Below are 72,089 nucleotides of genomic sequence, written 5' to 3' on the forward strand. Positions count from 1 at the left end.
GACATTTGATAGGAAGTGCTTAGGTCTGGAGTTTATACAGGAGACCAGTATGGTCGTAGGCCTTTTCAAGTTTAAGGGACTAACGGCTCTGAAGCCTCGGGTTAAATAGGGTGCTGCAGCCACTCTGAACGTGAATTCCGTCCAGAACAGCCAGTGGCAAACGCTTCACATGTACTGAAATGTCGTTGCTGTATGAAATTTGCGGAGAAAGTTCTCATAAACCAAGTACGAGTACATACAATGTTAGAACAATATTAACCATCAGGGCATAAATGATATAGAAAAAATTACTTAGTACCCTCCAGCCCCATTAGTAAGACCAAAAATGGAGACACATCAACCAATAGAGCAGCTGCTGTTGTCAAGCTGCCCTGGTGACAAAATGGAAGATCCGTCTTATCTTGATTTTATGAAAATTAATTGCAATGCACATGTATATTAGCACCAATTATTTATGAACTAGCTTTTTATCTCCCTCAGTTTTCATTTTATAGTGTTCTCTGGGACAGTTAGGTTAATATGTACTGGCGCATTCCATCATTTGAACGTTTTATCTTTCCATGTCCGTAAATTAATATAATAACATTAATATATCTTAATACTGTTAAGACCTGTGTAGCCTTTTCCCATCGGATTACTGACTATTCGATGTCGTATATGTACTGAAGTTTCTATAAGCGAGTACCATGGAAAAGTCTGCACAGATCTACCACTTTGTCACTGTGGCCCCTTGACTACAACAGCAGCTCTATTGGTTGATGTTTCACCATTTTTAGTCCCGCTAATGGCGCTGGAGGATACTAAGTAATTTTTCTATAGCGTCTATAATATGATTGCTTCCATTTCAGTGCCTACTTTGTCACAAGGGAAAAAAAAATTGCTCCAATTCTATGGCACACGCCGTCGTAAGGTAGAGATTTCTCCAGCTTTTGCAGAAATTTATGAATTGCCTTCACAAACGTCTCCAAAGATATCGACCTGGATCGATACCATGCTCGCAGTCGGCATCCCCATGTGTACTACTTAGGTTTCTCAGGTGCCACTTCGGCCGTTATGATACCACTACAACAGCGTTCGTTTCAGTACACACCTCTATGATTTCATGGCAGTCATTTGGCCTTTATGTTGGCTAGACAACGGGATCGTTTTAAATTCTTAGCAGAGGGCACTGCGTGGTAAATAACAACGACGTGTTTATATTTATTGGTTGCATCTTTTAATGTAAATTTGGAAATTTGTGCTAAGTTCCTATGGGACCAAACTGCTGGGGTCATCGGTCCCTAGGCTGACATACTACTTAATCTAACTTAAACTAACTTTCGCTAAGGACAACACAGACACGCAAATGCCCGATGAAGGACTGGAACATCCGACTGGTGGGTGCCGCGAGAACTGTGGCAAAGCGCCCAAGACCACGCGGCTACGACGCGCGCTGCTGTTATTTCTGTATGTAATATCGGTATGTGCATATAATTACCACTGTATAGTTTATTCGTTTATCGACAAAATATTAATAAGAACGATGTGTTTGTCACTAGATGACACTCTTCACTCGTTCCGTAAGTTTGTGTATTTTATTTTAACATGAATGAATACTTGCCTGATGGTTTATAATTCCTTAACTTCGTATGAACTCATACTTGGTTTATGGGAACTTACATTGCAAATTTCATATTGCAACGACATTTCAGTTATTGTGATGCATGATTGGCTGTTGCTGGAGGAATTCATAGTTGGTGCGGGAATTGAACACCACTTAACCCGTGACTCAACAGTCATTAATCACAGCGTATGATAGTAGTGTCGCGAGAAGGACCTAGGTAAACACTAGGGGTAAACTCTACGGAATTTCCTACTTTGTTTTAATGTCGTATGTAGTAGACTGTTTGTAACTATGCTGTTCGTACCCTCGCAGGGCCTTAAAAAAACTGTGAATGGTTTTAACATAAGCCGAAACCGTTCACAATGAACTATTGTTATTGCGATATCGACTGTTATTATCGTCATATGCATAAAAAATTGCAAAATCAGAGAAGCTGATTACTGTAGTGTTTTTGGACTGTTGGTAGGAGGCCAAAATTGACGAGTCATACCGCTGTGACTGGTCACCATCGGCGGTAGGTTATTCGGGCTTTAGTGATCACGTATCGAGGTGGTCAGGCGAACGTACTAAAGTGCGCGTCATATATCTTGGCGGCCGAGTTTAGGTTCGTTCTGCGCATCTGACGTCACAAAACACAGTCAGCCAATGAACAGAGAACAACGTTGCCAGATCTCGACAGCAGTGCAGAGCACGGACGAGTGTCTTCAGTTTTAGAAACATTCAGTCATAAATAAAGTAATAGAACAAAAGCAATGTCTTGATAGCAGACTTTCTTTTACAGAAAGTTTGGAAAAAGCATTCTATATACCAATTGCTTCATATTCTATTAATTAATTAAACCAAACAAGCAATAAGACTCCTAATTCAGACGATAGCAAGGAAAGGTGTTTATTTCAATTTAACGAACTGCTTTCTCACAATAAAGTACAGCGGTATTTGTTTATTTCCTATTGTACTTCGACGAAGCGTGAGTAATTCATAGTCATACCAACAGTGTTTATAAGTAGTTGCGTGAGATGTTAGAGTCCTTATGGAGTTACACTTTTCGATTAGCTGAGATAGCGGAATGGTTAAGGTGTTGGACTACCAAGTAAGAGGTTATGATTTCAAACCTCGTGTGGTGCTTAATATTTTCTTTATTTAAAAACAATATTGGAGTGCCTTACTTCACGAATTTTATTCGTTTGAATGAAATTTCTAGTGCTTTGCCTCTTGCTTAACTTTTTCGCTGCTCAGACACGTGCTCCCCGCATTCCGCGCTGTGCGCGATTTGTCATCACTGCACTTCTCGCCTATGTAGACACATGGTGTTCCCACTGCTTTGACACACTTATCATTCGATTTCACAAAAACTATTTGGCAAAAAAATTTGGTTTTAACACGTCTTCTTGCCTGATACCTTCCCCCCATAAATGACTTAATTTTGTTTTGATGTGCAGCATTAAATGTAGTAAACCATTGCACGAAATTTTGAAGAGTTTGCAGAGGTAAAAGTCCATAGCGTATACTTTCCGTATGGTCGGTCGATTTTAGTTGCCATAATGTTGAGAATGAAATGTGGACAAGATACCTAAATTTCATATAATATTTACTGTATAACAATATCTCATTTAATTTAAGTACCACATAGGTGTCGTATGTAATGTTGAGAAATATTCCATCTTTCGCGACTGTAATAAAAATTTTATTTACACACGGCGCGTTTGGCTTTATTTTAAAGCACTTCCATCGGTGAAAGGTATGGCACATACACAATGGTATTCATGTTCTATTTCTTGTTTTTGTTCCACAGTCGCAGTTTTACCAATGGTATTGAAATATATCCCTCTTCTGCAACTGTAATAAGCGACTTATTTAGACCAGACGCGTTTCTCTCTTTTGAAGCATCATAAGAGGACTGTATTTTGTGTTCTCCATTGCCAAGTCACCTTTCGTAGTTTTGTGCTGCGGTAGCACAATATTCAACGTTTGTGTGGGCTCATCAGTGTTTTAGCAAATAAATCCTGTTTGTGTGTGCCACACACAAAATTATATTTGACATAGCTCTGAGCACTTCACTCACAGATGGTATATTCAAGTCCTAATGTTTTTGTAAGTCCACAGTTTTGTTTAATGTATTTTGTCTACTCAGTTTTGATTGATTGAAGTGCTCTAAAACAAAGCCAAACGTGCCCAGTGTAAGTAAAACTTTTGTTACAGTCGCGAAAGGTGGAATATTTCTCAATATTACATACGACACTTATGTGGTACTTAAATTAAATGAAATATATAGGTATCTTGTCCACATTTCATTCTCAACATTGTGGCAACTAAAATCGACGATCCGGAAAGTATATTCTATGGACTTTACCTCTGCAACTCTTCAAAATTTCGTGCAAAGGTTTACTATATTTAATGCTGCATAATAACTGCGTTAAACATCGAAACAAAATTAAATCATTTATGGGGGGAAGGTATCAGTCAAGAAGATGTGTAAAAATCTAATTTTTGAACCAAATAGTTTTTGTGGAATCGAATGATAAAGAGTGTCAAAGCAGTCAGAACACAATGTGTCTGCACAGGCGAGCAGTGCAGTGACAAAATCGCCCACAGCGCGGAATGCAGGGAGCACGTCTTTGTAGCAGCGAAAGGGTTAATGCGGCCGTGATGGCTTTACTTCATGAACTGCGCGCTCCCCCCTAAACGTAAGCTTGCGAACTATGCTATACTATGGCGCTGCTTCTGTTGGCGCGTGCGTCGTGTGCAACTGGCAACGCAGCAATCTCCCGCGTCTAGGCGGGCATGCGTTGGCCACCAAGATAAAAGAACTCAACTATAACAGAGGGCAGTCTCCAGCGCCCAAACGTCTGTGTGACACGAAATTGTGGGCTGCAGTGGACCGCTCTCTAATTGGTAGAGTCTCATTATACCCACGCGTCAGACTCATGAACACGGGAGTCTTGCCCGTATTGCTGCTGGTCATTACAACACAGAAGACATCATCCTGTTTCTTTGCATCTTTTTGAGCCCGTCATATATCCAGACACTTAGCACTATGTGCGGGCCAATATGCTAGCGTTGAGAAATGAGTCAGCGAGCATGTCAGCAGGCTTACAGCCACACCCTACCGTGGTAGCCTTGTAGATAACTGACTTTTACACGTAGTTACAATCAGACACAGGTGCCTCTGCCTGTCTGATCCGTTTAGATACTTATAACCGGCTTGGGGGTTCCTCCTAGAGCGCTCTCAGCATGTTTGTATCTCATGATGGTCAGAGTATTGCCTGGGAGGGTCATCTACTAGTTCACGTGAAATATAAAAAAATCTGTAATGCCATCTCACGCTTCTGGTTATTAATTTCCAGTTGGTAGAAAACAATATCATCCTTCATGCTTGTACTATTTTTTGATTCAAGGTAGTGAATGATGCTAACATTGTGCCTCAGGTAGTACAGCTTCAGAGCTTGCAGGTATCGCTATAGGCGTGTGATCAACTTTTTTCGTTAGGGCAACCGTCGACAGTGCCGAAGTTTTGCAGAGACCACTCTGAGCCATTTCCTGTAAGAGATAAAGTGAACGTAGAACTTCGCAGTTGAAAGAATCGCAGGGTGGCGCCACCATTTCATCAAGCCAGTGGGCACCAGACACCCAATGCTGATGTTAGGATTCGCTGTGATTTTAAGCTCCCATTGAATGCCAAAAGTGAAACAGATTTTTGTCCCATAATGTGTCAACAGGAACTATTGGCTAAATTGGCCAGCGGTCAAAATTTTTCTAAAATTCGTCTTACAGTTGCACAGTTCTAGTTGCCGTCGGACGCTGACATTGTCTTGTTTCCAACTGGACCAACTTAATCGTTTGCTATTTGGAAGAGTTTGTGCTACAGAATATATGCCAGTGTTTTCTTCAGCAACTTATCAAAGATATTCCGCGCTGCATGAGCTATTCGAATTACATTTGAGTTAGTACCCCTATGAAAGAACAGTATTTGAAAAATTTGCAGGCAGTCGTTCAGGGACTGTTACGCAATCGGCTGCATCGCAAGGTGCATGAAGATGGCTTTTCTGCTACTTGTGAGTGCTGTTTTATGTAAGGACAGTATTGTACCAACGGCAGAGCATACTGCAGCAAATTAGCCAGTTCCAGAAAACTTAAATTTAGTTGTATTGCACACACATACATACATAAAGGCACCCAAACAAACATATATACACACAAAGCGTTGCTCGACAGGTCGCAAAGTTTTCGGATTCTGAATTTGGAATCGACGATAGTCTTGTAATAAAATTCCTAATACTGTGGTTAATGAGTTGAAGATAGTTTTATTTATTTAACATTATTATCTATGACCATTCAATCTAAAACTCATTCTATTTTTTACAGGGACAGAAGAGATTATTTAGACATTAAATACTCCATGTTCATGATTACGCGTTTATGTCTTTTTATTATTTTAGTCTCCGTATTGTAAGAGATGGATCCAATATATGATCTCTTTATGTGGGTTACTCTCAGCATATCTTATCTGTGCAGGTATGTCAGACGGCCGGAGTGGCCGTGCGGTTCTAGGCGCTACAGTCTGGAACCGAGCGACCGCTATGGTTGCAGGTTCGAATCCTCCCTCGGGCATGGATGTGTGTGATGTCCGTAGGTCAGTTAGGTTTAATTAGTTCTACGTTCTAGGCGACTGATGACCTCAGAAGTTAAGTCGCATAGTGCTCAGAGCCAGGTATGTCACGTTATTACAAATCTGAGGAGATGTTTGGCGTTCAGGGTTCCTCGTAGCAGCATTATTTCCTGTTTTCTTCTTAGTATTTCTGTTATCATCCTAAACTTATCATGTCGATACACCAAAGCCAAACTTATCAGAGATTTTTACACAGACTGAAATCAGTTAGTCTTGAGGTTTGTTGTTTACTAGCATGGTTGTTTTGTGGCGTGATCTGGTTCGAGATGGGTGATGACTGTTTGGAGAGTACCTTTCGACCTATCGTTTATGTATCTACTCCTATCTCCACAGCAACACTATTACACTTCTAAGCTAGTATAGTACCGTAGATCGAAAATTGGTGGTTGGCGACTGGATTGCATTGCCTTGAGGTCCTGTAATGAGGCTTGCGATCTCGTTAATCCACACGCTTACGTGTATTATTTGGGGGATTCCTTCTGTATAGGAACAGCAACGACTCGGCTATAGAGGAACAGATAGGCAGTGTCTGTGATCTCCGAGACATTCCTTTTCGGTGAACGTTGTTTATTGTTTTAATCTAGTGTCTTAGTTAACTTCAAAATATTTCTGTGGGAACTGATGTGGGTTCCTATTATGCTAAGCAGATACGGATGTATATGGTGAATAAAAAGTCGGACACTTGGAGACCACAGTGTGATTGCTTGCAACCAAGCAGAAAAAAAATTTAGTGCCATGCACATTTCCAGTATAAAATAGAAGTCACAGAAAGGCGATTTGGCAAATCTGTAATCACATGTGGAAAGAGTATCTTCAGTCGATAGTGTGTTACCGTGTTGCCCATTTAATATTGTGGTCGGTGTTCTTCTTTACAGTACTAACATTCGAGGTTTTTGTTTTATTTTCTAAGATTAGAATACATGATATGGCACATTTCTTAAATAAACTGCTTTCAGCTGTATATGAACTTTTACAGGAACGCAATCGGTTTTGTGATGTCAAATGACATCTTCAGTTGTACATCTCCAATATAGGTAACGTACACTCGATATAATAAAGGAACAGATACCTATCTTAATAATCTTTGCTCTAACGCTAGTATGACAACCAGGAGGCTATAAAACGGTGGCTGTTAAAGACTGAAACATGGAGAAAAATACACAAAGAAAATATAAAAACAGACGGTCGGTGGTGCTGATAAAAACACATAGTAAATAGGTAACACTGCGGCAGTCTGGTTTCTGTTCGCACGAGATGATAATTACGGCTAGCGACAGTATGGTGGCTGTTCGCAACACTGTCAGGGGGCGCACAACACTGAAGACTCACTTAAAACAGCACTATAGAGGCGACATGGCGGCGGATGGGGGGGGGGGGGGGGAGGACCCGGACCGAGGAGGGGGAAAAGGGGGGGAGGAGAGGAATAGAAAATAGGGGGGAACCAAATGGAGGGAGGGAACATAGAAAAGGGAGGGGTGCTGGCCAGACGCGAGGAGGAGTGGGAAAGGCAATGCAATGGAGAGAAAAAGGTGTCAGGGCAGGGAAGGGTGTGAGAGAGAGGAACTTTAACAGTTTCGTCATATTACATAAAATTGAAGGACGTCTGCATCGGACACTAACGTTAGTTTAAAGATTCATAAGCGTCACAGGAGACCAGTATGGTCGTAAGCCTTATTAAGTTTGAGGGACTAACGGCTCTGAAGCCTCGGGTTAGATAGGGTGCTGCAGCCACTCTGAACGTCAACTCCGTCCAGAACAGCCAGTGGCAAACGCTTCACATGTACTGAAATGTCGTTGCTGTATGAAATTTGCGGAGAAAGTTCTCATAAACCAAGTACGAGTACATACAATGTTAGAACAATATTAACCATCAGGGCATAAATGTTATAGAAAAAATTACTTACTACCCTCCAGCCCTATTAGTGCGACCAAAAATGGAGAAACATCAACCAATAGAGCAGCTGCTGAAGCTGCCCTGGTGACAAAATGGAAGATCCGTCTTATCTTGATTTTATGAAAATTAATTGCAATGCACATGTATATTAGCGCCAATTATTTATGAACTAGCTTTTCATCTCCCGCAGTTTTCATTTTATAGTGTTCTCTGGGACAGTTAAGTTAATATGTACTGGCGCATTCCATCATTTGCACGTTTTATCTTTCCATGTCCGTAAATTAATATAACCTGTATAGCCTTTTCTCCTCAGATTACTGACTATTCGATGTCGTATATGTTCTGAAGCTTCTATAAGCGAGTACCATGGAAAAGTCTGCACAGATCTACCACTTTGTCACTGTGGCCCCTTGACTACAACAGCTGCTCTATTGGTTGATGTTTCACCATTTTTGGTCCCGCTAATGGCGCTGGAGGATACTAAGTTATTTTTCTATAGCGTCTATAATATGATCGCTTCCGTTTCAGTGCCTACTTTGTCACAAGGGAAAAAAAATTGCCTCACATTGCTCCAATTCTATGGCACACGCCGTCGTAAGGTAGAGATTTCTCCAGCTTTTGCAGAAATTTATGAATTGCCTTCACAAACGCCTCCAAAGATATCGACCTGGAACGATACCATGCTCGCAGTCGGCATCCCCATGTGTACTACTTAGGTTTCTCAGGTGCCACTTCGGCCGTTATGATACCACTACAACAGCGTTCGTTTCAGTACACACCTCTATGATTTCATGGCAGTCATTTGGCCTTTATGTTGGCTAGACAACGGGATCGTTTTAAATTCTTAGCATAGGGCACTGCGTGGTAAATAACAACGACGTGTATGTATTTATTGGTTGCATCTTTTAATGTAAATTTGGAAATTTGTGTTAAGTTCCTATGGGACTAAACTGCTGGGATCATCGGTCCTTAGGCTTACATGCTACTTAATCTAACTTAAACTAACTTACGCTAAGGACAACACAGACACGCAAATGCCCGATGAAGGACTGGAACATCCGACTGGTGGGTGCCGCGAGAACTGTGGCAAAGCGCCCAAGACCACGCGGCTACGACGCGCGCTGCTGTTATTTCTGTATGTAATATCGGTATGTGCATATAATTACCACTGTATAGTTTATTCGTTTATCGACAAAATATTAATAAGAACGATGTGTTTGTCACTAGATGACACTCTTCACTCGTTCCGTAAGTTTGTGTATTTTATTTTAACATGAATGAATACTTGCCTGATGGTTTATAATTCCTTAACTTCGTATGAACTCATACTTGGTTTATGGGAACTTACATTGCAAATTTCATATAGCAACGACATTTCAGTTATTGTGATGCATGATTGGCTGTTGCTGGAGGAATTCATAGTTGGTGTGGGAATTGAACACCACTTAACCCGTGACTCCACAGTCATTAGTCACAGCGTATGATCGTAGTGTCGCGAGAAGGACCTAGCTAAACACTAGGGGTAAACTCTACGGAATTTCCTACTTTGTTTTCACGTTGTATGTAGTAGATTGTTTGTAACTTTGCTGTTCGTACCCTCGCAGGGCCTTAAAAAAACTGTGAATGGTTTTAACATAAGCCGAAACCGTTCACAATGAACTATTGTTATTGCGATATCGACTGTTACTATCGTCATATGTAGAAAAAATTGCAAAATCAGAGAAGCTGATTACTGTAGTGTTTTTGGACTGTTGGCAGGAGGCCAAAATTGACGAGTCATACCACTGTGACTGGTCACCATCGGCGGTAGGTTATTCGGGCTTTAGTGATCACGTATCGAGGTGGTCAGGCGAACGTACTAAAGTGCGCGTCATATATCTTGGCGGCCGAGTTTAGGTTCGTTCTGCGCATCTGACGTCACAAAACACAGTCAGCCAATGAACAGAGAACAACGTTGCCAGATCTCGACAGCAGTGCAGAGCACGGACGAGTGTCTTCAGTTTTAGAAACATTCAGTCATAAATAAAGTAATAGAACAAAAGCAATGTCTTGATAGCAGACTTTCTTTTACAGAAAGTTTGGAAAAAGCATTCTATATACCAATTGCTACATATTCTATTAATTAATTAAACCAAACAAGCAATAAGACTCCTAATTCAGACGATAGCAAGAAAAGGTGTTTATTTCAATTTCACGAACTGCTTTCTCACAATAAAGAACAGCGGTATTTGTTTATTTCCTATTGTACTTCGACGAAGCGTGAGTAATTCATAGTCATACCAACAGTGTTTATAAGTAGTTGCGTGAGGTGTTAGAGTCCTTATGGAGTTACACCTTTCGGTTAGCTGAGGTAGCGGAATGGTTAAGGCGTTGGACTACCAAGTAAGAGGTTATGATTTCAAACCTCGTGTGATGCTTAATATTTTCTGTATTTAAAAACAATATTGGAGTGCCTTACTTCACGAATTTTATTCGTTTGAATGAAATTTCTAGTGCTTTGCCTCTTGCTTAACTTTTTCGCTGCTCAGACACGTGCTCCCCGCATTCCGCGCTGTGCGCGATTTTGTCATCACTGCACTTCTCGCCTGTGCAGACACATGGTGTTCCCACTGCTTTGACACACGTATCATTCGATTTCACAAAAACTATTTGCCAAAAAAATTTGATTTTTACACGTCCTCTTGCCTGATACCTTCCCCCCATAAATGACTTAATTTTGTTTTGATGTGCAGCATTAAATGTAGTAAACCATTGCACGAAATTTTGAAGAGTTTGCAGAGGTAAAAGTCCATAGCGTATACTTTCCGTATGGTCTATTTTAGTTGCCACAATGTTGAGAATGAAATGGGGACAAGATACCTAAATTTCATATAATATTTACTGTATAACAATATCTCATTTAATTTAAGTACCACATAGGTGTCGTATGTAATATTGAGAAATATTCCATCTTTCGCGACTGTAATAAAAGTTTTATTTACACACGGCGCGTTTGGCTTTATTTTAAAGCACTTCCATCGGTGAAAGGTATGGCACATACACAATGGTATTCATGTTCTATTTCTTGTTTTTGTTCCACAGTCGCAGTTTTACCAATGGTATTGAAATATATCCCTCTTCTGCAACTGTAATAAGCGACTTATTTAGACCAGACGCGTTTCTCTCTTTTGAAGCATCGTAAGAGGACTGTATTTTGTGTTCTCCATTGCCAAGTCACCTTTCGTAGTTTTGTGCTGCGGTAGCACAATATTCAACGTTTGTGTGGGCTCATCAGTGTTTTAGCAAGTAAATCCTGTTTGTGTGTGCCACACACTAAGTTATATTTGACATAGCTCTGAGCACTTCACTCACAGATGGTATATTCAAGTCCAAATGTTTTTGTAAGTCCACAGTTTGTTTAATGCATTTTGTCTACTTAGTTTTGATTGATTGAAGTGCTTTAAAACAAAGCCAAACGTGCCCAGTGTAAGTAAAACTTTTGTTACAGTCGCGAAAGGTGGAGTATTTCTCAATATTACATACGACACTTATGTGGTACTTAAATTAAATGAAATATATAGGTATCTTGTACACATTTCATTCTCAACATTGTGGCAACTAAAGTCGACCATCCGGAAAGTATACTCTATGGACTTTACCTCTGCAACTCTTCAAAATTTCGTGCAAAGGTTTACTATATTTAATGCTGCATAATAACTGCGTTGAACATCGAAACAAAATTAAATCATTTATGGGGGGAAGGTATCAGTCAAGAAGATGTGTAAAAATCTAATTTTTGAACCAAATAGTTTTTGTGGAATCGAATGATAAAGAGTGTCAAAGCAGTCGGAACACAATGTGTCTGCACAGGTGAGCAGTGCAGTGACAAAATCGCCCACAGCGCGGAATGCAGGGAGCACGTCTTTGTAGCAGCGAAAGGGTTAATGCGGCCATGATGGCTTTACTTCATGAACTGCGCGCTCCCCCCTAAACGTAAGCTTGCGAGCTATGCTATACTATGGCGCTGCTTCTGTTGGCGCGTGCGTCGTGTGCAACTGGCAACGCAGCAATCTCCCACGCTTAGGCGGGCATGCGTTGGCTGCCAAGATAAAAGAACTCAACTATAACAGACGGCAGTCTCCAGTGCCCAAACGTCTGTGTGACACGAAGTTGTGGGCCGCAGTGGACCGCTCTCTAATTGGTAGAGTCCCATTATACCCACGCGTCAGACTCATGAACACGGGAGTCTTGCCCGTATTGCTGCTGGTCATTACATCACAGAAGACATCATCCTGTTTCTTTGCATCTTTTTGAGTCCGTCATTTATCCAGACACTTAGCACCATGTGCGGGCCAATATGCTAGCGTTGAGAAATGAGTCACCGAGCATGTCAGCAGGCTTACAGCCACACCCTACCGTGGTAGCCTTGTAGATAACTGACTTTTACACGTAGTTACAATCAGACACAGGTGCCTTTGGCTGTCTGATCTGTTTAGATACTTATAACCGGCTTGGGGGTTCCTCCTAGAGCGCTCTCAGCATCAGTTTGTATCTCATGATGGGCAGAGTATTGCCTGGGAGGGTCATCTACTACTTCACGTGAAATATAAAAAAATCTGTAACGCCATCTCACGCTCCTGGTTATTAATTTCCAGTTAGTAGAAAACAATATCATCCTTCATGCTTGTACTATTTTTTGATTCAAGGTAGTGAATGATGCTAACATTGTGCCTCAGGTAGTACAGCTTCAGAGCTTGCAGGTATCGCTATAGGCGTGTGATCAACTTTTTTCGTTAGGGCAACCGTCGACAGTGCCGAAGTTTTGCAGAGACCACGCTGAGCCATTTCCTGTAAGAGATAAAGTGAACGTAGAACTTCGCAGATGAAAGAATCGCAGGGTGGCGCCACCATTTCATCAAGCCAGTGGGCACCAGACACCCAATGCTGATGTTAGGTTTCGCTGTGATTTTAAGCTCCCATTGAATGCCAAAAGTGAAACAGATTTTTGTCCCATAATGTGTCAACACTAACTATTGGCTAAATTGGCCAGCGGTCAAAATTTTTCTAAAATTCGTCTTACAGTTGCACAGTTCTAGTTGTCGTCGGACACTGACATTGTCTTGTTTCCAACTGGACCAACTTAATCGGTTGCTATTTGGAAGAGTTTGTGCTACAGAAATATGCCAGTGTTTTCTTCAGCAACTTATCAAAGATATTCCGCGCTGCATGAGCTATTCGAATTACATTTGAGTTAGTACCCCTATGAAAGAACAGTATTTGAAAAATTTGCAGGCAGTCGTTCAGGGACTGTTACGCAATCGGCTGCATTGCAAGGTGCATGAAGATGGCTTTTCTGCTACTTGTGAGTGCTGTTTTATGTAAGGACAGTATTGTACCAACGGCAGAGCATACTGCAGCAAATTAGCCAGTTCCAGAGAACTTAAATTTAGTTGTATTGCACACACATACATACATAAAGGCACACAAACAAATATATATACACACAAAGTGTTGCTCGACAGGTTGCAAAGTTTACGGATTCTGAATTTGGAATCGACGATAGTCTTGTAATAAAAATCCTAATACTGTGGTTAATGAGTTGAAGATAGTTTTATTTATTTAACATTATTATCTATGACCATTCAATCTAAAACTAATTCTATTTTTTACAGGGACAGAAGAGATTGTTTAGACATTAAATACTCCATGTTCATGATTACGCGTTTATGTCTTTTTATTATTTTAGTCTCCGTATTGTAAGAGATGGATCCAATATATGACCTCCTTATGTGGGTTACTCTCAGCATATCTTATCTGTGCAGGTATGTCAGACGGCCGGAGTGGCCGTGCGGTTCTAGGCGCAACAGTCTGGAACCGAGCGACCGCTATGGTTGCAGGTTCGAATCCTCCCTCGGGCATGGATGTGTGTGATGTCCGTAGGTCAGTTAGGTTTAATTAGTTCTAAGTTCTAGGCGACTGATGACCTCAGAAGTTAAGTCGCATAGTGCTCAGAGCCAGGTATGTCACGTTATTACAAATCTGAGGAGATGTTTGGCGTTCAGGGTTCCTCGTAGCAGCATTATTTCCTGTTTTCTTCTTAGTATTTCTGTTATCATCCTAAACTTATCATGTCGATACACCAAAGCCAAACTTATCAGAGATTTTTACACAGACTGAAATCAGTTAGTCTTGAGGTTTGTTGTTTACTAGCATGGTTGTTTTGTGGCGTGATCTGGTTCGAGATGGGTGATGACTGTTTGGAGAGTACCTTTCGACCTATCGTTTATGTATCTACTCCTATCTCCACAGCAACACTATTACACTTCTAAGCTAGTATAGTACCGTAGATCGAAAATTGGTGGTTGGCGACTGGATTGCATTGCCTTGAGGTCCTGTAATGAGGCTTGCGATCTCGTTAATCCACACGCTTACGTGTATTATTTGGGGGATTCCTTCTGTATAGGAACAGCAACGACTCGGCTATAGAGGAACAGATAGGCAGTGTCTGTGATCTCCGAGACATTCCTTTTCGGTGAACGTTGTTTATTGTTTTAATCTAGTGTCTTAGTTAACTTCAAAATATTTCTGTGGGAACTGATGTGGGTTCCTATTATGCTAAGCAGATACGGATGTATATGGTGAATAAAAAGTCGGACACTTGGAGACCACAGTGTGATTGCTTGCAACCAAGCAGAAAAAAAATTTAGTGCCATGCACATTTCCAGTATAAAATAGAAGTCACAGAAAGGCGATTTGGCAAATCTGTAATCACATGTGGAAAGAGTATCTTCAGTCGATAGTGTGTTACCGTGTTGCCCATTTAATATTGTGGTCGGTGTTCTTCTTTACAGTACTAACATTCGAGGTTTTTGTTTTATTTTCTAAGATTAGAATACATGATATGGCACATTTCTTAAATAAACTGCTTTCAGCTGTATATGAACTTTTACAGGAACGCAATCGGTTTTGTGATGTCAAATGACATCTTCAGTTGTACATCTCCAATATAGGTAACGTACACTCGATATAATAAAGGAACAGATACCTATCTTAATAATCTTTGCTCTAACGCTAGTATGACAACCAGGAGGCTATAAAACGGTGGCTGTTAAAGACTGAAACATGGAGAAAAATACACAAAGAAAATATAAAAACAGACGGTCGGTGGTGCTGATAAAAACACATAGTAAATAGGTAACACTGCGGCAGTCTGGTTTCTGTTCGCACGAGATGATAATTACGGCTAGCGACAGTATGGTGGCTGTTCGCAACACTGTCAGGGGGCGCACAACACTGAAGACTCACTTAAAACAGCACTATAGAGGCGACATGGCGGCGGATGGGGGGGGGGGTTGGGAGGACCCGGACCGAGGAGGGGGAAAAGGGGGGGAGGAGAGGAATAGAAAATAGGGGGGAACCAAATGGAGGGAGGGAACATAGAAAAGGGAGGGGTGCTGGCCAGACGCGAGGAGGAGTGGGAAAGGCAATGCAATGGAGAGAAAAAGGTGTCAGGGCAGGGAAGGGTGTGAGAGAGAGGAACTTTAACAGTTTCGTCATATTACATAAAATTGAAGGACGTCTGCATCGGACACTAACGTTAGTTTAAAGATTCATAAGCGTCACAGGAGACCAGTATGGTCGTAAGCCTTATTAAGTTTGAGGGACTAACGGCTCTGAAGCCTCGGGTTAGATAGGGTGCTGCAGCCACTCTGAACGTCAACTCCGTCCAGAACAGCCAGTGGCAAACGCTTCACATGTACTGAAATGTCGTTGCTGTATGAAATTTGCGGAGAAAGTTCTCATAAACCAAGTACGAGTACATACAATGTTAGAACAATATTAACCATCAGGGCATAAATGTTATAGAAAAAATTACTTACTACCCTCCAGCCCTATTAGTGCGACCAAAAATGGAGAAACATCAACCAATAGAGCAGCTGCTGAAGCTGCCCTGGTGACAAAATGGAAGATCCGTCTTATCTTGATTTTATGAAAATTAATTGCAATGCACATGTATATTAGCGCCAATTATTTATGAACTAGCTTTTCATCTCCCGCAGTTTTCATTTTATAGTGTTCTCTGGGACAGTTAAGTTAATATGTACTGGCGCATTCCATCATTTGCACGTTTTATCTTTCCATGTCCGTAAATTAATATAACCTGTATAGCCTTTTCTCCTCAGATTACTGACTATTCGATGTCGTATATGTTCTGAAGCTTCTATAAGCGAGTACCATGGAAAAGTCTGCACAGATCTACCACTTTGTCACTGTGGCCCCTTTACTACAACAGCTGCTCTATTGGTTGATGTTTCACCATTTTTGGTCCCGCTAATGGCGCTGGAGGATACTAAGTTATTTTTCTATAGCGTCTATAATATGATCGCTTCCATTTCAGTGCCTACTTTGTCACAAGGGAAAAAAAATTGCCTCACATTGCTCCAATTCTATGGCACACGCCGTCGTAAGGTAGAGATTTTTCCAGCTTTTGCAGAAATTTATGAATTGCCTTCACAAACGTCTCCAAAGATATCGACCTGGAACGATACCATGCTCGCAGTCGGCATCCCCATGTGTACTACTTAGGTTTCTCAGGTGCCACTTCGGCCGTTATGATACCACTACAACAGCGTTCGTTTCAGTACACACCTCTATGATTTCATGGCAGTCATTTGGCCTTTATGTTGGCTAGACAACGGGATCGTTTTAAATTCTTAGCATAGGGCACTGCGTGGTAAATAACAACGACGTGTATGTATTTATTGGTTGCATCTTTTAATGTAAATTTGGAAATTTGTGTTAAGTTCCTATGGGACTAAACTGCTGGGATCATCGGTCCTTAGGCTTACATGCTACTTAATCTAACTTAAACTAACTTACGCTAAGGACAACACAGACACGCAAATGCCCGATGAAGGACTGGAACATCCGACTGGTGGGTGCCGCGAGAACTGTGGCAAAGCGCCCAAGACCACGCGGCTACGACGCGCGCTGCTGTTATTTCTGTATGTAATATCGGTATGTGCATATAATTACCACTGTATAGTTTATTCGTTTATCGACAAAATATTAATAAGAACGATGTGTTTGTCACTAGATGACACTCTTCACTCGTTCCGTAAGTTTGTGTATTTTATTTTAACATGAATGAATACTTGCCTGATGGTTTATAATTCCTTAACTTCGTATGAACTCATACTTGGTTTATGGGAACTTACATTGCAAATTTCATATAGCAACGACATTTCAGTTATTGTGATGCATGATTGGCTGTTGCTGGAGGAATTCATAGTTGGTGTGGGAATTGAACACCACTTAACCCGTGACTCCACAGTCATTAGTCACAGCGTATGATCGTAGTGTCGCGAGAAGGACCTAGCTAAACACTAGGGGTAAACTCTACGGAATTTCCTACTTTGTTTTCACGTTGTATGTAGTAGATTGTTTGTAACTTTGCTGTTCGTACCCTCGCAGGGCCTTAAAAAAACTGTGAATGGTTTTAACATAAGCCGAAACCGTTCACAATGAACTATTGTTATTGCGATATCGACTGTTACTATCGTCATATGTAGAAAAAATTGCAAAATCAGAGAAGCTGATTACTGTAGTGTTTTTGGACTGTTGGCAGGAGGCCAAAATTGACGAGTCATACCACTGTGACTGGTCACCATCGGCGGTAGGTTATTCGGGCTTTAGTGATCACGTATCGAGGTGGTCAGGCGAACGTACTAAAGTGCGCGTCATATATCTTGGCGGCCGAGTTTAGGTTCGTTCTGCGCATCTGACGTCACAAAACACAGTCAGCCAATGAACAGAGAACAACGTTGCCAGATCTCGACAGCAGTGCAGAGCACGGACGAGTGTCTTCAGTTTTAGAAACATTCAGTCATAAATAAAGTAATAGAACAAAAGCAATGTCTTGATAGCAGACTTTCTTTTACAGAAAGTTTGGAAAAAGCATTCTATATACCAATTGCTACATATTCTATTAATTAATTAAACCAAACAAGCAATAAGACTCCTAATTCAGACGATAGCAAGAAAAGGTGTTTATTTCAATTTCACGAACTGCTTTCTCACAATAAAGAACAGCGGTATTTGTTTATTTCCTATTGTACTTCGACGAAGCGTGAGTAATTCATAGTCATACCAACAGTGTTTATAAGTAGTTGCGTGAGGTGTTAGAGTCCTTATGGAGTTACACCTTTCGGTTAGCTGAGGTAGCGGAATGGTTAAGGCGTTGGACTACCAAGTAAGAGGTTATGATTTCAAACCTCGTGTGATGCTTAATATTTTCTGTATTTAAAAACAATATTGGAGTGCCTTACTTCACGAATTTTATTCGTTTGAATGAAATTTCTAGTGCTTTGCCTCTTGCTTAACTTTTTCGCTGCTCAGACACGTGCTCCCCGCATTCCGCGCTGTGCGCGATTTTGTCATCACTGCACTTCTCGCCTGTGCAGACACATGGTGTTCCCACTGCTTTGACACACGTATCATTCGATTTCACAAAAACTATTTGCCAAAAAAATTTGATTTTTACACGTCCTCTTGCCTGATACCTTCCCCCCATAAATGACTTAATTTTGTTTTGATGTGCAGCATTAAATGTAGTAAACCATTGCACGAAATTTTGAAGAGTTTGCAGAGGTAAAAGTCCATAGCGTATACTTTCCGTATGGTCTATTTTAGTTGCCACAATGTTGAGAATGAAATGGGGACAAGATACCTAAATTTCATATAATATTTACTGTATAACAATATCTCATTTAATTTAAGTACCACATAGGTGTCGTATGTAATATTGAGAAATATTCCATCTTTCGCGACTGTAATAAAAGTTTTATTTACACACGGCGCGTTTGGCTTTATTTTAAAGCACTTCCATCGGTGAAAGGTATGGCACATACACAATGGTATTCATGTTCTATTTCTTGTTTTTGTTCCACAGTCGCAGTTTTACCAATGGTATTGAAATATATCCCTCTTCTGCAACTGTAATAAGCGACTTATTTAGACCAGACGCGTTTCTCTCTTTTGAAGCATCGTAAGAGGACTGTATTTTGTGTTCTCCATTGCCAAGTCACCTTTCGTAGTTTTGTGCTGCGGTAGCACAATATTCAACGTTTGTGTGGGCTCATCAGTGTTTTAGCAAGTAAATCCTGTTTGTGTGTGCCACACACTAAGTTATATTTGACATAGCTCTGAGCACTTCACTCACAGATGGTATATTCAAGTCCAAATGTTTTTGTAAGTCCACAGTTTGTTTAATGCATTTTGTCTACTTAGTTTTGATTGATTGAAGTGCTTTAAAACAAAGCCAAACGTGCCCAGTGTAAGTAAAACTTTTGTTACAGTCGCGAAAGGTGGAGTATTTCTCAATATTACATACGACACTTATGTGGTACTTAAATTAAATGAAATATATAGGTATCTTGTACACATTTCATTCTCAACATTGTGGCAACTAAAGTCGACCATCCGGAAAGTATACTCTATGGACTTTACCTCTGCAACTCTTCAAAATTTCGTGCAAAGGTTTACTATATTTAATGCTGCATAATAACTGCGTTGAACATCGAAACAAAATTAAATCATTTATGGGGGGAAGGTATCAGTCAAGAAGATGTGTAAAAATCTAATTTTTGAACCAAATAGTTTTTGTGGAATCGAATGATAAAGAGTGTCAAAGCAGTCGGAACACAATGTGTCTGCACAGGTGAGCAGTGCAGTGACAAAATCGCCCACAGCGCGGAATGCAGGGAGCACGTCTTTGTAGCAGCGAAAGGGTTAATGCGGCCATGATGGCTTTACTTCATGAACTGCGCGCTCCCCCCTAAACGTAAGCTTGCGAGCTATGCTATACTATGGCGCTGCTTCTGTTGGCGCGTGCGTCGTGTGCAACTGGCAACGCAGCAATCTCCCACGCTTAGGCGGGCATGCGTTGGCTGCCAAGATAAAAGAACTCAACTATAACAGACGGCAGTCTCCAGTGCCCAAACGTCTGTGTGACACGAAGTTGTGGGCCGCAGTGGACCGCTCTCTAATTGGTAGAGTCCCATTATACCCACGCGTCAGACTCATGAACACGGGAGTCTTGCCCGTATTGCTGCTGGTCATTACATCACAGAAGACATCATCCTGTTTCTTTGCATCTTTTTGAGTCCGTCATTTATCCAGACACTTAGCACCATGTGCGGGCCAATATGCTAGCGTTGAGAAATGAGTCACCGAGCATGTCAGCAGGCTTACAGCCACACCCTACCGTGGTAGCCTTGTAGATAACTGACTTTTACACGTAGTTACAATCAGACACAGGTGCCTTTGGCTGTCTGATCTGTTTAGATACTTATAACCGGCTTGGGGGTTCCTCCTAGAGCGCTCTCAGCATCAGTTTGTATCTCATGATGGGCAGAGTATTGCCTGGGAGGGTCATCTACTACTTCACGTGAAATATAAAAAAATCTGTAACGCCATCTCACGCTCCTGGTTATTAATTTCCAGTTAGTAGAAAACAATATCATCCTTCATGCTTGTACTATTTTTTGATTCAAGGTAGTGAATGATGCTAACATTGTGCCTCAGGTAGTACAGCTTCAGAGCTTGCAGGTATCGCTATAGGCGTGTGATCAACTTTTTTCGTTAGGGCAACCGTCGACAGTGCCGAAGTTTTGCAGAGACCACGCTGAGCCATTTCCTGTAAGAGATAAAGTGAACGTAGAACTTCGCAGATGAAAGAATCGCAGGGTGGCGCCACCATTTCATCAAGCCAGTGGGCACCAGACACCCAATGCTGATGTTAGGTTTCGCTGTGATTTTAAGCTCCCATTGAATGCCAAAAGTGAAACAGATTTTTGTCCCATAATGTGTCAACACTAACTATTGGCTAAATTGGCCAGCGGTCAAAATTTTTCTAAAATTCGTCTTACAGTTGCACAGTTCTAGTTGTCGTCGGACACTGACATTGTCTTGTTTCCAACTGGACCAACTTAATCGGTTGCTATTTGGAAGAGTTTGTGCTACAGAAATATGCCAGTGTTTTCTTCAGCAACTTATCAAAGATATTCCGCGCTGCATGAGCTATTCGAATTACATTTGAGTTAGTACCCCTATGAAAGAACAGTATTTGAAAAATTTGCAGGCAGTCGTTCAGGGACTGTTACGCAATCGGCTGCATTGCAAGGTGCATGAAGATGGCTTTTCTGCTACTTGTGAGTGCTGTTTTATGTAAGGACAGTATTGTACCAACGGCAGAGCATACTGCAGCAAATTAGCCAGTTCCAGAGAACTTAAATTTAGTTGTATTGCACACACATACATACATAAAGGCACACAAACAAATATATATACACACAAAGTGTTGCTCGACAGGTTGCAAAGTTTACGGATTCTGAATTTGGAATCGACGATAGTCTTGTAATAAAAATCCTAATACTGTGGTTAATGAGTTGAAGATAGTTTTATTTATTTAACATTATTATCTATGACCATTCAATCTAAAACTCATTCTATTTTTTACAGGGACAGAAGAGATTGTTTAGACATTAAATACTCCATGTTCATGATTACGCGTTTATGTCTTTTTATTATTTTAGTCTCCGTATTGTAAGAGATGGATCCAATATATGACCTCTTTATGTGGGTTACTCTCAGCATATCTTATCTGTGCAGGTATGTCAGACGGCCGGAGTGGCCGTGCGGTTCTAGGCGCAACAGTCTGGAACCGAGCGACCGCTATGGTTGCAGGTTCGAATCCTCCCTCGGGCATGGATGTGTGTGATGTCCGTAGGTCAGTTAGGTTTAATTAGTTCTAAGTTCTAGGCGACTGATGACCTCAGAAGTTAAGTCGCATAGTGCTCAGAGCCAGGTATGTCACGTTATTACAAATCTGAGGAGATGTTTGGCGTTCAGGGTTCCTCGTAGCAGCATTATTTCCTGTTTTCTTCTTAGTATTTCTGTTATCATCCTAAACTTATCATGTCGATACACCAAAGCCAAACTTATCAGAGATTTTTACACAGACTGAAATCAGTTAGTCTTGAGGTTTGTTGTTTACTAGCATGGTTGTTTTGTGGCGTGATCTGGTTCGAGATGGGTGATGACTGTTTGGAGAGTACCTTTCGACCTATCGTTTATGTATCTACTCCTATCTCCACAGCAACACTATTACACTTCTAAGCTAGTATAGTACCGTAGATCGAAAATTGGTGGTTGGCGACTGGATTGCATTGCCTTGAGGTCCTGTAATGAGGCTTGCCATCTCGTTAATCCACACGCTTACGTGTATTATTTGGGGGATTCCTTCTGTATAGGAACAGCAACGACTCGGCTATAGAGGAACAGATAGGCAGTGTCTGTGATCTCCGAGACATTCCTTTTCGGAGAACGTTGTTTATTGTTTTAATCTAGTGTCTTAGTTAACTTCAAAATATTTCTGTGGGAACTGATGTGGGTTCCTATTATGCTAAGCAGATACGGATGTATATGGTGAATAAAAAGTCGGACACTTGGAGACCACAGTGTGATTGCTTGCAACCAAGCAGAAAAAAAATTTAGTGCCATGCACATTTCCAGTATAAAATAGAAGTCACAGAAAGGCGATTTGGCAAATCTGTAATCACATGTGGAAAGAGTATCTTCAGTCGATAGTGTGTTACCGTGTTGCCCATTTAGTATTGTGGTCATTGTTTTTCTTTACAGTACTAACATTCGAGGTTTTTGTTTTATTTTCTAAGATTAGAATACATGATATGGCACATTTCTTAAATAAACTGCTTTCAGCTGTATATGAACTTTTACAGGAACGCAATCGGTTTTGTGATGTCAAATGACATCTTCAGTTGTACATCTCCAATATAGGTAACGTACACTCGATATAATAAAGGAACAGATACCTATCTTAATAATCTTTGCTCTAACGCTAGTATGACAACCAGGAGGCTATAAAACGGTGGCTGTTAAAGACTGAAACATGGAGAAAAATACACAAAGAAAATATAAAAACAGACGGTCGGTGGTGCTGATAAAAACACACAGTAAATAGGTAACACTGCGGCAGTCTGGTTTCTGTTCGCACGAGATAATAAACACAGCTAGCGACAGTATGGTGGCTGTTCGCAACACTGTCAGGGGGCGCACAACACTGAAGACTCACTTAAAACAGCACTACAGAGGCGACATGGCGGCGGATGGGGGGGGGGGGGGGGAGGACCCGGACCGAGGAGGGGGAAAAGGGGGGGAGGAGAGGAATAGAAAATAGGGAGGAACCAAATGGAGGGAGGGAACATAGAAAAGGGAGGGGTGCTGGGCAGACGCGAGGAGGAGTGGGAAAGGCAATGCAATGGAGAGAAAAATGTGTCAGGGCAGGGAAGGGTGTGAGAGAGAGGAACTTTAGCAGTTTCATCATATTACATAAAGTTGATGGACGTCTGCATCGGACACTAACGTTAGTTTAAAGATTCACACGCGTCACAGCCCTTACGTTTGCGTCACTTGCACATTGGATACGCTTTATGCCTCTCCATATAGCCTCATCGTCCTACACCTCGTTGTTCTATGAGCGTATGGTGATGTCGACTCTACTTGCAATTCTTTCCGAAAAAGTGGATTGTTTGTTCCCGAAGTAAATGAATTTATCTCCTGTTGACTATTTCTTAGATAAGACAAATGTGAAGCTATTGCTAAAATCATTTCTGGTTAACGCTATTTTCGTATTTCCTGAATAACTTTCAAAAATATTGACTCTTTCCTGATCCGAACATGTTATCCCTTCATTTGCAGTCGGATGCCCTCTGCTGCGCAACCGAACATCTGCTAGACGCCGACACTCTTCTGAGTGTCTTCTAGAGAGGAAATCGGTACTACGTTTTGCCAAGAATAATTGTAATGTACTTTGGGTCGTTGCTCATGAGTGATACTTGACAATCAAGCTAGAATATATGACCTTATTGGCAAATGTTTGGCAGTTCCTTAGATTTGGAGGAGTTTAATGAAGCAGGACAAAGAAAGTTCGTCGTTGCACATATCGCTTCTCTGAATGGATGGAGAATAAACTCATGAACCTTCGCAAGCTTCCACTATCAGCGTCCACAAAATTCCTTTCTATTGGTACTTGAAAGTTTTAATTGCGTTTTCCATCACTAAATGGCTTAAATGTTTGCAGAGAAATCCGTAAAAACTCGTAACTTCGGCTAACGCTCCTTATCACACGTATTGCTTCGTCTTACTGCTAGTGTATGACGTTACGAGAGTATCAGCCTATAACAGAGCGTTTTCGAACACGTGACCAGATCTTGGTATTTAATTAATTTTAAGCTCTAATTACATAGTGCTAATAGATTTCTTGAGAGAATACTGACTATCAATGCTATTGATATGTTATAATCAGTCGGAATAGCAAAAATCCGAGCCATAGGCCGCGCGGGGTTGCCGCGCGGTCTGAGAAAGAGAAGGCCTGAGACATGGCCAATCGATTGGGCTCAGATTTGGCAGGTCGCTTGTGTACAACCTGAAACGAAGGACTCATAGATAATTTGGTTTCAACACCCTCCCGCTTTTCTGAAAATCAACCCTGGAGGTTATGATGAGCAATCGACTCAAAATTGGCGGGACCGGTAGATAATTGTAAATAAAGCATGTTTCATCGTCAGGTATGGGGTCCGCAAACGCGTACTTTTCCAGAAATCGAGGAAAGAAACTTTTACAGCTGGCACTTATGCACCGATATGGTAAATGCTTTCTCTCTGAGCGCGCCAATAGCACAACGGCCAAGGTAACTAGCTGGAAAGCGGACAACCCAGGATCGAATCTCGACGAAACTATACGGTTTTCATGTTCTTGAATTGTACTTTTTCGTATCAGAATTCATAGGGATAGGAAGTTTAATAAGGTACACAACTCAACGCGGAATAATAATAGTAATAAGGTAGGCAAACTAATTTTCAAAAAACGTGTATCAGTAAAGAATGAAACTTTTAAGCCGCGTCACATGAAAACAACTCCGAATAAGAGGGCTGTGAATTCCTCACGAGGGACCACAATTAGCCAACCGCGCTACGCTTGTTTACATCGAGGCACGAGACATAATGCACGAGGGGAGAGTAATGTTGTCCTGGTTGCCTGTTCATCATATAGTAGTTGCGAACCACGAAGAGTGAGGGTGTCCAGCATGAACCTTATATAAGTCAATGAGAAAGAGTTATTTTCCGTCATTAGACTGCCGTGAACGACGAGGATACATGTAATGATTTTTCATCGTTAATCCGCCGAATAAAATACGTTTTGTGAATAAAAATTCAGTGATCTTCCGTAAGAAACATATGACTTGTACTGTATGTATTTATAGAAATTAGTTTTTCTGCTTAACTAATTAGTTATTGTTCGTTGTGTCATATCTTTCAGTTGCGTAATCTGAATAATGGAGGATGCACGTCCTTCGACGAGCGCTGAAGTATATTGTTGGGAGCTTGTCACAGACGACGGCAAGCGGGAAGTTACCGATGCTGTGTTTTGGTTTGTGAAAGTGTCGCAAGACGGACGTATTATCAGTGCATTACAGGAAGCCGGCAGTTCTGTTTCTCGGCGTTACAGATTGATAGGAGCGGCTATCAAAAAAATGGCTCTGAGCACTATGGGACTCAACTGCTGAGGTCATTAGTCCCCTAGAACTTAGAACTAGTTAAACCTAACTAACCTAAGGACATCACAAACATCCATGCCCGAGGCAGGATTCGAACCTGCGACCGTAGCGGCCTTGCGGTTCCAGACTGCAGCGCCTTTAACCGCACGGCCACTTCGGCCGGCGGAGCGGCTATCGTCGAGCCTTTTATGGAGCTGACGAACTAAATGACTTTTGTTGGTTCTGAAGAACTGTACCATGAAGGCGAAGCAGAAGGTGATTCAGTGGAATACAGTACGGCTAACGAATCGCAAAATGGTCATAACCCTCTGGAAATGTTCCGACGTAGGCAACCTGTGCTTAATCTGTTCCTGATGAGTATTACGAACCGGTTACTAAACGACTGAACTACGGCCCTATATCTCTTGAAGTAAAAGTAAAGGCGGTAGCGCTAGCCAGTAATCATCAAAATTGGAAACCTACAGCCACTGCAAAAGAGTGGAGCAACAACAGCTCTGAAAAGGAAGAAGGGCCTAAAAATGAGGAAAAATGATAACGTTAAAGGAGTGACCAGATACGACTAATACCAGGCGATAAGTAAGTGGACGTACAACCGATTTCTCGAATCTCGTTGTCGTAACGAGAATGTAACAACGAGAATACTGCAGGAGTGGGCTGCAGGTGCAGCGCATCAATATATGACCAACAAGGATTTAGCGTTTGCTGCATCATTATATTGATACACTGATCAAACAACATGCGAATATCAGGTGAACATTCGACGCAGGTTATCGCATAAAGGACAGGAGGAAAGTGAACTCTTGTCGCAGTTGGTAGTAAAAAAAAATAAACACATTCGTACCCGGCGCAATATGCCATAACAGCCTCCGAAAAAGTGTTAAGTGTTGCCTAAGGTTTTCCTATGTTGTGTGTTTACGAGAAACGAATGTACATTTGGTCCTAGAGTTACAAAAGAGGTCAGTCTCTTGACCAAGTCTTTGAAAAATGTTTACATTACTTTCTCCAAACCCGGAAAATTGACAATTGTGATTTATGGAAAATTTCTTGAAAGTGTTTTAAAACCACACGTTGCTGGTAACAAGTATTGTCTAATATTGGATTTCTGGCATAGACAAACTAATACTCTAACGTGCGACACCATGTGTATAGATGACGGGTCAACCGACCTGCACGGTAAAAGTAATACCCCCAAACTGCAACCCTGTGAGCCAGCCGCGTGCTGTTTATTTCTATCGTCCCGTTATAACTTTATTTCGAGGCTTCAGAATTGCAGTGTGCTTCTGGAAACCCAGCGGGAATTGCAGAACCGCGCGGATGCAATAACTATTCTCGGCATAATTCATAACCAACTTTCAGTACCGCTTTTTCAGGCAATGATGTAGTATGCGTGGTACGCATAAAAATTAATTCCCGAAAAAGACGTAATTTTAAATGTAAACCAAGTTTGTTTTCCGCCGACTCTTCAGAAGGAACAGTGCAGCTGTCGCAAGATTGCCTTCATTAGATGTCCTTGGTGCTCCGAGTATATTTGTTTCGAATGTTTATATGACAAGTGCCATCCATCTAGTTGTTTGAAGAAAAGTGAGGACACGTAACAGCGACTGGAAGAGTCATTGTAAAGTGACCAGGAGTAACATTTTTCTTGTTTACTATCCCAGGAGGTTTGAGAAATTTATTTGCCTACCTTTTAATATTCCTTATTGATTTACTTACCTTATTACCCCTATCCCTATCAACTGAGGTAAGGAAAAATACAAACTAGAAGAATAACATCCGCTAGGTTTCGTCGATATTCGTTCCCGGGTTTTCCGCTTCCCAGCCATTTACCTCGGCACTTGCCCTGCCGGAGCTCTTGGCGAAAGGCGTTTACATCTACATCTACATCTACATTGATACTCCGCAAGCCACCCAACGGTGTGTGGCGGAGGGCACTTTACGTGCCACTGTCATTACCTCCCTTTCCTGTTCCAGTCGCGTATGGTTCGCGGGAAGAACGACTGTCTGAAAGCCTCCGTGCGCGCTCTAATCTCTCTAATTTTACATTCGTGATCTCCTCGGGAAGTATAAGTAGGGGGAAGCAATATATTCGATACCTCATCCAGAAACGCACCCTCTCGAAACCTGGCGAGCAAGCTACACCGCGATGCAGAGCGCCTCTCTTGCAGAGTCTGCCACTTGAGTTTATTAAACATCTCCGTAACGCTATCACGGTTACCAAATAACCCAGTGACGAAACGCGCCGCTCTTCTTTGGATCTTCTCTATCTCCTCCGTCAACCCGACCTGGTACGGATCCCACACTGATGAGCAATACTCAAGTATAGGTCGAACGAGTGTTTTGTAAGCCACCTCCTTTGTTGATGGACTACATTTTCTAAGCACTCTCCCAATGAATCTCAACCTGGTACCCGCCTTACCAACAATTAATTTTATATGATCATTCCACTTCAAATCGTTCCGTACGCATACTCCCAGATATTTTACAGAAGTAACTGCTACCAGTGTTTGTTCCGCTATCATATAATCATACAATAAAGGATCCTTCTTTCTATGTATTCGCAATACATTACATTTGTCTATGTTAAGGGTCAGTTGCCACTCCCTGCACCAAGTGCCTATCCGCTGCAGATCTTCCTGTATTTCGCTACAATTTTCTAATGCAGCAACTTCTCTGTATACTACAGCATCATCCGCGAAAAGCCGCATGGAACTTCCGACACTATCTACTAAGTCATTTATATATATTGTGAAAAGCGATGGTCCCATAACACTCCCCTGTGGCACGCCAGAGGTTACTTTAACGTCTGTAGACGTCTCTCCATTGATAACAACATGCTGTGTTCTGTTTGCTAAAAACTCTTCAATCCAGCCACACAGCTGGTCTGATATTCCGTAGGCTCTTACTTTGTTTATCAGGCGACAGTGCGGAACTGTATCGAACGCCTTCCGGAAGTCAAGGAAAATAGCATTTACCTGGGAGCCTGTATCTAATATTTTCTGGGTCTCATGAACAAATAAGGCGAGTTGTGTCTCACACGATCGCTGTTTCCGGAATCCATGTTGATTCCTACATAGTAGATTCTGGGTTTCCAGAAATGACATGATACGCGAGCAAAAAACATGTTCTAAAATTCTACAAGAGATCGACGTAAGAGATATAGGTCTATAGTTTTGCGCATCTGCTCGACGACCCTTCTTGAAGACTGGGACTATCTGTGCTCTTTTCCAATCATTTGGAACCCTCCGTTCCTCTAGAGACTTGCGGTACACGGCTGTTAGAAGGGGGGCAAGTTCTTTCGCGTACTCTGTGTAGAATCGAATTGGCATCCCGTCAGGTCCAGTGGACTTTCCTCTATTGAGTGATTCCAGTTGCTTTTCTATTCCTTGGACACTTATTTCGATGTCAGCCATTTTTTCGTTTGTGCGAGGATTTAGAGAAGGAACTGCAGTGCGGTCTTCCTCTGTGAAACAGCTTTGGAAAAAGGTGTTTAGTATTTCAGCTTTACGCGTGTCATCCTCTGTTTCAATGCCATCATCATCCCGTAGTGTCTGGATATGCTGTTTCGAGCCACTTACTGATTTAACGTAAGACCAGAACTTCCTAGGATTTTCTGTCAAGTCGGTACATAGAATTTTACTTTCGAATTCAATGAACGCTTCACGCATAGCCCTCCTTACGCTAACTTTGACATCGTTTAGCTTCTGTTTGTCTGAGAGGTTTTGGCTGCGTTTAAACTTGGAGTGGAGCTCTCTTTGCTTTCGCAGTGTTTCCTAACTTTGTTGTTGTACCACGGTGGGTTTTTCCCGTCCCTCACAGTTTTACTCGGCACGTACCTGCCTAAAACGCATTTTACGATTGCCTTGAACTTTTTCCATAAACACTCAACATTGTCAGTGTCGGAACAGAAATTTTCGTTTTGATCTGTTAGGTAGTCTGAAATCTGCCTTCTATTACTCTTGCTAAACAGATAAACCTTCCTCCCTTTTTTTTATATTCCTATTAACTTCCATATTCAGGGATGCTGCAACGGCCTTATGATCACTGATTCCCTGTTCTGTACATACAGATTCGAAAAGTTCGGGTCTGTTTGTTATCAGTAGGTCCAATATGTTATCTCCACGAGTCGGTTCTCTGTTTAATTGCTCGAGGTAATTTTCGGATAGTGCACTCAGTATAATGTCACTCGATGCTCTGTCCCTACCACCCGTCCTAAACATCTGAGTGTCCCAGTCTATATCTGGTAATAGTGCATAGATACGCGACAGTTGTATCTTTCCTCAATTTCTGGAAAAGTATGCATTTATGGACCCCATACCTGATGATGAAAAATGCTCTATGTTCAATTATCTATCGATCCCACCAGTTTTGAGTCGATTGATCGTCGTAACATTTAGGGGTGATATTTCTCTTTTTAGGTTGTGCAAAAACAAAGTGCCCGAATCGGCTGTCCGTGTCTGGGGCCTTTCCCTTGTGAGGCTCCTTTCCACGGTTCGCGCGGCTCCACCTGTTGGAGGTACGCGTCCTCGGGCACGAGAGTGTATGTTTTCATTAGCGTTAGTTAGTTTAAGTTAGATTAAGTAGTGTGTAAGCCTAGGGACCGATGACCTTAGCAGTTTGATCCCTTAGAAATTTAGCACCTCCACCGAACCATACATTTAACACGTAGGAAAATAGCCTATTACGATAGGTGATATAGAAAACCCATGCAATTAATTTATACCAATTCAGATATGGGAGAAACTGTTTATATTATACCACGTTTAAAGATGTGTGCTACATTTAAAGTTTTACGATTTCTTTCACGCACTGTATCCGTCTATGCTGTCCTGTCCATAGCCAACATCGCTTACCATTTTCTTAATCATTCCCATTCCCGAAAGTAGAGAAAATGAACGACCTCACCCCCTCCTAATTTCTCTATCCCCGGTATTTTATATCACTAGTTCTACCCATTAGTACCAAATATCATATTTAACACTTCGAGATGTGGCAGTGGTACAGTTTCTCGCTATCCAAACCCATTGCGCATCTCACCAAAAATGGTGTAAATTATAATAATTGAAGAAAACTTGAGTAGCAATAGTTTATCTGATGCATAAAATCTGGGGCATGCAGCCGCAGAAATTCTTCTCCTTATATTTCAGCTGAAATATTAGAAAAACAAGTCAAATTTATGCGACTGCAAGCCCAAAATTTTATTGATCAGTATTTGCACTGCAAAAATATGAAGATGCACAGTAGTTTATCTAGTTCATGTATAATTTTATTGGCCTCAGGGTCCAAGGTGCCCTGTCACGTTCCGCGCCGCTCCCCCTGTCGGAGATTTGAGTCCTCCCTCGGACATGGGTGTGTGTGTTGTCCTTAGCGTAAGTTAGTTTAAGTTAGGTTAAGTAGTGTGTAAGCTTAGGGACCGATGACCTCCCATAAGACCTTCCCACTAATTACAATTACATTATAATATTATTACAGATTATTGGAAATGAAAACCGCAGCGCATCCGACTAACGGCTCCCAAGATGAAACTACAAATATCCTGGCAGATTAAAACTGTGTGCCGGACCGAGACTCGAACTCGGGACCTTTGCCTTTCACGCGCAAGTGCTCTACAAACTGAGCTACCAAAGCACGACTCACGCACCGTCCTCACAGCGTTACTTCTGCCAGTACCTCGTCTCCTACCTTCCAAACAGAAGCTCTCCTGCGAAACTTGCAGAACTGGCACTCCTGAAAGAAAGGATATTGCGGAGACATGGCTTAACCACAGCCTAGAGATGTTTCCAGAATGAGGTTTCCACTCTGAAGCGGAGTGAGAGCTGATATAAAACTTACTGGCAGATTAAAACTGTGTTCTGGACCGAGACTCGAACTCGGGACCCTTGCCTTTAACAGGCAAGTGCTCTACCAACTGAGCTACCCAAGCACGACCCGTGCCCCGTCCTCACAGCTTTACTTCTGCCAGTACCTCGTCTCCTACCTTCCAAACTAACAGAAGCTCTACTGCGAACGTTGCACAACTAGCACCCCTGATAGAAAGGATATTGCGGAGACATGGCTTAACCACAGCCTAGGAGATGTTTCCAGAATGAGGTTTCCACTCTGCAGCGGAGTGTGAGCTGATATAAAACTTACTGACAGATTAAAACTGTGTTCTGGACCGAGACTCGAACCCGGGACCTTTGCCTTTAACAGGCAAGTGCTCTACCAACTGAGCTACCCAAGCACGACCCGTGCACCGTCCTCACAGCTTTACTTCTGCCAGTACCTCGTCTCCTACCTTCCAAACTAACAGAAGCTCTACTGCGAACGTTGCACAATTAGCACCCCTGATAGAAAGGATATTGCGGAGACATGGCTTAACCACAGCCTAGGAGATGTTTCCAGAATGAGGTTTCCACTCTGCAGCGGAGTGTGAGCTGATATGAAACTTCTTGGCAGATTAAAACTTTGTTGCGGACCGAGACTCGAACTCAGGACCTTTGCCTTTCGCGGGCAAGTGCTCTACCTGAAACGTCCCTTTAGAACAATTATAAATGACTGTGTTTAAACTGATACACAATATTTTTAGCGCAACACAATCTGACTTTCAATAATCCCTACAAAAGAATGGCCCTGACTAACATTATCCTACACCTTTCACAGATCACTTACCTCACAAAAATCTTCGTTACTCGAACTACTGTAATACAGCGAGCGCCACTACTGCCAGCTAAATAAATGATTCAAACTACGGAAGGCACTAACTACTGACAGGCATAGTTAGCATATGAAAGATTTTAATAGAGTACAGACAAAGTATTTACCTTAATAGTGTTGAAAAATCATAATATATATATCAGTTCATGACATCCAGTCTTACAAATTTCAAAACTCCGCCATTTCTCTCCCCACATCCACCACTGCTGGCGGCTCACCTCCAACTGCACAACGCTACGCGCTGTTCACATCCATCTGCCCAACACTGCAATGGCAGACAACATTGCAAACTAGCGACAGACTGCACACAGCACAGTCAGTGATTTTTCGTACAGAGCGCTACGTGGCGTTACCAATAAGAATACCTAAACAGCCTACTTACATAGCCCGCACGCTCCCCACAAAAAATTTTACAAATTGTTTTGGGCACTGGCCAATATAGATTGGAAATTTGTTTTTATAATTACAGTAAGAAAGATATAAAATGTACACACTTATTAATACAATGTTGGTCAAAAGCTAAAATTTTCTCTCAGTCCATAAAGACAGTCCTGATCATTCATCACAGTAAAACTGCCGTTTCCTTTCACAAAGTCAGAGCAGTAAAAGACAATGCACACGCAAGTAGTGGATTTCCATGCAGTTTTGAAGAAGTGGTGTTGTCCTTCCAACGGAAAGACAGTGCTGACTCTTGACATGCTGACAGGTAAGGGGCCACAACACAGCAAACCCACAGCAGAGTCATTCGACGTTTTGAAGAATATTGGTAGGTAGGTCATCACAGAGCAGACCCACTGTAGTCCTGGTAGAGATTACGGTATTAGTGGGCCATCAGAGGTGCAGACCCACTGCAGTCCTTGTAGAAATAATGGTATTGGTGGGTCATCAAAGGAGCAGACCCACTGTAGACCTTGTAGAGATGGGTAGCAGCCATCCGTTGCGACTGTGCAGGTGCACAATCACCATCGAAGAGTCTTGCAGAGAATATAGCAAGTCCATAAACCACCACTTGTGCACTCACAAAGTTTTTTAATTGTCCTGACAACCAGCAATGCTGTTAACCAGTCCCTTGCTGAATTATCAACACACGTCCAGACACTAACAGTCCTCTTTTTTTTCACGTATTGTGCATATACTATGACCAACAGAAATGTGTGCTGTGAAATGAATGCTTACAAGTTACTTAATTTGATGAACTGGTGTAAATTACAATATTATAACATGAGAATACAATAACAAAGGTACAAAATACATCATTAAAGAACGTAACAATACAGATAATATTTGTTGTAGTACATGCTTTACAAAAGAATAGAAATTTACATATACATCAGTGTTACAGGAATTATGACATGAGTACATACATAAAAGATCAGAGTAACTTTCGAAACATCAACTTCACACATGAGCATTAAAACAGAACAGAATAAATAATGTCTAAACGTCTTTACAAAGAAAATAACATATTATCAGAAAAATTCTACAATGTAACTCTCATCAGATAAACACATAAAGATAGGAAGAACACTAATACCGAAGGGTACACAAACACATAGTGGGATAACACAAGGAAAGGACAGGGTTTGTTTTACTGTAGTATTTTGCAAACAAGACTTTCTTTACTTTTCGGAGATCTCCCTTTATTCTTCATTATTTCCAAAAAGTCCTATCTATACCTGCTTTCTGTACTTTTTTCGTAGAACTTCTCAATGCATTTCTTCCAATTCATGGCAACTCATTCTTTTATATGGTCTACCCCCTCTTAAGCTAACTTAAATCTACTCAGCTCAGATGCTAAACTAAAGGACGAGGCAATGCAGCAGCACAAAACAATTATTGCAAACAGCAAGGAAAAAAAATGCAAACTGGCAAAGCAAGCACCAATATTACAACTAATATAATGCAATGAGCAGCTAACAAGAAAAATAAATCGGTAGTAAAACTGGCGTAACAGAGTAATGTAAAGTGGAATTTAGTAGCACTATGCCTGGCAAACAGCAGCAGCAAATGCAATAACATATATCTAAACATGACATAGCTGAAGCAGAAAAAATATTACAGTAAAAATGGCCATTTTTAATACCTATGTCACATCATAACACTAGAGTGATGCATCACAAAAACTTACTCTGCAAGAAAGTTACCAAGTCATTAAAAAAAATATTTATGCAATTCCTGTGAAGGGAAATGTCTATTTGTGCTCTCTTTTTTCTAAGAAAGCACATCATAATCGTATTCTTTACGGGGTCTGTAGACAGAAAATCGTGATATTAGTATAGCTATTAAATTTTATAATAACCAATGCTGCAGTGCAGCTAGAAACTAGATATTAAAGAAAATGAGCAAATATGTACAAAGGAAGGCATGAAACATCATTCATTAGCCATACTGCATTTCATAAGGTAGTAAAAAAAATCTCTCAACTAGAAAGACAGTAGTCATAATCAGGTGCATAGACATAAAAATATTTCTCGTCATTTCATTAGGCATTTCAGTAAATATCATAAATTAAGAGCTCCACAGTGTTATCATATGTTTTCAAGTTTGAGCATGTCGTATTTGCGATGCTTTCTACAAAGGAATGTTAATAGCGAGGATAATGGTGCCTTTTTTTTTTGTACCTGTGCCTCTGAAAATGCACACACTAATGGCTTTCTTCCAGGCGACTGTCGCACGACTGGGTGCCCATGACTCATAACATGAAGGTGGTCACTTAACTTTCTTACTGAAATATTTACGACACCAGTTTGCATTACAGTGACAGTCTCATATAAAAAATTTCACAGGTCGAGAATTTGCATTGCAAATGTGTAGAAACAAAATCCTACGAATATAACAGTGTTCAACTAGTTTTCGTCCGCACTGTGGTACATTCGCGCATTTACACACATTTCTTAACTCTTGAAAGTACGATTAATGGTTTCCAACATCCTTTTCCACAAATCAGAGTCCCTAACCACTACTCATTATTCACATATTCGTCGACACTTGTTCAATATTTCATCATAATAAATACGTAGCATAATCAAATTCCTCATACACGGTAGCATCAACTTATTGGTCATAAACATACCTTAACAACATAATACACATCGTCATCATAAAAATAACATCATAACACCTCAGTCAAATCTCAAAATCGTCGTAGCTTTCTGCAATAATTTCAAAACCTAAAACAAAAAAATTCTCTGCCCATTTCAATAGTGTCATCTACCTGAAACGAACTTTAAAAATCATGATCTCATACCAAATACATCAATAAAAGCTCTCGTAGTATCACAATGGTTCCGAAAAAATATGAACAGTTGACAAAGTACAGACAAAATAGAATTTCATAAGTGTGAAGTTACCCAACTCCGTAATTGCATAAACATGTGTCACTGATATAGTAAAAAAAAAGTTTATCTCTCAGTTAAATGATCAGATAGCTGTGTAATTTGTGTGTTAGAGAAATATGGCACCGATGTGTAAAGTTGTATAAGCAAATACCATATTAGCTAGGGCTCCTTGTGCTTGCCCAACACATGGTACACAAAGTAAGCGTGTACCCCCCTGACGATTAATGAATAATACCCTCAGGTGTTAAGGATTACAGCAATGGAATGAAATGTATCACGGAAAACCTTTGTATCATTGTACCTCAAATATCTTTAAAAATAAAAGATTTAAGTGCAAAATTAATCACTCAAATACGTGTCCTGTAGCGATAAATGTGCGTCTTGCTGTAAGAAAATCTCTGGGGAAGTGTCGTAGTTATTGTCCTCCGAAAGCTAAGTTCTGCAGAAGCCAATGTACTTACCTCATGATGAACAAAAGTGAAATGCTTTGCGTATAGATATCTTAGTTATTACGCTTGTTGCCGTGATGAAGAAAGTACTGTGCTGTAACCTATTGTTGTGCTACAGAAAAGGCTGTCTCCTTGTAGCTATACCACAAAAGTTATTACTAAAACATGTTTTACTTTCCAGAAGAATTCAGAAAAACTGTGCAGATATAAAACAGATACACCGCAAAAGTAACATTGTAAATTGTCACTCATTAGTAGCGTCGTGATAAAATCGTGTAGCTGTCACATAAACTAACCACTGTCTCATCTGGTATCTCACAGAAAGTACTTTAAATCCAGAATGTATTTTCAAGTAAACCAAAATGTTGCATTAAAATCTCATTAGCAGTACTAGTATATGTTCTAAGTATGTAAGCCTTATAGTCGTTACGTAATCGTGCAACTAACAAGCAAGAATGTACACACACAATAACACTGTGACGTCTGTTCACTATAACAATGCATTCGTAATTTCTGTTTAAATAAGTTCTCTTGGTTCTTGATTGGATATTTTGCTTCAAACATTGTTGCATGGTAACAGTTTCTAAGTCTGACAAAGCATACTAGTAATGTAAAGTGAATAGTTATATGGCAAAGACAAAGTTAAAAATCAGATTATCTTTCAATAAACGGTTTTACATGTGAAATGTAGTGTAAACCTTTTCTCTTCCTAGTACACAGAGTTGAAACTTGAACGCAATTATCATACAGTATACGTCGGTAAAGGATACTGGAATTTTTCTCAATGTTAGCGTCTATGTTATTTTTCTCAGAGCGAGCCGGCGCACGTGGCTGGTTGCGGTGCGAGTCATTGTCTGCTATCTCTTTCTTGGCGTGCGTCGTTATTGAGATTAGGAGACCTAACTTCTACAAATTCATCTTGACGAGAAGGCCCTGCCCTGTTTGAAGTTCGCCAGTTCTGATGCAATTCAGGTCTGTCGTTACGATTATATCGTCTGTCGTCATGTCGATAGATTCCATAGTTTCTTTCTTGCCGGTCACGTGGTGGGGAATTTCTTCCTGAATTGTAACTGCGCGCTGAACTGTTGCGTCTGAAGTTATTCTGTCTCCCTTGATAATAATTGTTTTTCTTCCCATATTGTCTGTATCTAGAAGTTGTCTCTGTCATATTCATTACTTCGGAAGTGCGATCTTTCTCTGTAACGATAATTCTGCCAATGGTTGTCATACAGGTGATGTCTGTTTTGGTCACGATTTACGTTGTAGGAATAGCCTTGTCGTGTCCAGTTATTATTTCTGTCATCGCGGAATTGTGACGGATGTGCCCTGTAATTGTTGTGTTCTTGTTTTCGCGTCCCGCGGTTGTCTGTGTCAATTTCTAATTCTTGTAAGAGTCCCTGAAAAACTTCAGTATCGTCTTTGCAACGTCCTGCCAAAATAATATGTCGTAAATGTTCAGGTAATTTGATTAAGCAAATGCGGATGAGTTCTCAGGGGTTGTATGGGTTTGACAGGTACTGATTCTTGTGCAACATGTCTTCAAAATATTTCACAAGACTGGAAAATTCAGATTGTTCGAAATGTTTCATCATTATGATGCTATGTTTTACTCGGTATTGCGTAGCTTGAGACCAATATGCTGAGAGGAAGGCATGATAAAATTCTCCTTCACTGTGACAATCGTGAATGACCGATCGCATTCTTACAGCTGGTTCTTTCTCCAAGTAGCCTGTGCTCCAATGACCAGTTGGGAGGAAAACAATGAGAGAATTGATGAAGCCATGCTTGTGGATGAATGTCGTTGTCAGAATTCTTAAAGGTAGTAATGAACAGCTTATAGTCAAAATCATCGTGTCGGCGAGTCGCATATCGGTCATTGTTACTTCGTTTCGGCGGTTCCATCTCAAAATCCAATGCGCCTTGCCAATTTCTTTCATAATTTCCGAAGTGTCCTGTGCTATTATTTTGTGGTTGTTCCGTATATCTATGTCTGTCTTCCCTTACTGGGGCGCAAGTGTCCTCTGAAATATGTAATCCTTGTATTAATTGTGCCAACTGATCTTGTACAATCCGGGTTTCTCTTTTGTACTGTGTATTGATTTGATTTTGTTTAAATTTTCTAATTTGTTCATACTCTTCAGGGTCCGTGAAGGCTACAGGTCTTGTGTCATTCAGATCATCATCTACCTTTGTAGATAAGTTAGTGAACTGATCTGAAAGTTCTGCTACTTTATCCGATAGTGAAATTATTTCCTCTGTGTGTTTTTCTGAACCAAGTTTCAGAGTGTCCATTTGTGTTGAAATCGTATCTACTGTGTCCTTTAAGTTTTCCTGAGTTTTTGCAAGTTGCGTAACCGAATCGGTAGATGCAACTGAGTCGATTTTAGCTTGCAAGGTGTCGTGATTTTCATGAACAATAGTTTGCAGTTCTTTTATGGGTGCTTCGTGATTCTGTAATGCATTTTCATGACGCGAAAAAATAGATTGGAAATGCTCACAAATTTGTGTTTTACGTCATTACAGACTTTTACGTCATTACAGACTTACAGACGTCATTACAGACAGACAATGTTATGTAACTCAGTAGTTAAATCTTCACGTGTTTGTTCAAGTGTGGTGTCTAACTTGCGAAGATTTTGTTCCATTATGTCTAACTTTTGAAGCTTTTGCTGTGTTTGTCTCTGATTTTGTTCCACTGCGTCTAACGTTCGGAGATTTTGTTCCATTTGTCGTATTAATTGTAATAACAACGCACTGGTGTCTGAAACATGTTCCTCGGTGCTTTTCGGCAGTGAATTTGCACCGGCAACATTCACATTTCGACAAGCAGAAAATGTGTCTTGACTTATTTGAGAAAACGTTGAGGACCCAAAACCTGAATCTACAGTATTTGCGAGATTGTGTCCTGTCATTTCGGATTCCTGAGGCGAGCTATTGCCGACGGATCGATCGATAATGCTTCCTTGTTCACAAATTGTTTCACTGTCTACGCCATTATTTATGCCCGCTCCATTTCCCTATGCACAGTTACCAAATTACTACTTTGAACATTAGTTAATTCATTACACGGTGGCGCTAACACACTGCTTTCGTCTTCACTGTCATTTCTCAGTTTACTTTGGAGCCTAGTATTACGTTTTTCACACGCCATTATTGTCACAATATTTCACATGACAACACAAAAAAGCACAATTTAAAGAGCAAAATAAGAAAACACATTAAAATAACATTGAAAATAATATCTAGTTCATTGCAAGCGCAGCTGCGAAATACTTGGCGCAAATCTACATGCATGCCACAACTGTTTTACTGTACAACAATGAAAGACTGCAACTACAAAGGAGATTCGCTGTACAATTATGCACTAGCAATAAACAAAATGTACACTAATTACACAAACTACAAGAAAAAAGCAGAAGATTCCAGTGTGGTATCCTCGGCCAAGGGCCGACATATGAAACGTCCCCTTAGGAAAATTATACATGACTGCGTTTAAACTGACACACAATATTTTTAGCGCAACGCAATCTGACTTTCAATAATCCCCACAAAAGAATGGCCCTGTCAAACGTTAACCTATACCTTTCACAAATCACTTACCTCACAAAAATCTTCGTTACTCGAACTACTGCAGTACAGCGAGTGCCACTACTGCCAGCTAAATAAAAGATTCAAACTACGGAAGGGACTAACTACAGATAGGTATAGTTAGCAAATGGAAGATTTTAATAGAGAACAAACAATGTATTTACCTTAATAGTGTTGAAAAATCATAATATACATAGCAGTTCCTGACATCCAATCTTACAAATTTCAAAACTCCGCCATATCTCTCCCCACATCCACCACTGCTGGCGGCTCACCTCCAACTGCTCAACGCTACGCGCTGTTCACATCCATCCGCCCAACACTACAATGGCAGACAACAATGCAAACTAGCGACAGACTGCACACAGCACAGCCAGTGATTTTTCATACTAAGCGCTACGTGGCGTTACCAATAAGAAAACCTAAACAGCCTACTTACATACCACCTGAGCTACCCAAGCACGACTCACACCTCGTCGTCACAGCTTTACTTCTGCCAGTACCTCGTCTCCTACCTTCCAAACTTAACAGAAGCTCTCCTGCGAACCTTTCAGAACTAGGACTCCTGAAAGAAAGGATATAGCCACAGCCACAGTCTAGGGGATGTTTCCAGAATGAGATTTCCACTCTGCAGCGTAGTGTGCGCTGGTATGATACTTCGTGGCAGATTAAAACTGTGTGCCGGACCGAGACTCGAACTCGGGACCTTTGCCTTTCGCGGGCAAGTGGAAGGTAGGAGACTAGGTACTGGCAGAAGTACAGCTGTGAGGAGGGAGCGTGAGTCGTGCTTGGGTAGTTCAGTTGGTAGAGCACTTGCCCGCGAAAGGCAATGGTCCCGGATTCGAGTTTCGGTCTGGCACACAGTATTAATGTGCCAGGAAGTTTCATATCAGCGCACACTCCGCTGCAGAGTGGAAATCTCATTCTGACTCCCAAGATACTTACGTTTTGATTGGGCAATTCACGACGGCTTGAAGCATGTGGCCTCCGCCAGTAACCAGGAGTGTTGGCCTCGAATCGCCAGTCCCTGTTGCAAAGTCGCAACCTCCGCTTCTGGAAATTTCGAAGGCTGGTGGATGGATACCAAATTTGTCCTAAACAAAACATGTTACAGCAGTAGATACGCTTTGAAGCCGAATGGTTGTACGAGTCCAGAGTAGAATGAAAAGTCAGAGACCGTATAGGTCCTGATAACGTTACAGATTTTAAAAGTTAGGAGAGAGGTAACATTCTAGCAGTTATCAGTCTGCCAACATCTCCCACTTGGAGGTATCGTCGGAAGGTATTCTAATCTCAAAAACATTCACAATCAGTAATGATGGTAGCCTGGCGTCATTTTCGACAGAAAGACGCTCATATAAAAGTTTCCGGCCGAATAAAATTGTATGCCGGACCGAGACTCGAACGGGGGACCTTTGCCTTTCGTAGGCAACTGCTCTACTAACTGATCTATCGAGCTAACGAAAAAAACGCGCCACTGTTCAGGAAAATGCAGCTGGAGTCTGAAGCGAGCGGACGTATTTCGAGAAGGTCCTGCAGTTTCGGCAAAATAAGATTTTTATTTACTCGTATTACTTAAATAATCCTGATGAAAGTCAAGTCGCGTAGGAAGCGATTTTGTTTTGTGACTATAAGAGATTTTGCTTGGTGTCATACTCAGAGATTCAGACGATCCTAGAAAATTCACCAAGCTTTCGCCCGTCGCGACGCCATTGCTTCAAAGGAAGTAAGTAAGTAGGCCCTCTTTACTATTCCGCTGTGGGATGTCACATTGTTATGTAACTAGCGTGGCTGTTGACCATGTGGTTGCGACAGCAAAGGGTTATTAAGTTCATAATATTTTGCGTTCGTTGCGAAAGTGTCAGCATTTTCAGAAACTATCTTGGCAGCGTGCCTTATGAAGACCCACTTGGCAGTACAGTTTCAAATGGAGAATGATTGGGAGGTTATTATTATTATTGGGCTCTCTGGTGCATAGTGACTTGTATTGTGCATCGCCAGTTTCTGACCGAGAGGCGAACGCTACATTCGCGAGTGCACTGTGAATTCTGATCGAAGCAGGTGGTGCTTTATACCGGTGCCATATCGAACGCACACATATGGAACTGCAGGACACTGTCCCTCCACAGTACATCAAGATTTCGCCAGCTTTGTCTGTGCTTTATTTTCGATGGCAATCACTTCCCCAGAGTACTATCTTTGGAGTAATTTCGTCGATGGCAATCACTTCCCCAGAGTACTATCTTTGGAGTAATTTCGTACTCAGAATACGTAGGCTGGGGTGTAAAGTGCAGTTAGCTATCCTGTGGGTAAGTCGGGCAAGTCTGACAGGTGGCGATGGCGCGTTTGTGTTTCAAATTTTGTTGGAACACAAAGGCTGGTCAGTTAAGCACTTGATAAGGGCAGCCCTGTTACACCACAGCGTTCTGATACGGGCAGATGACGAGTCATACGTTGCACTTCAGAATTTGTAACATTGGTACGAGAGCTATTCGAAAAGCAAGGTTCGATCGTTTGCGAAATGGAAACCACAGTGGAGATGAAAAATGCTTTATTTGCAACAGTTTTTACACCTTCCAGCTACTTCTCCAAATAGTTGCCGCTCCGACTTACTCATTTGTCGTAGATTTGTGGAAACTTTGCAGCACCCTCGTCATAGAAGGTAGGCGTCTGTGTTTCCCGCCACTTCTCTATGCTGGTCTGCAGTTCTTTGTCTGTCCCAAATTGTTATCTCCACAGCCAGAGGTTCATTTGTGCAGAGGTGAAGATCAGAGTGGGCCACTTCTGAGATGTACGATGGGTGATCAAACTCTATCCATCGAAAACGCTGCAGGGTGTCCTTTTTGCCCCTGCAGTGTATGGCTGAGAATTCTCATGAAGAAGGAAATGTACTACAGGTAAGTTATGGGCGGTTGAATGAAATCAGCGGAGCCTTTCATGGGGGACCTACGCTTGGAGGGACACACCATTATTCTCGGCACATTTACACACTCACTGAAAAAAGAGTGATTTGACGTTATCATCAGTCATGTATGCATTAAACTGGGGATCTAGAGAGCGACAGAGAGGCTTCGTCCCACCAGAGCTCCCAGTGGTTCACAACCCCACAACAGGCCACAGCAATCCAACCAACCAACCCACCGCCACCCCACACCGAACCCAGAGTTATTGTGCGGTTCGGCCCGCAATTAACCCCCCGCCCCCCGTCCTCCGATAACGTCTCATACCAGATGAGTGTAGCCCCAATGTTTGCAAGTAGAGTAGTTATGGTGTACGCAATCAACAGACATACTAGAGACACAGACCACAAAATCTGTGCAATTATTCATCGAATTTTCACTGTGGTTTTAATTTAGTGACCGACCGCACCTTATTTTTCGAATATCTGCAGCATTTCCTCTCGTCGAAAACCGATGCATTTTTAATGGGTTTGAAACGAAAAAGGTAACAAGACAAATTCACTTAATATACTAGGGTGGAGGCCGAAAAGGTTACAACGTTCACGGCCTTTACATTTCATCAGGGTTTTAAGTGACCAGCAGGCCTAGCAAGCAGTTATGCGGATAATTACCGATCTTTGCTACGTTTGTTGTACTCAAGCGATGAATGTGGAACAACAGGCAGGGTGCTTCCATGCTGCTCTTGCAACTGTGGATGCAGATATTCAGCAAAGCGCTCAGAGAAGCATGAACAGCTAGGAGCTAAATGTTTGAGGGTGCACGAAGTTCGGTTTGGGCATTCGATCTACATTGAGTCAAAATACTTATCAGACATTTGACTACAGTGTTGCCAAACTGCTTTTCTTTGACGTCAGTTTCATTCGGTGGGATGTATTCGCGAGAAGTTGTCGTGGTGCGTGGCTTGCGGATATGTATTTAAAAATAGCATACGTTTTCAGTGTGAAAATATAGCTCTATAATGACTATTTATAGAAGTGGAATAATTAAAATGTTAAAATGTAATTAAACTTTGAAATTCTACACCAACCACATGTTATCTACTCAGAATTTCATTTTTGGAGAAGAAGTGGTGAAGTAGACATTATCTGAATTCTTTCTTCAAAACTTCCACTCTCTGACAGCATTACCAATCTTAAAGGAAGTGATAAACATTGTTGATACTCCAAACTACGCTTTTTCAGTTCAGTGGTTAAAGTGTTGTCTTAGGAGGCTACTTCTGTTCCTAGTTTTTTTTTTAAATTAATGAATGTGCTTATTATTTTAAACTTGTGTCCCTATTCTTCACAACAACCGTCAAAGAGGAAATGTCTTGCGAGTCTGTTGATAATGTGTCTAATTATTCAAACATCTGCCTACATATAATTCGAAGACAGGTACCAGAAGCTAACGTTACAGAACGTGTCTGCACGATGAGTAATGTGTCCCCAGAAAAGTTATACAGTGTGATATCAGTTGATGGAAATAATACTTTTTTTCTAGTGCTTTAATTGCCAAAATAAGCACGGACAAGGTGTCCAAATGAAACAGGTCTCAATTGGCTGAGAAGATGTATGATTCACAATTAATTTCAATTCTACACTCAGAAACTTTGAACAAACAGTTCCATATATTTCTTTTCCCACAGCTGTCTTATTATTAATGATAATATATCTTGCACTGAACATAAGTGAATGTATAAGTGAGGGACAATTATTCAGTAACCACTTAATAATACTTTTATTGCTGTTTCTGTTGCTGAATTTATCATGGGGTTGGTTATGTCACCTGTATCAACTAAGCGCACTATCTCTAGTTTATGAGTGTCTAGCTGGCAGTTCATTATAGATAAAAAATTCGAACGACTCCAGAACTGAACCACGCGGAATTCCAGTTGTATTAACTCCTAACGTAGAGGAAGATTAATCATGAGAGATCCATGTGCTGTCTTACCTGACCATTTGCTTCCTATCACTTGAATATAAAGTGAAGCATATACTTATCTTACCTCACATGCCATTACTTGAGTGTCACCTTACCTAACACACGTAGACCCGCTGTAATTCATTTCTGTTCTAAATGCTCCATCTATATCACATAGTTAGCTCGTTCAGTGCCAGAGCTCGCACAGAACGTGTAGCACTAATTTCTTTGGCTCCCCTCTTGCTATTCCGGGCGGAAGGCGGCGAACCCGTGTCTTTCTTTTCAGTGTGTGTCCTCTCAGAGCAATCGCTGCAGCGATATGGCGGTCACGCACGCACGGCAGGTCAAATAAATTGCGACACAAAGCCCGCCCCCAGGCAACGGCTCCCTCCACCCTCACCGAGTGGCGACCACCTCCACCTACACCTCGCCCTCGAACCTCTGCGAGCCGCGCCAAGCGCATTGGGAGGACTTCAATAAGGACGCCCGACCGTAGTGCTAGGCGGGGTTCGATAAAGACGTGACGGCGCTACGGTTTGTGTGTCCGCCCTCTGCTTGCCCTCAGCACGAAGGGAAATGGGCGGCCTCTGGGCAGAAGACGCTGGACTTTAGCCGCTATATATCTTCCACAACATGAGAAATATCTTTACTAAGTTTCATCCTAGCCCGTAAATCTCTCTCCGTCGTCCTCCACCTAAACATCCGAATTTATCTGGGTCGTCGTCTACAGAGTACGGAGAGATTTGCGAGATCAACAGCTTTCTGGTCACCTCACAGATCCATTCGAGAAACCTGCACAATTCTCTTTAACATTCAGATGCCAAACGATTGTGTTACACGGGGTGTGTGGGAAGTAACCCAACAATTGTTAAACCTCGGTCCTAATATGTGTAGAATAGTGTATTCTGGGTATTTCAGTGATCAACCAGGCAAAAAAATTTTTTCCAAGTCACTTTTATGAGATTTTTTTTAATGATTCTTAATAGCTTCGATATGCTGATGCCAATCTGTAACCGCTTTATCTCTATTCTGTTTTTCATACAATCATAATTTCTCCGTTCCAGCCATTTGCGGCGTGATTCATTACTGACGTGCTGTCTTTCAGATATACTATTTCATCATGGATACGAATGTAATAATCATCCAGACAGTTTCTTTTGCATCTGTGGATATTACATCTGCAGTCGTCAAAGACGGAATATTATATCATTTTTGAAGCAGGTTTATAAAGCACATTTTGTGCTTACTCTTTACGATCAAGACGAAGCGGGAGCGCCACATATTGTATGTCACAACTGTGAGGAAATGCTGTGTGACTGTACGGACAGGAAGAGTTACGGTTTACCTTTTTGTCCCGGCGAGAACATATACACACAAGCGACAACCGTTTTCTCATCGTCAAAAAAAAAAAAAAAAAAAAAAAAAAAGGGGGGGGGGGGGACTGGTACGGGCAACACATATTAAATATCATATCCTAATATCACTAAGTTATCACAAAGATGGTCATCAAAGAAATCGCTGCTTGTGAGTCATTCGTTGCGGTAACAAAGAACACACCTGGTAATAAGAAACCTGATAACAATGAAAATCACATAGACGGTATGTTGTCAGCATTTCATGTCCTTTGGTGTAGTGTGAGTGTCAAACTCCATTTGATATACAGCAATCTTGATAAATTCCCTGACAGCCTAGGAGACATCAATGACGAGCTAGGCTATGGAAGAGCGTTGTCAAGAAGATGGGACAAACATGTAATGGAGACTATTGCTGGCATATTAAACCAGATAACCCTCAAGATGAACAGAAAAAAAGTGCTTGAAACGAAAATTTCTGCCCGAATTCAAAAAGTTAGTAAGTTGCATGTGAGTTTTATCTAACTTTAGCCTTATCCAATATGGTGTATGGTGTATTTATCCTCCTACATTATGAGGTAATGATAAAAACATGAAACTGAAGATTGTAGAAAGAAAGCTGGCCACAGATTTGAAATCAGTACCTTTAACTTATGTAAGAACAGCTGATGATAGCAATCCAGTGAAAACGTTGTTCACCAGTGTTAAAGTAAAAACTTTAAGGGATGCTGATGAAATGAAAACATATCAAACTGAGACAGGAAATCCTTGTCGGGAAACGAGTACGCCCTGCAAGTATTAGATATATTTGATACTTTTAAATTTGAGTTTGGTTCACTATCGTTAATAAATACATAAGTAAAACAATTTCTGTAATGATCTGACTTGCCTGTACAGATTGTACAAGGTATTACGTTAACAAACAGTTGTTCAATATGGTGATCTGCACCTTTTATGCAGATACGACGTCGATACACAATATTAGGTCGTATATGTTCTGAAAACTCGAGAGTTGTAGGACAGTGTCACAGGCTTCGAGAAATCTCGCCAATAGATCTACATCTTGAGTGTCAATAGGTGTCTCTCGCATATGGCTATTCACGTAGTAGGGCGTGAATGCTGTACCTGGAAAATAGTGTGCCTAGGAACTTTTGATATTTACTGGTCAGTTTTTCAATCGACTGAATGGTTTTAGAATCACGTGGAGAAATGCGCAGTATAAACTACTGTGAGCACTTTCTCGCATTTTCTATGGTGTTTATTCTTGTGCAAATGAGGTTGCGTTATTAAATATTACGTTCTGTATGGTATATTAAAGCTGTTGGGAGCACACTGTTAATCATTCATTTACAGCGTTTTAAGTTGAGTAAATTTCTACATATTTTTAAAATTATTTAGATAACATATAGACGATTGAGCAATACTTCGTCTGTAGTGCATCACCTAGTACGTTAAAACAAAAGGTCTTCTACCATGGAACACGTGAAATTTGCAAATGAACTGATTCTATGTGACTTCTTAAATAATTTTCCTATCTTGAAGATGGAAATTCCTGTTGGTTGCCAACATCTTCTCTTTCAAGTCAAAAAAAGTGACGCACTACGGAGTGATCATACAAATAGGACGACACGCGGCAGATGTGATGTAGATGTACAGATAGACAAATGATTAAAATGTCAGAAAAATAGGTGATTCACTCGAGGGACGTAGCTTCAGTAATTTAGAAAGTCAGTAACGCGTTGATCCATCTCCGGCATTTATACAAGCAACTATTCGGCTTGGCACTGATAGAATTACGGGATGTTCTCATGAGTGATATCGCGCCATATTATATCTAAGTAGTGTGTTATATCCTCAATATCTCGTGCTGATTGGAGAACCATGACCATAATGCTCCCAGTAAGACAATCTTATTGGAATCAACAGCAGTCCTTCAGTGACATAAGGTGCCAACCGCACAAGCTACTTTGTTGAACTCACGCATACAAGCAGCTTCTCTTTCTCTCTCCCTCTCTCAACCACGGAGCGATCCGATTCCCTTCTTCTGGTCAAGTTGTGCCACAAACGTCTCTTCTCCCCAATCCTATTCAATACTTCCTCATTAGTTATGTGATCTACCCGTCTAATCTTCAGCATTCTTCTGTAGCACCACATTTCGAAAACTTCTATTCTCTTCTTGTGCAAACTATTTATCGTCGATGTTTCACTTCCATACATGGCTACACTCCATACAAATACTTTCAGAAATGACTTCCTGACACTTAAATCTATACTCGATGTTAACAAACTTCTCTTCTTCAGAAACGCTTTCCTTGCCATTGCCAGTCTACATTTCATATCCTCTCTACTTCGACCATCATCAGTTATTTTGCTCCTCAAATAGCAAAACTCCTTTACTACTTTAAGTGTCTCATTTCCTAATCTAATTCCCTCAGCATTACCCGACTTAATTCGACTACATTCCACTATCCTCGTTTTGCTTTTGTTGATGTTCATCTTATATCCTCCTTTCAAGACGCTATCCATTCCGTTCAACTGCTCTTCCTAGTCCTTTGCTGTCTCTGACAGAATTACAATGTCGTCGGCGAACCTCAAAGTCTTTATTTCTTCTCGATGGATTTTAATACCTACTCCGAATTTTTCTTTTGTTTCCTTTACTGCTTGCTCAATATACAGATTGAATAACATCGGGGAGAGGCTACAACCCCGCCTCACTCCCTTCCCAACCACTGCTTCCCTTTCATGCCCCTCGACTCTTATAACTGCCATCTGGTTTCTGTACAAATTGTAAATAGCCTTTCGCTCCCTGTATTTTGCCTCTGCCACCTTCAGAATTTGAAAGAGAGTATTCCAGTCAACATTGTCAAAAGCTTTCTCTAAGTCTACAAATGCTAGAAACGTAGGTTTGCCTTTCCTTAATCTTTCTTCTAAGATATGTCGTAAGGTCAGTATTGCCTCACGTGTTCCAGTATTTCTACGGAATCCTAACTGATCTTTCCCGAGGTCGGCTTCTACTTGTTTTTCCATTCGTCTGTAAAGAATTCGTGTTAGTATTTTGCAGCTGTGGCTTATTAAACTGACTGTACGGTAATTTTCACATCTGTCAACACCTGCTTTCTTTGGGACTGGAAATATTATATTCTTCTTGAAGCCTGAGGCTATTTCGTCTGTTTCATACATCTTGCTCAACAGATGGTAGAGTTTTGTCAGGACTGGCTCTCCTAAGGCCGTCAGTAGTTCCAATGGAAGATATACAGGCCAAGAAAAAAGTTGTTTGAACCTAGGGCATAAGTTAACGGTAGGAATTCTATATGTACTAAGTAATTAGGAGCTGGAGGAAACGTGAATTGTTTTAGCAGATGATAAGTTTTTCAAACAGGGAATGTAGATAAGCTTCAGAAATAATTACTTGTACTAAACGTCACTGGTAAAAGTTGTTATATGCAGTTATCTAGAAAAAAAAGCAAAAGTTACCATATAACTAGGAAAAAACCTAATTAAAGCGAAGATAGTAAATGTCATTCAACCAACAGAACAAGTTTAAAGTTTTACTTACCTTGGTTGTCATTTATCTTTTAATGATGATGCCGAAGGGAAGAAACAGCTTCATAGATTTGGATAAGTATGTGGAACAATTTGAAAACCATTAACGTGTGATGTGAAAGAAGAGACTCAAATTATATAAAACTATTACTTTGGCAAAATTGAGCTAAGGAACATTGGCAACATTGGACCCAAATTATCGGAACAAAATAGCATTATTCGAAATGTAGTTCCTGAGATCAGTGAGTGGATACTCCGTTAAAAAGAAACATAGAAGTCTGGGACTTGCTCTTAGATACTGACTAACTGGAAGAAAAGCTGACGGTCGACCGGTGAGGAGATAACTGGTAAAGTGAGATGGGAACCAGCAAATAGTCTAAGCCAGTTAACGGAAGTACCTAAGTAAATATGAATTAGAATTGATGACAGAAATTAATAATACGCGTGACTTACCATGAAATATCCACGAACGCCAGGTATCCACGAACATGATTTCAACCTATTTTCAAAGAAGGCACAGGTTGGTTGATATTATTGTCTTCTAACAAGTGAATTACCTTCAGATTTCTACAAAAAGGCTATCGCCATATTACGAATGCCTTTGGCCGATGAGTCTACATGTCCAGACATATATATACATATATACAGAAGAATAGAAAAGGGGAGGACAGAAGACTTACTGGACGAAGATTCGTTTGGTTTCAAAAAAAGCAAATGTACCGGAGACCTCGGACATAGTAATATTAGTAAGACTGACAGACATTTATATACCTTTCTAGCGGTTCAGGGACTAGAGAATACCTTAGTCAGTCTAATACAGAATCAGGTTTCTGCGGTTCTGAAACTTTTCAAACTGAAGTACAGAGACGAAAGAATATTCTGCAACGCAAGTAGCAATAATAACATGAAAATAGACGATAGTTTAATTATGTTATGAAGGATATATGACAGGGTGTTGTCCAGCTTGTATGTTGCACAAAAGTAGGAATATAAAGAGGAATAAACGCAAAAGAGAAACAGACACCAACGCCAAGTTTCTCAGCCCTAACGGCTGAATGCAGTTAGTTTTGGGAGACTTGTCCAGAGGAATAAAAAGCATGCTTAACACATATTATGACTTACGGATAAACAGAACACAGACGAAGATGATGACGAGAGTAGAAAGGAGAACAGCCACTTATAGACGATCAATATTGGGAACAGCCATGTGGGGGAAGTTATCGAGGAAACGAGATTATTCAGGATAGTGGACGCAGGGAAGATGTAAGAAGCGTACATAATGGGTGAAGAAAGGTTTCTTCAATAAATGAGCTGTAAATATAGATATTTAGTGGAAGAGTTTCCTAACTGTGTACACGATGAATAACGCTTGATATGAAAATGAAACACGGACTATTAGGAAACGGAAAAGAGTTAATGTACTGTCGTGGAAAACAGAAACAATACGAAACTAAGTGGTATTACAATAAGAAAAGAAATAAGGCCGTTGAAAACGTTACAAAATGAAGAGTCAATTTACTGGATCATTAACTATAATATCCAAGAACTACTATTGATATGGGAAGGAGCAGTAAAAGGGAAAACCGTAGAGGTGGATAAACGACCAATGTGATCAGAATATGAAGCATAAGCGGTGTGGTAGATATGTAAAGGTATAAAGACTGGTACAGTCAAAGAAATGAAGGGAGGTATGAAAGTGGTAATAGAGATAAAAAGATATCATAAAATTATTTCGTAATAAAGGCCCAATCACCGCATTTAAAGGAAATGACACAGATATTCGTATGTATAAAAAATAAATTATATCACATACCGGCCTTAACATCATAAGTAATTTCGTAACGTATGACAGTCTAATTATCTGAAATAAATTAGTACCCGGCCAAGCGTTACAAAAGAGATGTTTCACAGAAATTTGATTTTCATGTGGAGAGAACCGTAACTTGTCATATCCGCCAGATGCGTCGTCAGCTCCTCTCGGCTATTGTTTCAAAAAACGAGAATACTCTGTTTTCTTTTTTTTAATTGCGTCCAGTCGGTATTAAATTTGAGGTACAATTCGACCCAATTCCCACAAAGAAAAGGAAAGGAGCATAACATCAGGTCGCAGGTCATTTGTAATTGCAGAAAATAAACGTGTAGTAAGATCAAAAGTAGAGGATATTGAGAATTATCACTAAGATTTAGCAAAATCCTCGTTTGGGGTTGACAGTTCTGCAGATTTCCATTAAATGAGATGACAATTTAGGAATGAGTCTGACTAAAATCAAGAAATTATTTCTTTAAAGAAATTTATTGTATTTAATTACAACTAACTGCGTGGGCTTAGCTGATTCTTTTCGCTACTATTCTACTATTACGTTGGGAAGTTAATGAAAGCTATCACTAGCCAAGAATGTAAGGAATTTCAGGTGTCATTCATTAGATAATCACTGCAATATTAATTCAGAGAAAGGTAAATACCACTTATTGTACATCTTTTAGAACCAGAATGAAGCTTATTATTGGTTTAACCACTTACGAGCTGATGTCACAAAATAGAGCGTGAAAAATCTTGTCTATCTCAGATTCGGCAATACTTAAAACTTATTGGACCGAGTACCCGTAACCGCTTTTTTTTTTTTTTTTTTTTTTTTTAAAAAAGTAAAACGTGGAGAAGGGACTGGAGCGATGTAGGTGACATGGAACTGTTACGAGGTGATCTTGTGCCCAACCATCACAGACGCGTGCCATGGCACTGAAGTAGTGTGTCAGGGCTGCTCGGTTGTAAAGAAATAGCGTCAACTTGAAGACTTGAGGGAGTGCCAGAACGAAGACGCAGTGTTTAACATGCCCAGAGTCTCATAGCAAGTGAAGTTCGTTGATTTTCTGTTGCAATTGTCTCAAGGAGTAGCGTACCATCTGCAACCATTTAAGATGACATATTAGAAAAGCGGTCGTGAAAAGATCCTTTTCAGTTGAGAGCAGACAGGAGTGTGTCAGTTTATCAATGACAGTCGGTTTCAGACCATACGTGAACTACTACTGTCGGTGAATGAGCGTTCACATCAACCTGTTTCGGAACAAGTACTACGAAGGGAACTGCAGAAAAACGATACGGGGGTTCGGGTGATTCACAAAAGATGTTTGCACACAGCGTCACATGAAGCTTCACATCTTTCTCGTACTATTACTTGCTCCCATTAATTTCAGGTTAACGTGAAGATGAACCAGGATGTTCTTTTAAAAAGTGTCTTCTACATATTTATCAGAAGTGTGCCCTAGACACTCATGTCTCCTCAGATGACAGTTACGTTCACAGTTAGTAAAAGGTTCCTTTTTAGCCATCAGCTTATTAGTTCTAAAATGGTTCAAGTGGCTCTGAGCACTATGGGACTCAACATCTTAGGTCATAAGTCCCCTAGAACTTAGAACTACTTAAACCTAACTAACCTAAGGACATCACACACACCCATGCCCGAGGCAGGATTCGAACCTGCGACCGTAGCAGTCCCGCGGTTCCGGACTGCAGCGCCAGAACCGCACGGCCACCGCGGCCGGCGCTTATTAGTTACTTACATGTTCCACTGATCATTTGAATCATTCTTTTATCGAAGTGATGTGGAACAAGTCGGTTTAAAGGCCATGATACGCTGAGGTGAGAAGAGTCGTTGGATGCGTCCTAATATCGTGTGAGAGCTGTTTCTGCCCTGCGTAGTGCAGCAGCAGTTCGACATGGCGTGGACTAAACAAGTCATTGGAAGTTCTCCTGCAAAAATACTGAGCCATGCTGCCGTCAATAATAGCGAAACTGTTGCTGGCACAGGGCCTCGTAAAGAACTGACCACTCGATTGTGTTCCATAAATGTTGTATGGGATTCGCGTCGGGCCAAATCATTCACTCGAATTGACCAGGATGTTCTTCAAACTAATCGCGAACAGTTGTGCCCCAGTAACATGGCGTGTTGTCATCCATAAAAATTGCATGATTGTTTGGGAATATGAAGTCCATATTCGAACAAGCTTCGGGCTTGCAGCCGGTCGTCGTTCAATACCTCGTACGATATCAACTGGGCACCTGCCAGTGTTCTTCGGGTGAGCTGTCGCAGACTGACGAAAACGTCCTCCGTTCCGCAATATATAGCGCGTTGTAACTATTCTGCACATGCGGCGAAAACTTGATAGATGGACCACACTGCCCGTGGCAGCGCCATCGGTGGTTGAATAGCTGAACTCAGTCGCCCTCTGCGTTGCTGATTGCCGCGGCCGTCGACGCACTCTGTCGTCTTCGATTGGAGCAAATCGTCGAAATGATGGGATTCCATGCACTGTCCAAGTGGTAGCAACCGTCATGGTTCAACAGATTTTCCGCCAGACGTATTTCTACGGGTTTTTTAATAATGGAGTCCCAAAAAGGTGTTTCTGGGGACAAAATCATTGTTTTCTCATACTCGATTGACTGTGCAGTGGAAATACAATGTTCAGCAACAGCGGACTTGCTTGGCGGCAAAAGGTGGGTGTAACGTTGATGTTCAGTACAGCGTGTGGTTTGACCTATGTAAGCCATACCACACTGGCATTGTATCTTGCAAATTCCGGACTTTCGTAGTAACAGATTATCCTTTACTGATCCCACAAGGTCCGCAATCTTCGATGGTGGGCCGAAAACCACTTTTACCAGAAACTTTCGGAGGATTCTTGTTATTTTTAAACGAAGTGCAAGCTATCTAGATCTGAGACAGTATGAGCTCTATGAACAAGTATTTTAAGCACTCATGGTTTGTGACGGGTGATGGCAACTCGATGCTTGCAGGTACAAATCAGTATGAGTGGGCTTCCAATAATCTGAATGCCATAGAGAATTATTATTCTTCCTTCGAACCAGGACATCCAAGAAAGGCAAACAACCGTCTTTCTCTATTTCCGTGGTGAACCGGATGTTGCTGTGAATGGAGCTGAGGTGATGTAGAAACTCCATTAATTTGTCTTCTCCGCGAAGCTATATACTGCGGAACGGAGGACGTTTTCGCCAGTCTGAGACGGCTCACCTGAAGATGAGTGGCAGGTGCCCAGTTGATATATCGTGCGAGGCATTGAACGTCGACCGGCTCCAAGCCCGAAATTTGTTTCAACAGTCAACTCGCAGGGAAAATTTTAAAATTGATATGAAGTCCACAACTGACTGCAAATACTCTACTCAAGTCAATGATCGGTTGAATTGGATCAGAGGACCCAGTCCATCTCATGTACACACAGCCTACACATGTAATCACCGCCAGCTTGCACAGTCCCTTGTTAACAACCTGCGCTCGTGACTTCATGCGGTCTGCACTACACTCGAACCCTGCCATCAGCTCTTACCAACTGAAATCAGTACTTATCTGACCAAGCCACAGTTTTCCAATGTCAAGGGTCCAGCCAGTATGGTCACGAGCCCAGGAGAGGCGCTGCAAGTGATGTCGTGCTGTTAGCAAAGGCACTCGCATCGGTCGTCTGCAGCCATAACCCATTAACGACAAATTTCTTTGCGCTGTCCCAACGAATGCGTTCGTCGTACGTCCCATATTATTTCTCCTGTTATTCACTCGTCGTTCCTGGTCTGTTATATCCGACATCTCTATGGAAACGCTGCTGTCCTCGGTCGTCAAGAGAAGCCCGTCCGCCATTGAATGGTCCGTGATGAGAGGTAATGCCTGAAATTAGTTGTTCTCGGGACACTCTTGACACTGCAGGTCTCGGAATATTGAATTCGCTAACGATTTCTGAAGCGGAATGTCCCTTGCATCTAGCTCCGGCTACCATTCCGCTTTCAAAGTCTGTTAATTCCCGGCACGTGTCCATAGTCACCTCGGAAACTTTTGGACGTGAATCATCTGGGTGCAAATGACAGATCAACCAAAGCACTGCCTTTCAAAACCGCGTAGGCGCGATACTACTGCCATGTGTGTATGTGCACATCGCCGGCCGCTTAAATCCGGAACTGGGCTGCTGCTACGGTCGCAGGTTCGAATCCTGCCTCGGTCTTGGATGTGTGTGATGTCTTCAGGTTAGTTAGGTTTAAGTAGTTCTAAGTCTATGGGACTGATGACCTCAGAAGTTAAGTCCCATAGTGCTCAGAGCCATTTGAACTTTATGTGCGAATCCCTATCCCATGACTTTGTTACCTCAGTTATTAACACCAACAAACACATTATGTTTTAGTCCTACTTATACACGTACACTTAAAAATACGGATTTATTTAATTGTTTGCCGATTTATGATATTACAACCACAATCATCGCAAAAAAAGAGTACATTAAGTGGATCAAAAATGGAATCCATTTATAAATGACTCAACAGCATACCAAATACAACGATGTTCCAGAGTGCTGTCTAAACCGCACATAATTTGGTCATGTGAGGGGCGTTCAATAAGCAATGCAATACTTTTATCTGGTAACAGATTGCTTTTATTTAGTATTCCAATACCTCATACTATTCCCCACTCTTTTGACTAGAAAGTCCTGTTTTTCAACATAGTGTCCGTTTAATGCGGCGACCTTACGGGACCCTACAGTGAGGGCGCGTATGGCGGCATGGTACCACTGCACTGGTCGACGTCGGAGCCCTCGTCTAGTTGCATCAACAAGCTGCCCCGTCATCCACATACTGCTTCTCGAGGAGTGCATCCTTCATTGGGCCAAAAAGGTGGAAATCGGAGGTACAAGGGTGGATGTGAAAGAACAGTCATGTGATGTTTTGTGAGATATTTTCGGATGCGTACACTTGTGTGAGACCCTCTGTTGTCATGGAGAACAAGAAGTTAGTTTGCACCTACTGATCACCTCAAATAAGAGTGTCCATACGTTCCAGAATTGCAGGGGTAATCTGTGTGCGGCCGACGGGTAGACAGGAGACAAGACTGATCTGAGCGACCTTGATTCGATGATGTCAGAAACCTCGCCCAACGACCCAACATACTTTTTTCACTATCAGGTACACATTCTGTAAGCGCCTATTATATATGGGATACTTTGTTTTTCCGCCAAAAGAAACTCGTTGACAGATTTCTGCATGGAACGCACCTCCATTCCAGACGTTATTTTGATGGCTACGTGTAGTGTCGCCACCATCGGAATTTTGTGATACTGTAGTGCCTGAAACACGAATATTCCACGATGTCACACGAGAAACTCCGCATTGATTCAACAGAAATACTCCGAGATAAGAAATGTGTTGCATTATTTGTTGAACTTCCTTCGTGTGTTAGGAGTTTACTCGACTCGTGTTCACTTAAGACTCTGGCCTAACAATGGGTGTTTTACATGCCACTGTGGAGCATGGTTTTGTTTAGTACACGGGTGTGTCATTTACGAGCGGTACACATTATAGATCCTTTCATATTCCAGTGATGGTGTTATAATAACCGAAATCATTAGTAAAAATGAGTACGTACAGCTGATGGCTCATAAAATGTTACTCATCAAATAATTATCATCTGTACCAAGCTACCTATATAAAGTGATACGTTTACAGTGCTCCACAAGTATACTTACAGCGAGACCGACCTTCAGATATCCTATAGCACCACAACTGGCCTCATAAGTCACCAAATGCTAATCGCATGGAAAATATTTGTGACTACACGGAATTAGGAACGATTTTATACGGTGGTAGCGTTGAGGACACCTACTTCTTGTCCAGTGTGTTCACATATATTGATGGTAGCCGAGGTCTCGTAGAGCCTAAGGAAAATTCATGGATAAGTTTTATTTGAAGGATACTCACTCTCTCTCTGTTTCTACATCTACATTCATATTCGGCAATCCATTCCACGGTGCGTAGCGGAGCGCACTCTGGACCACTACCAAACATTTTCTTTCGTGCTCCACCTGCACAATGAGCGAGCGAAAACCGACTGTCTGTTTGCCGGCAAGTGAAACGTATTGACGGCAGTAGAATCGTTACGCAGTTAGCTTAAAATGCTGATTCTCGAAATTTCCTGTTTTTCTCGAACGGATCGTCGCCTTTCGTCTAGGGATTCCCAAGTGAGTCCCCGAAGCAATTTCTTAATACTTCGTATTGTTCGAGCCAACTTGTAAAAAATCTAACAGCCCTCCTCTGGACTGATTCGCTGTCTTCCTTAAATCTGGATAGATTATGGACACTCAAGTAGTCGAATTGGCGCCCAATTGAAACACTGCATCCGACTATTGAGCCACAAGAGAATGTTAGCTGTCTTGTTACGTCTCCACGTTCACTCATCTTACGGCACTGTTTCCCATTCTACCGACTATAGTTCGATTAAAATTGGTTGGCAGTTGACGTTTGTCACTTGCCGTTCCAGTGTTGCCTTATCGGCTGCCGGCTACGGCTCGGTTATTGCTAACGCACAAAGACGGCGGCACACTCCACAAACGATGTTAATGTATAACGCGGAGTAATGCTGGAAGAGGCCGCCGTGAGGCGTGACGGAAATGCGAGATGCTCTCTCGACACCTGATTTTAAAGACGAAGAAAGATTGAGTTTGACGTCCCGTCTACATGGAGGTCATTAGACATGGAGCACGAGCTTGGATTGTGTCAAGGATGGGGAAGGAAATCGGCCGTCCATTTTCAAGGGAACCATCCGGCATTTGCCTGGAGCGATTTAGGGAAATCACGGAAAACCTAAATCTGGATGGCCAGACGCTGGTTGGAGCCTTCATCCTTCCGAATGAGAGTCCAGTGTGCTAACCACTGCGCCACCTCACTTGGTTGATTTTAAGAGACCAATGACCGAACTGCTTCAGTCGACGCGCTTTGTAGCCCTGAATTTAAACTCCTAACCTAGCCGAAGTCTCGAGTTGTGCAATGTATCCGAGAAAGCGGCGGTCGACAAGCTGCGGCAGACAATGAATATGGCTTTGTTCACAGCAATCACAGCTACCTTCTACGAGGAAACTCAAGACAGAAAACTTCCTGTTTTAGCTTTGAAATCTAACTGTAATTTCTCACTGTCTTTGGTTGACTGAAACTATCCTAACACTGGATACACGAGCTGTCACGTACCAAACGATGGGCACTCGGTTGCAAATTGTAGGCGACACTCGCAGATTCCAAACGAAAAAGAAGGAAAAGGAAGAACAATGAGAGCAAATTAAAGAAGTCAATAGGATGATGAAAATGACGTGTGAAAGTATTAGGAAAAAGTACATTTTAAATAACTAACTGAGCAAAAATAATAATCAGTTTTTAGTAGGATTTAGAAATAAAAAAATCATTGCGTTCGACGAGATTCAAACCTACAACTTTTTCAACGCTAGATTTATACGCTTACCACTGCATTACGCCACTAGGCTGTGTTGCACAGTTATAAAGTCTTGGGGACTGAGTCGCAATGAAGAAACACGGCCTTCAGAAATTTGGTTTCATACAATGTTATAAAGCTTATCTACTATAAAGCGATCTCTGTGACTATAATAGCCGGCCGCGGTGGTCTAGCGGTTCTAGGCGCTCAGTTCGGAACCGCGCGACTGCTACGGTCGCAGGTTCGAATCCTGCTTCGTTCATAGATGTGTGTGATGTCCTTGGGTTAGTTAGGTTTAAGTAGTTCTAAGTTCTAGGGGACTGATGACCACAGATGTTAAGTCCCATAGTGCTCAGAGCCATTTCAACCATTTTGACTATAATAACGGCGTATGTGACTCTGAGACATGTCTTGTGTGGAAGGATCCAATATTGTTCGAAAACTACTGCTGTGTATGAAAAGCGTGTGTTTCGTTAGCATTGGTTTTTGTGTGTGTGCGTGTGTGTGTGTGTGTGCGTGTGTGTGTGTGTATGTGTGTGTGTGTGTGTGTGTGTGTGTGTGTGTGAGTGATATGGTTATCGTGTCGGATGAAATACGAAATAAAAGGGCCAGACCAAGGATTCGAGATTCAAACACATCAAAAAAGAATGCCGAACAAGGAATTCAAAGTGGACTTATCAAGTGGTATGACAGTTCGGCAGCAGCGTAGGTTTGGCTGTGACGTCGAGAGCTCTGATTGGAGGCACACTTACGTCACTAGTGGATGATCACACGACCACTTGGTACAATTTCTGCAGCGCGGAATTAGCCGAGCGGTATGAGGCGCTGCAGTAATGGACTTTGCAGCTGGTCCCGGCGGAGATTCGAGTCCTCCCTCGGGCATGGGTGTGTGTGTTTGTCCTTAGGATAATTTAGGCTAAGTAGTGTGTAAGCTGAGGGACTGATGTGCTTTGCCGGCCGAAGTGGCCGTGCGGTTAAAGGCGCTGCAGTCTGGAACCGCAAGACCGCTACGGTCGCAGGTTCGAATCCTGCCTCGGGCATGGATGTTTGTGATATCCTTAGGTTAGTTAGGTTTAACTAGTTCTAAGTTCTAGGGGACTAATGACCTTAGCAGTTGAGTCCCATAGTGCTCAGAGCCATATTTTGATGTGCTTTACCAGTTAAGTCCCATAAGATTTCACACATTTGAACATTTTGATACAAGTTCCACACTGTTGATAGCGCTCTAAGGCAGCTATTGAGGCCTCTTATAGGGTTGTAGTTTGTCTCATTGGATAATACTGAAATAGCCGATATCGAGAAAAAGTACTTCTGTAAATTTAGCAAGCAGGTATTACGTCATTCTTCAGTTGCTCTGAAACAATTTCTTTTTCTCGTTCAGCAAGCGAAGTATTCCTCGCCAGATGCGTAGCAGTGTTGGACACGCGCTCGTAGCGACAGGAGCGACCGAACTGTTTGAGGAGGGCGCTCCCGTGTGGCCCCTGGCGCCCGCATTTGCTTAACGCGCCCGTGGCGTGCGTCACCGCTAATCAGTATTTACAGCCTCGCGGCTAGAGCTGGCGCGGCGTAGAGAGCAGCGCTGGTTTCACTGCCGCCCTGGTACCTGGTGCGCGGCCCCATCTGCGAGCTCTCACGACTGGGGAAGCTGGCTGAGGCTGAGGTACTGCGCTGGCAGGAATCCACCAGCGACATCAGCCACACTGCTAGCCATTAAAGCTGTAGTACCGGAGAGCGGCAATGAACAAACATCGGTAATTTTCAGTGAACCGTTGCCTGTCTAACACGACGTTCCGGATGATATATATCAACCGCTTGAATCTCGTGGCAGCAAATATAGATACTGTGGTGACCAGAGCGACGACTAAATACGAACGTTTACTAAGTTAACATTATTTACATGGTCACTAGTAACTTCACTTAGTTTCCTCGTCATGCACGGCTACATAGCGGACTATTATGCGGATTGCATATGCCGCCGGAAGCAATCCTTGTTCCCCACAACCCGGATACATGCTAGGTATGTCTCCAGGAATATTGGCAGTATCTCAGAACACTGAATTTTCCCATGCAACCGCAAACTGAGGAGGCACAGGCACTGGAAGAGGTAGAGTACGTTCCAATCTCCCGATCTACCCTCTGATCTAATCGGATATCAGAGGGATATGCACAAGCGCTCTATATTCTGTTTGTGGATGGAAGGATATTTCGAAGAGCCAGATCCACTGAATTACTTACAAATTCGAGATAAATAGGACTTAAAGCTATCTCTTGTAACTTTAGTCTCTGGTAATGTGAGGTGCTTCATGAGAGACACTAAAGTTTCCTTCCTCGTCGAATGTATTCGGACTATCCGCAGCTCGTGGTCGTGCGGTAGCGTTCTCGCTTCCTGCGCCCGGGTTTCCGGGTTCGATTCCCGGCGGGGTCAGGGATTTTCTCTGCCTCGTGATGACTGGGTCTTGTGTGATGTCCTTTGGTTAGTTAAGGTTAAGTACTTCTAAGTTCTAGGGGATAGATGTTAAGACCCATAGTGCTCAGAGCCATTTTGTTTTGGATTCTGACTATGAAGCACTTCCGGGATTCTCTTTCAGTACCTCCGAAGATCCATTCGTATTAAGTTCCATATTTTGTTAGTGGTCGTCCTTCCTTGTACTTCCGAGTGGGCTGCTTGCGATTCGTCTGTTTCAGCTGGTCTTGTGCGCCGATAGGAACGCTGTGAATCGCGAGTATCACATAGCAAACTTCTCAGCAAAACCCGTAATAGTCACAAACTGCGTTTGCCGATAACTTTGTTTCGAATGCGGTGGCCTTTAGCGTGTAGTCTCTTACCCAAAACGAGATTAAAGTAATGCTTTCTTCTATGGTGACCTTGCAATTGTTGAGCCATGTGCGTTTCCATATCAACGTCCTTTCGACACCGCACGCAGTACTGTTGAAATGGGAAATGAGCGTTGGTGCCTTTCTTAGGAGTTAGCACACATCCCTCTTCGTGACACTTGATGCAATTCTTGAAATCGTCGTTTGGCAGCAATCCATATTCCAAAGCCCAAATGAGGCTGCACGCTACACGATCGAGGCAGGTAAAACTATCGAGATTCTAACCTATAACGACTTCAGTTATTCTTATTGACAACGCTAAACGTCACAAGGTGTTACCTTGACAACACACTAAACATGTTCCATGTTTTCCGCCACGACAGTTGTGCATCCGATGTATTTCATCGTTCGGTATATATCGTTCGTAGCCCTTTTCTTCCATAGGCAATGATTATTCGAAATTACCCAAATGTAAGTTGTGGCATGAAATGTACGAACTGCTTGGGTATACACATGCATAATAAGCGACTGCACCTACACAATGTTAGTTGGAGTAAAGCAATTAAATTCTGTGCATAACTGGACATTAAAGTAGGACGTTTGCGAAGTTGCAATATTTTGAAGGAACATTATGAAGTCCAAAGTGTACAAGGTAATGCAATTAAAGTTGGATCAGTTGCGGAATGTCATATGGATACAGACATACGCCTTCATGGTTGTTAAACTTTACGTTCTTGATTATAAAGAACTGAAGTTTTTGAAAAAGGTGAGTACGAAAAGTAATTTTTTGAAAAATCTACATCTACATCTACATAATTACTCCGCAATCCACCATACGGTGCGTGGTGGAGGGTACCTCGTACCACAACGATTATCTTCTCTCCCTGTTCCACTCCCAAACAGAACGAGGGAAAAATGACTGCCTATATGCCTCTGTACGAGCCCTAATCTCTCTTGTCTTTGTGGTCGGTCCGCGAAATATAAGTTGGCGGCAGTAAAATTGTACTGCAGTCAGCCTCCAATGCTGGTTCTCTAAATTTCCTCAGTAGCGATTCACGAAAAGAACGCCTCCTTTCCTCCAGAGACTCCCACCCGAATTCCTGAAGCATTTACGTAACACTCGCGTCATGATCAAACCTACCAGTAACAAATCTAGCAGCCCGTCTCTGAATTGCTTCTATGTCCTCCCTCAATCCGACCTGATATGGATCCCAAACGCTCGAGCAGTATTCAAGACTTGGTCGTATTTGTGTTTTATAAGCGGTCTCCTTTACAGATGAACCACATCTTCCCAAAAATCTACCAATGAACCGAACAAGACTATCCGCCTTCCCCACAACTGCCTTTACATGCTGGTCCCACTTCTTATCGCTCTGCAATGTTACGCAGAAATATTGAATCGACGTGACTGCGTCAAGCACTACACTACTAATGGAGTATTCAAAAATGATGGGATTCTTTTTCCTATCTACATTAATGTACATTTATCCATATTTAGAGTTAGCTGCCATTCTTTACACCAGTCACAAATCCTGTCCAAGTCATCTTGTATCCTCTTACAATCACTCAACGACGACACCTTCCCGTACACCATAGCATCATCAGCAAACAGCCGCACATTGCTATCCACCCTATTCAAAAGATCATTTATGTAGATAGAAAGCAACAGCGGACCTACCACACTTCCCTGGGGCACTAAAGATGATACCCTCACCTCCGATGAACACTCACCATCGAGGACAACGTACTGGGTTCTATCACTTATGAAGTCTTCGAGCCACTCACATACTTGGGAACCAATCCCATATGCTCGTACCTTAGTTAGGAGTCTGCAGTGGCGCACCGAGTCAAACGTTCAAACGCTTTTCGGAAGTCAAGGAACACGGCTTCCGTCAGATACCCTTCATCCATGGCTCGCAAGATATCTTGTGAAAAAAGGGCGAGTTGCGTTTCGCAGGAGCGATGCTTTCTAACCCTTTGACTGCTGTTGACGAGTTTACTCGTCACGCTGCGTGCCGCTCCCTGGGTGCTAATGACGAGTATAGCCGTGGCCGCCGGTTTTCCCCTGAGCGCTGTTGACGATTTAAGTCGCACCCGCTTGCCGGCCCTTGAGCGCTGATGACGAGTATAAGCGCGCCGCTACCCGAGTGCTGATGACGAGATAACTCGGACAGGGGACTTCCCGTCCCATGTCTCAGTAGCCTTTGGCAGTTCTGGCCGCTGCCTGGCTTCGCACTACAGTTCACTGTTCATCGGAATTTACATCAGTGTTATTCGCGTCCTGTATTTTATAAGGAAAATGACGAGACGTCGTGGTTGCACTGTGGAAGAAATCATGGAGATTCTTACGAGGAGCGACAGTGAGGGTGAACTTCTTGATTTTGATGAAAGTGATAGCTCTTCCACAGAGTCAGAAAGCTCTATTCATAAACGTTCCACGTCAGCAGGGGTGACAAAGCAGTCTCATGTTTCAACAAGAGATGATGGTTGTTCTGAATCTGAAGAATCAGAAAGTGATAGCGAAACGTCTACGAAGAAAGCATGTCTTACTGATATATTTGACTGGAAAGAAAGTGACTTTCGGCCAGTTAATCACGCATTTGATGATATGCTGTCGGGACATGTGTGTCAAATAGGGAATGAGTCAAGTATTTTGTCAGTTTTCATGTTATTCTTTAAACAAGAACTGATGAAATATATAGCTGGCGAAACGAATCCGTTTTATTTATTCACCAAGGAGAATACTCCCGAATCAGTGCATTCTGGAATCTCAAAGGGAAAAGATACTGGATATGAAGAAATGTATTCAGAATGAGATTTTCACTCTGCAGCGGAGTGTGTGCTGATATGAAACTTCCTGGCAGGTTAAAACTGTGTGCCCGACCGAGACTCGAACCCGGGACCTATGCCTTTCGCGGGCAAGTGCTCTACCATCTGAGATACCGAAGCACGACTCACGCCCGGTACTCACAGCTTTACTTCTGCCAGTACCTCGTCTCCTACCTTCCAAACTTTACAGAAGCTCTCCTGCGAACCTTGCAGAACTAGCACTCCTGAAAGAAGGGATATTGCGGAGACATGGCTTATTCACAGCCTGGGGGATGTTTCCAGAATGAGATTTTCACTCTGCAGCGGAGTGTGCGCTGATATGAAACATCCTGGCAGGTTAAAACTGTGTGCCCGAAACCTTTGCTTTTCGCGGGCAAGTGCTCTTCCATCTGAGCTACCGAAGCACGACTGACGCCCGGTACTCACAGCTTTACTTCTGCCAGTACCTCGTCTCCTACCTTCCAAATCTTACAGAAGCTGTCCTGCAAACCTTGCAGAACTAGCACTCCTGAAAGAAAGGATATTGCGGAGACATGGCTTAGCCACAGGTAGATGTTAGAGCACTTGACCGCGAAAGGCAAAGGTCAAGAGTTCGAGTCTCGGTCGTGCACACAGTTTTAATCTGCCAGGAAGTTTCATATCAGCGCACACTCCGCTGCAGAGTGAAAATCTCATTCTGGAAACATCCCCCAGGCTGTGAATAAGCCATGTCTCCGCAATATCCCTTCTTTCAGGAGTGCTAGTTCTGCAAGGTTCGCAGGAGAGCTTCTGTAAAGTTTGGAAGGTAGGAGACGAGGTACTGGCAGAAGTAATGCTGTGAGTACCGGGCGTGAGTCATGCTTCGGTATCTCAGATGGTAGAGCACTTGACCGCGAAAGGCAAAGGTCCCGAGTTCGGGACTCGGTCGGGCACACAGTTTTAATCTGCCAGGAAGTTTCAAGAAATGTATTGTTTCATAGCTGCTCGTCTTCTGACGCCTCACGTGAAAAAACTGAAAATTAGCGAATACTGGACCAGAGATATTCTTCTAAATACGCCAATCTTTAGTGAACTCATATCAAGAGACCGCTTCTGGTTAGTTAAGGGAATGTTACATTTCAGTGACAATTCTGCCAATACTGTAGCAGACAGATTATTCAAAATTAGGAACATTGTCAATCAAGTTCGTACAGCTTTCTGTTGTGCATTTAATCCACATCAGAAACTCTGAATTGATGAAAGTTTGTTATTATTCAAAGGACGCTTATCGTTCAGACAATTCATCCCATAGAAACGGAGTAGATTTGGTAAAAAAACATTTGTGTTATGTGATTGTAAGCCTGGCTATGTCTTGGTTGTAGCTGTTTATACAGGAGCATCAACAGAAACTGAGTTCCACAATTTGGGGAAAAGTGGTGACACAGTGGCTACAGTTATGAAGCCCTATTTAGAAGGTGGACATACGCCCTACATCGATAACTGGTACTCAAGCCCAGACTTGTTTGCCTGGCTTCAGTCATGGGACGAACGCATGTGGTACTATTCGTAAGAACAGATGCAACATGCCGAAACTTCAGAAGAAACTGGAACGTGGGGATATTCAGTTTATGTGTACTGATACAATGCTTGCTATAAAGTGGTGTGACAAAAGGGAAAAGTAGATGTTGACCACATGTAACACCTCAGAAATGGTTCACACAGGAAAGATTGACAGGAATACTGGAGAAAAAATTAAGAAACCACAGAGGATTTTAGATTATAACTTTAATATGGGAGCAGTTGACCGTTCTGATATGCTGCTTAGCTCTGTCGGATGTATACGGAAAACAATGAAGTGGTATAAAAAGTTCTTTTTTTCACGTTCTAGATCTGTGTGTTTTAAATGCTCATGTCCTACACAGATCACTAACAGGTCGTAAAATGACGATAGCAGACTTTCATCTGTCAGTGGTAAGGAAACTTTGAGAAACATATGAGTTAGAGCTCAGAAAAGCTGGCAGAGGAAGGTGTTCTGATGATAATCCTCCAAGATTTCTGGGAAGGCATTTTCCAGACATTATAACAAGTAAGTAATCCAAGAAAAGTGCGCTAATGCGTAGGTGCATTTTTGGCTGGAAACAAAAAGTGCGTCGAGAAAGCAGGTACGAATGTAAAAGTTGCAAGGTACCATTGTGTGTCGTACCGTGTTTTGAAAAATACCACACAAAACAGAATTACTAATTGCAGCATAGAACGAATACAACAATGCTATTAGAAAAAAAACTCGAAAACGAAAAAAAATTATAAAAAGGGAAAAACAAAATAAAAAAATTTTTAAGTCCGCCAGTGCCGGTCCAAAGCCCGGATCAAGAAGAAGAATGGGAAACAAATTCACAAAAAATTTACAGTTCATGACTTTGAATTTTCTCTATAAGTGAGTTTAATGTGCTAACAAAAAAACAGAGATTTCACAGCTTTCAAATATTGGAAAATCTGTTGAATACTTATGTGCAACAATAACAAGTATTATACAAATTTCGTCAAAGAAACAAAATTACGCATAATAGGGTAATTACAAAGCGCACTAAATATTCGGGCAGTTCAACGATACAAACAGTAGGCCACGTGAAATTTCTTATCACACCAGAATACGGATTTAGCGACGTGAAGTAAAATTGTTCTTACCGTTGCTCACAGTAAATTCCGATGTTGTAGTGCGATATTAAAGATGATCTGTATGTCGATTTCACCTATAAACGACGTAATACGATGTTCTGAACAACAAAAGTAACGTACAGTACTCTATAATCTATGGCTTATTTTATTCGTTCTTGTGTTAGTACGGTGAGGAACGCATAGATAAATTCAGACATTATAAACGCGTATCCAAGAAAGAAGAATAAACTATTGATGTAAAGCTAACGAATCACGTCGCTTTCGGCATAATCTACAAAAATAGTGCAAGAGAACTACAAGCAAGATATCATTCTTGGTGACGGAATATAGTTTTACCAGACAGTTTGATACTGTAGTAATTCACCTGCAGGGGAACTACGTAGTGAGAGCATTTACGAGTATTCTGTATTAGCCGTGAGACAACATTTCGCGTGGAGTCGCAGTCACTGCAGAAATGTTCAGCATAGGGCGGGTGGGGCAGCGAGGGGCGCTGCGCCCCAGGAGGCAGCTCGTCTGTCGGGCACGTTAGCGCAGGTATACGGATGACAGTGCAGGCCGCAGCGCCTCAGCATGCCGAGCGGATCGTGCGCCTCCAGCAGTCAAAGGGCTAAAGCCGTGCTGATGCATGGATAACTTCTCTGTCTCAAGAAAGTTCATTATATTCGAACTGAGAGTATGTTCGAGAATCCTGCAAAAAAACCGATGATAAGGATATTGGTCTGTAGTTTTAAATAATGTGTTTTTGTACAGAGTTTGGTATACCATTGTCACTGGTATTTGTGGAAAAGAATATTGATATTTTCTTTTGCTGGATTTTTCCAACTCTAATAATTTCTGTGAAAAGACTATACTAAATCTTATTGCTTTTCTCTGACATAAACTTCTTTCTATTGCAGTAAATGAAAATTACTTCCTGAGAATTTTTCAATAAATCATTACTATTATAACGAACGTTGAGGCCTTCTATCATATCACGCGGAACATTCATGACTACTTGACCTTCCTGTTCTTCCAGTACTCCTTCATTCTTTCACTAAAGGCTCTCTTCCTTTCTTTCGACCACTTTGGCCTTTGGGTTTTAGGTGCTGTTTTCTCAGACTCCCCACTTGTACACCTTGTGTCTATAGAAGCCTTTGTCCACGACGCCCACTGAATCTATCTGAGCTCTTTCCAGATCAATTTTGTCTTGTGTCATCCAGGGTGTAGTGGTCTTCAATCTCTGGATGTACCTGAGGATTCTGTTTGTGAGTCTGGTCTGTAGGAGTCATTATGTGTCCACAAAATTTTAGTCGCCTCTTTCTAATGTCCGCTGTGATACTGGAGAACTTCTCTGTGGTATCCCTGGAGTGAAGCCTATACCCATCGTCCGCGAGTTTTGGCCCAATAATTCTCCTAATGATTTTTCTTTCCCGTGTGAGAATGTTCTCAAGGTCGGCCTTTGTGTGTAACATCAGTGCCTCATTGGCGTATAGCACCTCGTGTTTGATTACATGTTGTAGTGACGAATTTTGGGGCACGTGGACAGACATTTTCTCTTGTCAATACCCTGTGTTTTGTATAAGGCTCTCTTCACTTTTTAAAAACCTAGTGTTCTGGGAAATTTTCTCCTTTCCTGTCGGTTCGAGCACTTCACCTAGGTACTGAAAGTGTGTGACCCTGTTGATCTTGCCATACTTCGTGTTCAAATTTGGAATGTTTTATTTCGTGCAGAAGAGCTCCGTTTTCTGAAAGGAAATCGGCAGCCCTACTATTTCTGTGCGCTCTTGGAGTACTTCTCTGTAGTCTGATTGCAGTAGTTTTTTATCTGTGAGTAGTGCCAGATCGTCTGCGAAGGCTAGACAGCCGATCTCCTGCTTGTCCTTGGGCGCCGGCCGGGGTGGCAGAGTGGTTCTAGGCGCTTCAGTCTGGAATTGCGCGACCGCTACGGTCGCAGGTTCGAATCCTGCCTCGGGCGTGGATGTGTGTGATGTCCTTAGCTTAGTTAGGTTTAAGTAGTTCTCAGTTCTAGGGACTGATGACCGCAGAAGTTAAGACCCATAGTGCTCAGAGCCATTTGAACCATTTTTTTGTCCTTGGGGTCGTCCAAATCGCACTGGCTTCCAATGGCCTTGTATATGCAGCTCTTTATCCTATTCCTGGATGACCTTATCCAGCACTAGGTTGAAGAGGAGATGTGAGAGTCCGTCACCTTGGCGAACACCTGTCTTGATCTCAAAGGGTTCGGAGACTTCCCCCTTGAACTTCACCTTAGATGTCGTGTCTGTCAGTGTGTGCTTGATCAGTCGCAGTGTCTTGTCGTCCAAACCCCGTTCATGTGGAATGTTGAACAATGACTGGCGGTCGATGGAGTCATATGCCTTCTTGAAGTCAATGAAGGTGCATGTGAGTGGACTGTTCCTGAGGGATTTGATTTTCTGATTGAGGACTTATTCTGCACAGAAGTGTGTCAGACACACATACTGCGCGTGAATGGGTTCGAATCCTAGCCCGGCACTAAAGTTTTCATTATGTATTATCAAGCTCTAGCATGAGAACACCTATCTGCTGGTGGATAACAATTTTGATTTTTAATGTATTTTCATTCGTTATCCACATTAATGATATCTGACGTTTTTGACTCCCAGTGAGACACAGAACTATTTGCGAGATCACTGTAAGTTCAAGGTTTTTACTCCGAGGTGCTGTTGGAGAAAATTTCGGTAGCTGACGTCTCTTTGTGTGTAGCCAACAACGATATGTGTGGGGTTAGATTACCAGTCAGCACTGAACTCTGCGTCATACTATTTATAGTTCTAACACGCTCACATGTCGGTGCTGGTGTAACAAACCCATATTTAACGTTAGTTTTCTCTAGAATATAGCAGCGATAGGTGGTGGTTTCGAGTCCTCGGAGGGAAAAAATTAATGTTTCGTTTCGTCATTTCAGTTAAAACATCTAGCTACTGCCGAGAAAATGCAATATGTCACAAATGATTGTTCTTCGATAACAATGCGATTAGGTTCTGGGTTCGAATCCCTATCCAACACAAAGCTTTAGCTCACGGTATTTCAAGTAAGTTAGTTGTGAAGAAGAGCCGGCCGAAGTGGCCGTGCGGTTAAAGGCGCTGCAGTCTGGAACCGCAAGACTGCTACGGTCGCAGGTTCGAATCCTGCCTCGGGCATGGATGTTTGTGATGTCCTTAGGTTAGTTAGGTTTAACTAGTTCTAAGTTCTAGGGGACTGATGACCTCAGCACTTGAGTCCCATAGTGCTCAGAGCCATTTGAACCATTTGTGAAGAAGAAAATATTTAACATCTCTCGTAGTTAGTTAACAGGGACAACAGATGCTGGGTAGGAATTCGCATCCGTTAAAAATGTTAACGTTATGTAATTTAAAGTTGATATTTGCTAACTGATACTGTCTAAAATCGAGGTATATCACTCTCTGTATGCCTAGTCAGGAATGACTGTTAGTTTCCGTCTGTCACGACATCTTTGCTTAGTCTGCATGACCTGGGTTTGAATCCGGTTCGTCGTGTCACTTTAAGTTCATACATATTCTCAACTAGCTGCTCGTGAATAACTTAAATTTTTTATGTCATTTTCTTGTAAATAAGAAGTAGGGTGTGTTACTTAGAAGAGGAAATCATGAATAGGACGAACTTATTACGTGCATTACCTATCTGACGTAATAATGAGAGTGGTAACATTTGAGGTGTGTCATTTATTGTAATAAATGTGACCTAACAAGCCTTAACGACAGTCTTATCTGTCATAAGGTGTTCCCTGATATTTGTGGTATCGTGGTATTACTTTACATCTTGAGTAATTGCGATATAGAGCAGTGTTTTCTAGTGGTGAATTGTTGGAACCATTTTTAATAGTCAAGCGACAGTACTAAGGAGCGATTAGAGGACCTGCTAGGCAGATGCGTTTGATGGTTGCATGCGAATAAGGCGAAATGCAATTCAGGTCGTTCGGATACTTTTGAGCATGACTGTACATTGGTGTGTTGTGTGGCAATTTGCCAGAGAACTCCGACTTTCTCTGTGGTCGTGGAAGTCTGGGTCCCCCAGAATCCGAGTGCCCGGCTGCCGCCTGTTGACAGGTGGAGTGGTTATCACGTGGGGTATTACTGTTATTACTTACACGAGTCATGATTGCTTGTAAGCATTGGTGTCCATCGGTCACCCTCTTGGTGTGTTAGAATCAGGGATTGTCAGTTCCTGAAGCATGTGTTGCAGCCGCACTCACTGAGTATTCAGACGCTGACCAGTCGCCAGTGGCTGCCACTGTAGATGCGACTTCGATTTGATATACTCTGAATGGATATATTGTTTTAGTCCTGACTACAGGGCTGCATCTTCCGCCACCTATGCTAATTTGAAGTCCATCTTCCCCACCGTAGAGCCATTGAAGACTTCACCGTAACCTTGGCAAGGGGCCTACAATAGGGAACTACCATCCGGACCAGAGGTACCCTGGTTTTTTAAAGACGTTGATACTCCTCGCTGTCCTCCTTCCTCATCACTTGCGAGACGAGATCCCGGGCTTGAAACCGGCAATTGGGGAGTAGTTTCACTATATTATTGACTAAATGCATGCCAAATGTAAGTACTACGATATCAGTGGTTTGTGAGGAAAATGTATATCAAGTTGCCAAAATATAATGGGAAACCCGAATCAAAGATGTGACAGTGCTCGTATTAGACCTTAACTAATCTGGATGAACTTGTGTAAACCGTATGCCTTCTCTTCATCATCCTCAAGAAGTCTTTTCTTTGCTTGTGCTCTTAAATTATCCTGATTTCTAAACAGAGTAATAAAAATATCACCTGCGTCAATTCTCCTGCTATCGACTTCATTTGGCATCGATAGTGTGAAAGCTCCTGTATCAAATCCTAGCCTTTGTAGAGTCCGTAGTCTGCTAAGATAAACGCTGTTAAAAACTAAACAAGCATCGTATGCTGCAGCTTCATCAG

The 72,089-nt window shown here is 41.8% G+C and overlaps 1 non-coding gene across 1 annotated transcript; it reads right to left on the reverse strand.

The window, feature by feature from the left end:
- Positions 1-31,625: 31,625 nt before the first annotated feature.
- Positions 31,626-31,700, reverse strand: Trnan-guu. The gene has a single exon. It is a non-coding gene; the product is annotated as a tRNA-Asn (tRNA).
- Positions 31,701-72,089: the final 40,389 nt, after the last annotated feature.

This window comes from Schistocerca americana, chromosome 3, assembly GCF_021461395.2.
Source record: "Schistocerca americana isolate TAMUIC-IGC-003095 chromosome 3, iqSchAmer2.1, whole genome shotgun sequence".
Lineage (NCBI taxonomy): Eukaryota > Metazoa > Arthropoda > Insecta > Orthoptera > Acrididae > Schistocerca > Schistocerca americana.